The 72089-nt window shown below is 35.8% G+C and overlaps 4 protein-coding genes and 1 long non-coding RNA gene across 8 annotated transcripts; 3 read left to right on the top strand and 2 right to left on the bottom strand.

The window, feature by feature from the left end:
• The first annotated feature begins 2623 nt into the window (after positions 1-2623).
• Positions 2624-4234, top strand: LOC143551267 (uncharacterized). The gene is made up of 2 exons (XM_077041737.1): positions 2624-3217; positions 4007-4234. Exons 1-2 carry the CDS (start codon positions 2624-2626, stop codon positions 4232-4234), a joined length of 822 nt encoding a protein of 273 aa, XP_076897852.1.
• A 21707-nt stretch (positions 4235-25941) lies between these two features.
• LOC143551270 (increased DNA methylation 1-like) lies at positions 25942-32573 on the top strand. Its single transcript, XM_077041739.1, has 8 exons — positions 25942-26072; positions 26760-28087; positions 29806-29917; positions 30012-30094; positions 31105-31349; positions 31430-31516; positions 32200-32299; positions 32388-32573. Exons 2-8 carry the CDS (start codon positions 26792-26794, stop codon positions 32571-32573), a joined length of 2109 nt encoding a protein of 702 aa, XP_076897854.1. The 5' UTR covers positions 25942-26072; positions 26760-26791.
• A 1933-nt stretch (positions 32574-34506) lies between these two features.
• LOC143551266 (L10-interacting MYB domain-containing protein-like) lies at positions 34507-36314 on the top strand. 4 transcript variants are annotated; one of them, XM_077041735.1, is made up of 4 exons: positions 34507-34572; positions 34662-34683; positions 35251-35607; positions 35689-36314. In XM_077041735.1, exons 3-4 carry the CDS (start codon positions 35254-35256, stop codon positions 36235-36237), a joined length of 903 nt encoding a protein of 300 aa, XP_076897850.1. In that variant the 5' UTR covers positions 34507-34572; positions 34662-34683; positions 35251-35253; the 3' UTR covers positions 36238-36314. The 4 variants fall into 4 exon arrangements, with proteins under 4 accessions (XP_076897850.1, XP_076897849.1, XP_076897851.1 ...); XM_077041734.1 differs by lacking the exon at positions 34507-34572 and having other exon boundaries at positions 34613-34683; XM_077041736.1 differs by lacking the exons at positions 34507-34572; positions 34662-34683 and adding an exon at positions 34777-34803.
• Positions 36315-36784: 470 nt separating this feature from the next.
• Positions 36785-37095, bottom strand: LOC143551265 (uncharacterized). The gene is made up of 2 exons (XR_013138470.1): positions 37063-37095; positions 36785-36927 (listed from the first exon to the last, which is right to left on the bottom strand). It is a non-coding gene; the product is annotated as an uncharacterized LOC143551265 (long non-coding RNA).
• Positions 37096-46589: 9494 nt separating this feature from the next.
• Positions 46590-51832, bottom strand: LOC143551268 (phosphoenolpyruvate carboxylase 2). Its single transcript, XM_077041738.1, has 10 exons — positions 51659-51832; positions 51193-51584; positions 51030-51114; positions 50692-50914; positions 50518-50621; positions 50361-50451; positions 49856-50010; positions 48534-49532; positions 47620-48006; positions 46590-46998 (listed from the first exon to the last, which is right to left on the bottom strand). The coding sequence occupies exons 1-10, from the start codon at positions 51830-51832 to the stop codon at positions 46699-46701; spliced, it is 2910 nt and encodes a 969-aa protein (XP_076897853.1). The 3' UTR covers positions 46590-46698.
• Positions 51833-72089: the final 20257 nt, after the last annotated feature.

Here is a 72089-nt window from a genome sequence, read left to right as displayed (position 1 = left end):
ACCTTTAGTTCGTAAATCTCTTTTACTTTAAAACCTTTAGTTTTAATAGTAATTTATAAACCTTTAGTTTACTTATAAAACCCAACGTTTCTTCTTCTTTAAGAAACGTATTCCTTTTTATTATTTAAGTATATTCATTTTACTTAAATAATATCTATAACAAAGAATATTATTCATCACACATATATATAGATATATATTTCTTTTCTTTCTTTCTTTCTTTTTGTTATATTTATTTCTTTTATTCTCGAGGTATCGAGTATAATCTCGACTTAGGGTATTAAGCCCTTATAATATTTTATTATTATTTTATTCGGGCATTATGCCTACCTTTGTTGGCTCAATAAACCCTACACACTCGGGCAGCACTTCGACTCTACTTCCTTTATCCACACTTTCCTTTGATCAACCCTTTGCTTGGACATACGAATCTAACACCAACACTTCACGGCACGTACTTCGAGAGGGTCGTCGAGTCGTCACACCAATATTGTTTCCTTGCTTATAACATCATCGAGAAGTGGCATGAATATCGAGGTATTGAGCACAGAAAATGAGGAATCGAGCACGTAAAACGAGGTGGATCGAGGGCTGAAATTGGATCTGAATTCGTGTGTTTTGGGATGAGATGGATCTGAATTCGTGTCTGCCTATTTATAGGCTGAAATTGGATCTCATCGCGGCACCGCGATGTAGGCTTGCTGAGTCAGTGTATAGGCCTGCCACGTGGCGACACGTGGCAGGCGCCGCGCCACGTGGCAACACGAGGAGGATGTGTTGCCACGTGGTGACACGTGGCGGCAGACGTTGCCACCGTGTGCCACGTGGCACACATGTCACTGCGTGTCAGATACCCCATCGCGGTACGCGATGGGGCTCTCTTCTGATCCATCGCGTAGCGCGATGGGTCAGGATTTCAGAATTTTCATTTTAGCCCTTGCAGTTTGGAAATTGATAGTTTTGGTCCCTTGACTTTGATTCTTGACATTTTTGGCCCGAAATTTACGTGATGTTACATATGGATATGTATCTTCGGATATGTAAGTATGTATGATATGTGTATGTATTGTATATTGCCTGATTAACTAGAACTCACTTAGCGTAGCTGACTTTTAGTATGCACGCATGTGAGTAGAATGAGGCAGCTCGCTTGAGCGGGGACACATGGCAGAAGAATAAGAGTCTGGCATCTAAAGACTTATGATGTTTTATAAATAAATGTTTGGGTTTTGAAAGACAGAATGAATGATTTAAAATATGTTTTGAACTAATATCTAATGTTTAAGGAAAGTTTTAATATTTTGCGAATGTTTTTAATTAACTGTGATATTTAGAACTGTATTTATGAGTAAATCCAACGTCCAAAGTAGGGCACCGGTAACAGGGCCGTACATTATTATATATTAATTTAAGTAGCTTCTTATTTTATTTTCAGGGTTGATTCTTAATGAAGAACAACTAAAAAACTTAGCACTCCTGGAAATAGAAAATTTATTAATTTGCAACAACTCCAGTCTTAGAAGATATCAACAAATGCCTTTTCTAGATCAGGAAACTATTTCAAGAGCAACTAATCCATTGATGGTGGAAGAGCTTTCCTATGATACCGAGACAATGAATAACGAATTTATTAATCTGTTTGATTCGTTAACAGACGAACAACGAGGGGTTTATAATGACATACTCAATGTTTTGGTTGATAAAAAAGGTAGCGTGTTTTATGTTTATGGTTACGGTGGTATGGAAAAAACATACTTATGGAAAAACTTATCTACATCAATAAGGTCAAAGGGAGAAGTTGTGTTGAATGTTGCTTCAAGCGGTATAGTTTCTTTGGCTTTGGAGGGTGGAAGAACAGCACATTCAAGATTTTTAATACCCATTAATTTGACCGAGGATTTCATTTGTCCGGTAATATTACAACCTAATTCTTTTACTTTTAATAGGGATCGTTTTTTAGTATATATTGTTTTATTTGTTATTCGAATATCAATATACTTTTAAATATCTTACGTTATACATTTTTTATATTTTTTCATATAATTAGGTTAAGGGAAATACAGACGTCTACGAGTTATTGAAAAAAGACAAGCTTAATTATTTAGGATGAAGCACCTATGATTCATAAGCATGCTTTCGAAGCGTTGGATAGGACTTTAAACGATGTTATGAATGGTGATTCTGCGAATACTTCGGACACACTTTTTGGAGGTAAGGTTGTTGTTTTTGGTGGTGATTTTCGGCAAATTTTGCCGGTTGTAACAAACTGTACAAGAAATGAATGTGTCAATGCTTGCATCAATTCTTTGTATATCTGGTCAAAGTGTAAAGTTCTTAAACTAACGAAGAACATGAGGCTTACAGTTGGATGTTGATCTTTAGACGTTGAAAATATCAAAGAGTTTGTTGATTGGCTATTAAACATAGGTCAAGGAAGCGTGGGTGGTCCAAATGACGGAGAGTCGGTTATTGATATTCCAGACGATCTTTTAATGTTGAACTCATTAGATCCGATTGGGGATTTAATAAAGTTTGCCTATCCTAATATATTGAACTTACTTACTTTCGGGATGGCACACTGCTGGCACCTTTGAATGAGGTGGTTCAAGAAATTAATGAACGTATGTTAGCCCTCTTCCCTAGTGAAGAAGTCGAGTATCGAAGTTCCGACAGTTTAGCTGAATGTGAAAATGTTTCGGATGATTTTGATCCACATTTGTACTCCCCAGATTTGTTAAATGGTTTAAAGATGTCAGGAATGCCTAATCATAGATTGGTCCTTAAAGTTGGTGTCCCAATCATGCTATTAAGGAATATTAATCATAAAAAGGGTTTGTGCAATGGTACTCGCCTCCAAGTCTTTAGTATCGGTAGACGTGTAATTGAAGCTAAAGTTGTGTCTTTTACGAATATTGGATATCACACATTAATTAGTCGAGTAAGTCTTACACCATCTGAGAAGAAACTTCCTTTCAAACTAAAAAGAAGACAGTTTCCTATTTCCGTTTGTTTTGCCATGACAATCAACAAAATTCATGGTCAATCATTGTCAAGAGTTGGATTGTATCTTAAAGATCCAGCATTTTCTCACGGTCAGCTTTATGTGGCTTTATCAAGAGTGAAGAGTCGAGATGGTATTAAGTTAGTGATACTCGACAAAGATTCAAAGCTTACAAATAAAACAACAAATGTTGTTTACAAGAAGATTTTTGGAAACGTAAAATGCTTAATATTAAATTTTTTATGTATTTGAAATTATTTTATTCTACACTTATGGTTATGATGTAATTATTTTGTTCTATACTTTTTATTTATGTAGTACAAAAATTTATTGCATATTTGCTTGTTACCCTAACTTCAAATTTGTTATTTTATTATAAATACATATTTAATGTTCATATAAACCAAAAATTTCCGGATATACATCTATATGTTTTAAATATATTTTATAAGTTACAATTTTTAAATTTAATTTTTAAGTTAAAATATTTAAAGTATTTATAATAATATCTAATAAAATATCTCAAATATAGGTTAAATATTCATTATACTATATTAGATAGATATAATCATTTAGTTCCTTGGAAATCTACAACCGTCACTTCATTAATATATGTTCTTAATTTTGATTTCAATTTATCCTCTTCTTCATCTTTTGAAATCCAAAGGTTTAGTTTCTATGTTTTGAAAATAACTAAATTATCAGAATGTCTACCATTGTCGATTGGAAATTTTGCACCATGTCGGATAAGTATGAATTCGTCTTTAGCGATTTAGACATGATACAAAAGGCTAATATTGAATCCGTCATGATGTTCAACAACCTCTATAAACATCAAATTCATGTGATCGGTCTTAGGAAACAGTCTCCATGTCAACAAGAAACCAATCTCATAAATCTTTTACATGATTACCTTGATGATCTTTAGCAACAGGTTTTACCGTATGTACATGTAAAGGAGTGGGTTTTTTATCCTAATAAAAAAAAGTTGTTATCAATTTCTAGAATGGACAGTATAAAAATTTGAAGCCTAAAATACTATTGTCATGTGATGATTTGATCCTGCTGAAAGAGCTTGACATGTTGAAGTTATCTAATGCAAGAAAAGAAATTGCACATCTTGAGTTGGAAGGGGAAATGAGTTTGAAGGTTAAATGGTTAGCCGAATGTGCTAACTATGAAAGTGATTTTGATGATTTTCCTGAAAATTTGGAGTCTGATGATGAAGTATAAGGTAATATATGTTGTTAGATTTAATAGAAGTATTATATTGTCAACAACTTTTTAGACTTCCTAATAAGTATATTTCAGAACTTTAGATTTTTTGGTTCTATATAACAACTTTAGTAACGTTTAGATGTTAGTAATTATTAAACATGTTGTTATGTAAAGTTTATATTTTATTGAATATTCTGTGTTTTTTAATAAATTTTCAGGTGTTTAGGTAACGAGAGTTTCTGTTGGTATAATATGTGAAGATTTTGATGATGGATTAATATCAAAGAACATGGTTAGTTATTTTGTTAATGTGTTTTGGTGGTTCTGTTTAAATTAAGTTATTGTAATTTTGAAGTTTGAATATAAAGACAATGTAAATCTTTAACATTTTGGTACCAAACGTTGAAGAACCATTATGTTTCGTTAACCGGATGTATTAGTTGATTATGTTTAGTGACATGCTATTATACCTGCATGTTACGCGGGTCTATACCCTAGTGTCAAATAACCAAATACAAATTCATCAAAGTCAAAATGTAAATAAGTTCAAAATTTAAGTCTTGATATATTGTCTTGATAATATCCCTTCTAACAAGAAATCTTAAATCTTCACCGATCATGAAATCAACTCATTCTAAAACCTGCATATGCGTATAAAATAAAGATAGAATTTGTCAAAAGAAGGTTGAGTGAATAAAACACCAGTTAATACAATATAATATAATATAAGAAAATGAGCAAACTGTCCTTAATGCGTATACAATTTAGCCAATAAGCGAAACAATAATTGTCGGTAAAACCATCGCCTTGCGAAGTGGGCTTTGGCTACTACGATGGCCATATGATCATACTATAATGTGATTATGATGGACCTATCTGAATGCGTTCAAATATACAAATAAGCATGTTAACAAGTTAGGCAAGGTTAACGGTTGCTAGTGTGAATAAAAATAATAGGTAAATAATGTAAGTACGCATATGTCCCTAAAAGTTTGTAAAACATGTAAAAGAAGGGGAGTGATTACCACCTTATCAATAAGCGAAAATCGGAATATGATAAGAAAAAGGAATACTATGAGTCACGCTCGCCGAGAATCAGCAAGAACAAATCCTAAGCAAGAGTGATAGTCGGAGAAATACTACGAGTTAACAGATAGACTAAAATAGAATTGAGATATGAACGGGTATCGTGTGTTTTAAATAACTAAATAAAGTTTATTTTATAAATGTTAGTAAAATAATTAGTAATACAATATATATACATTTACTCATAAATATTAAAGTTGTAATAAATAATATATAAATATTTGTTTATAAAATATTTGTCCAATAGTTTTTTTTAACATGTAAAATATTAAGGTATACTTATATATTTTAAATTATGTATTATAAACTAAAAACCTTTTAAATCTTTATTATTTAAAACTTTTATCAATTTATAATATATTTATATACATATATACATATATATATACACACATACATATACATACATATACATATATATACACACGTATACTTTCAACAAGGACTCGGGAAAACACATGGTTAATATGCCGGTTTTAATAAAATATCAATTAATTATTAATTTTCATGATATTTATAATATTATTTAATTGATTAAAGAAATAAACAAAATACTTAATATGATTTCCGAAAATAAAAAGGGCAAAACAGGCTGGGGGTGGCTTGAACCCGCGCCCCCAGCCACCAAGAGCCTTAACGCAACCACCCTAACCATCTGGGCTAGGGTGTTATTGATTATAACTTGAAACTGATTAACTTTAAACATACAGACGCAGACCCAGAATATTATATGAACCCTAGATTGTAAGGCCCCGTTCCCGGTAGCCCTACTTTAGCGTCGGATTTACTCAAAAACACAGTTCTTACAAATCAGAGTTAATTAAAACTTTTCGCGGAATATAAAACATCAACCATTTGTTACAAAACATTAAATCTTTTCTTTGATACCATAACACAAAACATTATATTTAAAAACATCTTTACTTCTATCTTCAGATGCCAGCCGTTCAATCTATGTCATGTTTCGTCCTCATGCTAACTCTATAATCAGCTCACCTGCGTTCATACTAAAAGTCAGCTACGCTGAGTGAGTTCTAGTTAATCAAGAAACTTATCATACAACCACTACATTCAATATATACGTATCCGAAGACACGTAGTCCACTATCTGACCTGCTCACCTTACCACTTAACCTCTTATTTATCCCTACCACTTAACCACTTTAATAACGAATTAACGTTATGCCACTTTGCCACTTTAATAACGTATAACGTTATGCCACTTTGCCACTTTAATAACAAAGTCACGTATAGGCTTACCCTACCACGTACTACCGTCATGCCACTAACACTCTTACTAGACTCTTGCCACTTCTAACACACTCTACCTCTACTTGTCTACAACACACTTCATATCATTACATCATTTACATAATAAACAAGTCACATCATAGCATTTATACACACTAACAACCTCTTGGAAATCACTATCCTTGGCGATACGTGCAATATCCGAAAATCGTTCACGCACCGACAAGAATTATATAATAACTACCTCGTATGACTTCTATAGCATACACTTACCACTTAAGGTAAGTGTATTCACACTTCACATCGAGTATGCACACAGCCCCGAAAACATAACAAGGACATGGGGCTAGAAACTCACCTGAACTCGGTTACTTCTTCTGCTAATGGTTGTCCTTCTCTTCAGCTGTGCGCGACTAACTGTATACAATTATACGTATCAATTAACTATCACTACTCATATCGTCCTTCTGCTTTAATTATTACCCATAACGAACCGGGGTCCGGGGGCAGCTCCCCTGGCAGCGGGGTTCTAGGGGCGGCAACCCCTAGCAGGGTCCAAGGGGCAGAGCCCCTGACTGGGGTCGAGCTGCAACAAATTAAGCCTAATTCGTTATTATAACACTGTCTAATTCGTTATCAAAACACCGCCTAGTTCGTTATCTTGACTTAGCGAACTTAGTGGGCTAATTCATTATCTTGCCATGAAGAATGGACGAGTAACGAATCAGATAACATGGTCTGATTCGCTATCCTCATTAGTCATTTCTCCTTAACGAATCACTTAGCGAGCTACTTCTAGTTCGTCCTCCCATTTTAACGAATTGCCATAACGAACTGGCTACCCTTCCGTTAACGAATCACCGCTAATTCGTTAGAATTTCGTAACGAATTAGGGTTAGGGTTTTGTCAGACGTCAGACGTCACATCTGATGTGACACAACCTCCGGCGCCGCCGTTGCCGGAAAAACGTGAATCTCGCCGGAAAAGCGAGATCTCACTCGTTTGGCCACCGTTTTCATCGTTTTTCGTCCCGTTCGATCCAGATCTGAGCTAGGGTGATCCCTAAGCTCATCTTAGGTTCAGTTTATACCCGATTCCACATGGATCTCGTGACTTCAATGGTTTAACGGTGTCGGCTTGTTGTTTCATGACTAAATCTAACGGGTTTGTATCTCTACAATATCATACTATCATTACCTCGGGTTGATGCTCGGTTTCTTCTTCTATTTCGGCTAGAGAGAAAGTAGGATGAGAGAGAGCTAAGTGTGTGTTTTGTGTGATGTATGGAATATGTGAAATGAAAAGGATTAAAGGGTGATTTAAGGCTTAAATATTATGGATCATGGGCTTGAGCCCATGGTCCATCTTCCTTCCTTAATAACCCAAGTCCATAACCCATGTCCATTACCCAACACTAGTCCGACCCATGCTAACTCCTACTCTATTTATTATTTCTCCGTTAACCCAAGTAAACTTTCTTACCAAAATAAATAGTATAATTAATATTAATTTAGAAATTTCGGGATGTTACATAGATCAATCAATCGGCCAATATGTTATACGTTTGGCCGATTAACCTTAGGGTTAATGAAATTAAGTCCATGACAATCTGAAACATACAATCAATTACATGAAACGAAGCTTAAATGAAGCTGAAACGAGGGTTAATTTGTTCAGTTAGGTATCAGCAAGAACAAGATCACGAACGCAATATAGAGGTTTCGAGAATGCAATTAACAAGATGGGTTTTGTCGGCGATGAACTAAGGGTGGTGCAGGCAAGTTTAATTGAATTATAAAGATCGTACATGGTATAATACTAAAAGATTTAGGTCTGTATAATAATATAATAAAAAACGTATCAATATGATCTTAGTTCCTGATTACGAGTGTCGGCAAGCTCGTTATGACATGTATAACAATATTCTTGATTCAATTTCCATGTTTACGACGAAAATTGTGGTCCAAGCTAGCCAATGGGGTCCGGCTTTGCGAAACTGGTTCATGGATACGGGTTTGGTAGGTGGATTAACGGGTTAGATAATATATTTATGACCAGATTTGCTGTTTGGTCCCTCAACTATGGATAAGGGTACAAAATTGGTTTAGAGTATAGTTTAGGGCTAAAAGTGTAAGTATATAAAAGTAGTTTTAATAATTAAATAAATAATTTCAACAATAATATTAAAATAACAAAATAAATCGATAATTGCGGTATTTGATAGGGTCGGGTAACGATTACAAAGTAATAAATGAGAAAAACCCGAATTGTTACAACAAACACCATCTGTGCATTCCAGCAAATATGCAAATTGTCTTGTGTTAAACATGTCATAGGTTGAATCGATATCAAGAGCATGAACAAACACAATTTTGTTTGTTCCTCTGAATTAACACTTAACAATAAACAGATCACAGAACTGATGTATACGATTAATGCTAAACTCGGATCTAGCTCATTATCACGATTGATTATATGTTGTATGTGTATATATTATCAGTATTATATACATAAAGTTAATATTATAGGTATGAAGACTGAGAGAGCGATAGGACAGGGTTTCGTTAATTAACTCTCAAAAACTTAACATTAAACAGTGACCAGGTCACTATATATAGAAGATAGACCTAGTTCGTTAACATTCCCTAATGAACTAGGGTCTACTTCGTTACATACATTAAAGACGAAATAAACTTAACGAGTCACCCCCTGATTCGTTAAACATCCTTAACGAATCAGGAGGGATAATATCTTAAGTCTTAGTTCGCTAAACATCCTTAGCAATCTAGACATTACATTAACAAACTACAAGTTAACTTAAATGTTTATTACATTAATCTAAACGACAAATACGTTAACTATAAATACAAAGACTCGAGACGCAAAACCGTGCACTAACAGACACCCCCTCGTCTTGAGCTCTTTGTCATTGATCTTCACTTGAAATGCTTAGACTGCCAGTCTGTGCAACTATGAATCACGTTTTCATAACAAACACGCACAACGCGTTGGAATTGCGTAGCCAGATCATAGTCTTCATCGCGCTCAATCAAAATCTTGTTCTTGTGCAGCACGTCATTGTCGGTCTCAGTTAGATTAACCAACCACATCGGATTGATAATCTTGATAAGCTCAGTCTTCAGTCCTTTACCCAGCACAATGACGGCCTCGCCAGTACGATTGTCGTAGTAACATCGGTCGAACGAAAGATGCATGTGTTGGTGCATCGTCTTCGACGGCTTTACCTTAAGAACAAGCTTCCTCCCGCCAGTCCTTGGATCAATTTCATCAATACATTTACGTGTAGGGACCTGGGGCTTAAAGAAATTGAAACCATGATTGACCTCGAACAGTAAGTGTTGATGAAACCACTCAGCTGTCCGGTCGCCACCACGATTGATAAACGGGCGACACGCGAGGGTACGAACATCCCAACGCGGTAGGGTAAGAACGTCCATTATCGTCTCGTAGTACTGGATTCCCTTCTCCCATTTAACTATACATACCTTAAGATCAGAATCATATAACCAAGAGACAATATCACTATGAACCTTTGATACAGTCTTGAAAGAGGTCACTTGATTAGCTTTGGCTCTAGCAGCAGCTTCTTCCTTTCGTTCTTGATCAACATACCGATACGCCTTGATAATCTTACTCACCTTCTTATAGCTGAACCACTTAGAAATATCGGCATCAGTTGGGTTCCCAATCGAGTTGAAACGAGTGTCCACAACCCTCTTACCCTTGGACGTCTTTTCCAAATCATCCTCAGCTGCTCTAACCGTTTGCTCATTGAACACTGGAGCACCTTGATCAACATTTTTGTGTTGAAACAAGTCAGGATACTCCTCAGAAGTGACGTCTTCCATCTCAACTTCCTCGTCTTCATAAATAAAATCCGTATTCATTTGAATAGACGGATCATTTGTTATGCCTTCCTCATTCACTACCTCAACGCCAGGCTCTGTCTCTAACACGGTTAACTGTTCATCATTCAACCAAGCATTATGGATATCTGCTCTCGTGTTAGAAACCTATCAACGAACTCCCCAACCTCAATCTCATCCATGTTTACCATACTCCTAACCATTCCCGGTCTATCCACAAATATGGCGGTATTGGCTTATATCATTTCAATCGATTTAACAGCAGTTGAATCATGATACACAACTACCTGCTTACCTGAGTCATCACCACCACTCGTACCTGCACCTGTAGATGAGTCGTGAGCTTGTTTCGTCTCACTACCAGCACCAGACTCATCAGGGTCTTCACCGTAATTCTTGAGTCTTTTCAGTGCATCATCTTTACAAGTCAACTGTAGAATAAGTTCCTCCGGCTCTTTTAATTTCACCCCCTGAGACGTAACAATCTCACGTAAGGCTTTCGTTTCTTTATGGCAGAAAGAAACATATCCCATTAGTCTCTGTTGATTCTCCATAAGACGTTCCTGATTCAGTCGGTCAGCAGACATCTGATTCTCATACAAGTGTAGCAAGTTTAATAGCATGTCTGTCTGAAGATTCTATGGCATGTTGTACAAGGAGGGTGGACAGGTTGGATAGGTCCCTGAGGCCTTGTAATTCTCATGAATGAGACATCACTAGGTGGAGGAGGCCTCATTGACGGTTTTGGAGGAGCAGTGGAAGGTGTAGCAGAATGCATTGGTATTTCAGCTAGTGCCATCTGTAGAATCATACAAAGCCGCTCATGAGGGACCATTGTAGTTGTCAATGTAAGCGCCGAAGTGCTAGTAGTAGGCAGCACTACCGGGCGTTGAGATATGGTTTGACGAGGCGGTGGAACACCAATAATTACACCAGCTCCAGCAGATACACGTCTTTTGGCTGGCACTTCAGAAGCTGGTGCTTTCCCTTTTCTTTTCCGTTCACGTTGAGCAGCAATAGTGGCAGCTAAAGCGGCATCAACTGCAGCTTGTTGCTCTTGAAGAGCTGCATCACCAGCACCACCATGTCCACCATCACCACCTTCATCACCATCATCATTATCATCGTTCTCACCTTCTCCTCCATCACGCTCAGAATCCGAGTCATCGTGGATCCAGCGTTCATTAGGAGGACATACATAATTAGGGTTAATGATATGACCAATCATACGCTTGTCCCGTGGCCTCTCCTTACGGTAAATCTTCATTCGACGTACAGTGTCAGCCTTCATGTGTTCCAACGGAAGCACATTATCCACCAAAGTTTAATCAATAACCAAGTTTGGTATCAAATCTTGAATTATCAACTGCAGAAATCGAGGATACATTAAAAACTTCTTTGTCTGAATCGTTTGCTGGACTTGCTCTTTCAAATGATCAAAGACCATTTCCGAGAAGTTGAATGGTTTGTTGAGAATAAGTGCCACAAATGCCGATTGTAGACTAATGTGGCATTCATCAAATCCACCTTTACGACCACCCATGCAATGAATCAGTACATGTAAAAGATACTTGTAAGGTGGACACATGCCATTCTTGTTAAGCATGGATTCTTCGACATCTCTACCATAACGTACACGTGTAAATAAACCCTTGATTAACCTCTTATCAAACTCACTTGGGTTATTATCATTGTCCCCAAATCCAAGCACCCTCCTAACCACATCCACATCCACTGTAATGGGAATTTGATTGATTGTGGCTCGAATGTGGTTCTCGGTGTCAACGAACTCAGCAGTATTCAGAACTGCCTAATAATACTCAGATAAACTGTAGGTCTGGCAGTTATGGCATAATGTATTACTGAACGTCGTAAAAATGCCAAAATATCTCCAAACATAGCTACGTCAGCAACATCTGAATCAACATAAGCACATATATTGTGCTTCTTTTCATATGATAGCAATTGAACCTCTTCTTGTTCCTGAGGTTGTTCTTGATTTTGAGGTTGTGCTTGTTCTTGAGGAGCAACGGGTGGATCTTGATCCATTTGATCGGCCATTAAACTGAATAAAATTTAAACGAGTATAAGTAATGTGGAGATGTAATATACAGTTAACATTTATATATATATTTATCAATAGATGGTGTATGTAAGTTTATATGTCATGTGTAACCGATATATCGACGCGTTTAGAGCTTTGGAATAATTTATTAATTATAATGTTTGATGAAATTAATTAAATAAATAATTTTGAAATGTCATTCGTTATCAAAACAATCAGATTCGTTACGAAAGTATAACGAATCGACTAATTCGCTATCAAGTAAATAATTTAACAAAGAAGACACAGCGAATTAACTATTAATAATAACGAACTAAATTCTAGTTCGTTCCAAAATGACAAATCCACAATTGATTCGTTGAGAGAGTGAGTCGCTGATCTAATTCGTATGCTTCCTTAACGAATTGGACACGAAGTAGTTCCAATTCGCTAAGGTAAACGAATGGTCAAATTTAGACTTAGTCTTTGACTCTCATAGTCAAAGTCAAAATTAGATTAAGAACACTGAAAGTCATCAATATGAATCCAGTAACAATTGATCCATAATCATCGTTGAATAACCGAATCAATAGGCGTATCGATCTCGGAAACACAATACGAAGCACACGGTGTTGAAATTGAGGTTCAACACCATGAAACAAGTTAGGTTTAATCGGAGTTTAACAGAGCATAAACCCCCGAAAACATAAACAATCAATTGACCCGGTAAACAATAATCAAACCCTAATTAAAGTCCACCAAGGGTCTCGGAATCTCATTCCGATCACAATGAAACCAAAATAAACGTCTATAACACAGTATGACATCGATTAAGCAGAGTTTTAAAACTCGTAAAAACCCTTAATAACAAAATTGCATAAATTAGCTTATCAACACAGTGTCATTTTTTACGAAAATCACAAAAAGTGATAATCTATACCTTAGCAACACACTGGTATACTCAAAAGTTCTAATTTCGAAGGTCGAGAAAATTAGAAAAAATTTGAATAGGGTGTCTTTAGGTATAAGGAAGATGAGTGAATAGTGAAGGACAGTTCGTTTCACACCTGTCCTTTATACGCTTACACGCTTCCCAATGTACCCCATGTACGAATTAAGAGATTCGTTTGAAATTTAAACTAGCGAATCAGGCAATTCGTTATTGCAATTCGTTATTGCAGAGTAACGAAGGAGACTTGAATAGTGTCTTGATTCGTTAAATATGTATAACGAACAAGAGGTGTTTCGTTACAGAGTGCAGAAGTGAATTAGGAGAACGAACTAGAGTATAGTTCGTTAAAAACACTTAATTCGTTATCCATGATTAACGACTCATAGTTTATTTAATTTTAACATAAATAATTGAATAAATAAATAAATAGATAAATGAATTAAGTAAAAATAAATAACTTTATCCAATTAATTTACACGAGTTACCGAGGACGTTTATCTTGATAATCAAATATCTTAATAACGTTTTAATTTTATTTTTTAAAAAAAATAGGTTAAATAACAACTTAAATAATATGTAAAATGAAATATAAAATATTTTTTGTATTTTATAAAAAATTAAAGAATGTATTTACATAAATATCCGAACTAGGTAAAAATAGACAATCTTTTTGTGTTTTTCTATAATTTTTCAAAAGCAGTACATATTTTTGTATTTTTGTTGAGTTTGAGCAGAGAATCATATTGACTAAAATGCCCTTCCATCACAGTTTTATGTTTCAGCAATATTGTGACTGGCGTTAAGTCGGTCATTGATATTGTTGTCCACTTAAATCTTATAACAAGCCTTCAAGCATTTTTGTGATATGATTATAAGGTTCAATTAGCACAAAGAATATCAGAAACTATCAGCCCCTAATCTCGGTTCAAACTTAATTTGAATTTTGCCAAATCACCCCAACTTGACTTAAACCGTTATAATGTTGATCAAAATTTTGAATACCAATTGATAATTTTATAAATTTTGAGCAATGCATCAAGTTTCCTTTACTGTGAGTGAGTATGCACGAGTCCATCTGTCAGCTTACATACATTGTATCCCCTGGGGTCCGTTTCTTATTGGTATTGAGACGCGCGCAAGGGAGGAACAATCGTATGACTAACAGCGGATTTTGATCAAGTCATTAATTTGGATTGTACGAAGTACAGCAGTGATCAAGTTTAATGACTTTGGGTTTTCTCTAAAAGCGAGTGAAATATTCATACATATGAATACCCAGATGATTAAGCCGCATAAAGACTCACAGTGTCCAGAATCCTAACGCTTGTTATTTGCTTTATTATATTTTTGGGAGATCAACAAATATAAGGCTTGAGTATGACCGGTTATTACATTTCTGCCATCCTCACCGAGACTTTTGCTAGAGACTAACACCTCTTTCAATTTGGCTTTTCTTTAGGTTTATATCACTTACTTTACTCTAAAAGCTTGTTCAAGACCTATCAATGCACCAATGATTAAACACTCAGTATTTTAAGCTTATTTCTTACTGGATTTTGGGATCAAATAGACAATGTACTATCATTTTCTCTTTTTGCTTTAAAAACTCAAATTTTAAGGAGCATAAACAAAAAATTAATTGCCCCAGTTAATTTAAGTTCATAAATTGATGGCTATCATGTCCATCTACAAGTAGATAACAGGACCAATACATGCAAGCATGTTTCACAAACTTAAATAACTAACATAATTTTCAGCTAAAAAGAAATAGAAAGCTTAACGAACACTCCAAGTACTTTCCATTATCAGGTAAATGGCTATCCGAAGATTTACCAGAAATTATCAGGACCAAACATATACAAGTATATGTCTTTTAAATAGAAGTAAATGACATAATTTTCAGTGAACGTAAGCAAAAATCTTTTTGGTTTTTCTCTTTACAAATTAAAAACACAATCTTTTTGTCTTTTCGAATTTTTCTTCATAAACAGGAAATTCACATTCTTTTTGACTTTTTCAAAAATTTTCTGTACAAACTGAAAAACACAACCTTTTTGATTTTTCAAATATTAAGATGTTTTTGGTTTTTTAAATTAAGTTCAAGAAAGTAAGAAAGATCACAGTATTTTTGATTTTTCAAGAATTTTCTAATATTTTTGGTTTTTATCTATACAAACGAAACGCACAATATTTTTGTATTTTCTAAGATTTCCCCCCTAAAATCTAAAAACAAAATAAAATGAGAAACCAAAATTAACAGAAAAGACACATAATTATCCTTGTTTCAGGATATCAGCAAGGGTCTTCAATCCATTTAAACCAAGCAAAAATTGAAAACGCGTTTTATCAAAGGCTTTGGTAAATAGACCGGCTTTCTGAAAATCAGTATGTACTTTCTCAAGGTCAATTAATTTCTTTTCATAACAATCCCGTATGAAATGATATCGAATTTCGATATGTTTCGTTTTAGAATGTAGTACGGGATTTTTGGTGAAACTAATAGCAACAAATTTATCAATCAAAATGGGAGTAGTAAGAAACTTCAAAATGTAGTCGCGAAGATGTTGTTGTATCCACAAAACCTGGGAACAGCAACTCGAGGCTGCAACATACTCAGCTTCAGCGGTTGAAGTGGAGACCGTTGTCTACTTCTTACACTGCCAAGAAATAAGCCGGCTTCCTAAGAATTGACATCCCGTTGTGGTAGACTTGAAATTGATCTTGCTTCCCCCATAGTCTGAGTCTGAATAAGCGGTAAGATCAAAATTATCATCCTTGGGGTACCATAACCCGATGTCAGGATTTCCCCTTAGATATTGCAGAATACGCTTGACCGCTGCCAGGTGAGTCACTCGGGGACTAGCTTGGTACCTAGCACATAAACAAACAGCAAACATTATGTCGGTTCGAGAAGCAGTTAGATATATTAAAGAACCAATCATAGCACGATAGAGGGTCGGATCAACGGTATCCTCCAATTCATCCGGTGATAAATTGTGGCCCACGGGAAGAGGAGTAGAATGGATTTTTCCGGCAGTAATCTTGAATCGGCTCAAGACGTCATTCACATATTTTGTCTGATGAATGAAGATTCCTTTCGCAGACTGATGAACCTGCAACCCTAAAAAGAAATTCATCTCTCCCATCGAACTCATCTCGAACTTGGTTTGTATACCCATTTAGTCGGAATCGCCTTCTTGACTCTAGCAAGTTTGTCGATAAGATCCCAAACACCTAAACATGCAAATTGCTGTAATTCTTCTTGCATGGCCTCTACCCAAGATGGATCTTGAAGTGCCACACGAGGAGTCGTTGGCTCAACTTGAGATAGAAAACAAGTGAATTTAGCAAGATTTACAATTCCAGACGAGTGTAGATCAGCATAAGCACATAGGACATTGTTTTCACTTGATGAAGCAACTTGATGCCGTGTTTGAACTCCCACATCAAGTTCTCCAATAATGTTTTCTTGTGGATGGTAATTATGAATCCTGAAAGTAGGATTCTCAGAAACAGCAACATGTTCAAATAAATTAGTGTAATGTTCGCCCAATTCATGAGATGAAACATCACTATCAAGTTCAATAACTTGATCCTCAACTGCATTATCATCAGATGAAGTAGAAGCATTATCACAATGAACAGTAGACTTATTATCAGGTTCTTCAGTTGGAACATCAATCGGAACTTCAACATCATTAGAACATGTAAACCTTGGAATTTCCAATTGTTCTTCAAAATAAGCACGAACTAGATCTTCATCTGGATGCTCGGTCGTCGGAGTAAATGAATTAAATAAGCCATCATAGTCAAACATCCAGTCGGGACCTTTTCCTTGAGGAGGAGTAGTGTACTTTTGACAGTCCACATGGTACCATTCTTCAACACAACCGGACGTAAAGTTAAAAACTCGTTTCTTAAGGTGACGCATACCCTAAGAAATAACCTTCAATGGCTTTTTCATCAAACTTTCCACATCCCTTTTAAACATCGTACATGGATACCCAAATGGTTCCAGATACTTTAAATTAGGTTTTCGATTATTCAACAACTCATAACTGGTCTTCTTGAATCTCTTAACAGTCAGAACACGATTGAGTGTATAATAAGCAGTATTCACCGCCTCATTCCAAAACTGGACAGGAAGTTTTGAATCAGCAAGCATCGTTCTAGAAGCTTCAATCAATGTTCTTTTCTTTCTTTCAGCTACACCGTTCTGTTGTGGTACATATGGGGCACTGTATTCTCGATGAATTCCCTTTTGTAAACAAAAGAAATCCAATACAGTATTTTTAAATTCAGTACCATTGTCACTTCGAATTCTACTCACTTTGTGTTTGTATAGTGATTCGATCTTAGTAATTAAATTTTGAACGAGACCCGGTGTTTGATCTTTTGAGCTCATAAACAAGACCCATGAATATCGTGAATAATCATCAATAACTACCAGGCAATACCAATCTCCAGAAATACTCGCATGATTCACTAGACCAAATAAATTCATATGAAGTCGTTCGAGAGGAGTATCAATGGAATTTAATAACTTAGATGGGTGCGGCTTCTTCTTCTGTTTGCCCTTCTTGCAAGCAACACAGTGATCAGATAACTTAAAATTCTTCAACGAGACGCCCTCAACTAAGTCATTAGCCATAAGATAGTTCATCTTTCGAACATGTATGTGACCCATTCTACGATGCCATATAATAGAATCTTTCTCGGTTGCTTTCGAGACAAAACACGTTTCGATCGATGTTGATACTTTAGAATTCATATTCAAGACATAAATATCATTTGATCGAGGTGATCGCATGACAACCATGTCCTCGGGAATCACATAACCCGGTTTTAAAATCAGACACTCTTTATCTGTAAATATTGTAGTGTATTGCTTATCACAAATTTGCGACACACTCAATAAATTATGATCCACTTTATCACAATAATTAACTTTCTCAAAAGTAATCTTCTCATTCGAAACATCACCTTCTTGTGTAATCATACCCCAGAATTCCCAGCAAACGCCACATAACCCCCCTTGAATATTTCTTACATTTGTTAAGAGGTCAAGATTTCCAGTAATATGACGAGAACATCCACTATCCATAATCCAGTTTTCACCAGAAATGGTCTTGGATGTACCCTACACACAAATGAAAATGATTAGTTCAAAAAGGCAGCCCAGGCCTCGGTCTTGGGCACCTTTTGATTTTCTTGAGAAAAGTTAAACTTAGTTGCATTCAATTGTTGTTCAGCAACTTGAGAATAAGTTACAGGTTTCTTAGAGTTCCGTCTTAGATATGCAGCTTGAACTACATTTGAATTAACATTTTTGCATAACGGTTCAGTTGGAATAAACTTAGGTTTAACGTAACCATGAGTTTCATTCACATGAACAACTTTTCGAAGATGTACATTAGAGAACATAATATGAGTATCATCAGCATACGAAACAGGTCGTTTCAGAATCTCCTTTACCAAAGGAATCGGTTTGGAATGATCCTTGATAAAAGGATGAAGATTCTGATAGTTCTTCTGGCCACAGTTTCTTACTACATGACCTTGTTGACCGCAAAGGAAACAACATCGCATGTCAACATCATGATGTTGAGGATTATTCGGAACATGTGACACAGATGATGAATGATGACTCACATTTTTGGTCATGCTCTTAGCAAAATCATCAGATAATTCAGATTTCTTTTTCAAGTAGAAATCTAAATTAGAACAGTTTGATAAACTTTTCAACGTATCTGTCCCAGTTGACTTCACAAATTGAACTTTCTTAGCTTGTTTTAAAACTTGCTTTGCTTTAGTCAATGGATCAGATGGAGCTGATGTTTTCGCTTGAGCATACAAACGTTCAAGTTCACGAATCTTGGAGGTTTCATTGTGAAACACACTCTCAATCAGTTTAGGTTTAATGATACTTATTGGAATGTCTTTCTCATTGAACATTGTGTCCATCCCTTTTAACTTAAACACACGAGCAGATGATGGCTTAGATACATTAGGATTTATGAAGCGCAACAAATCCTCATCGGAAATTTTGGGTTTTTCTGATTTCTTAGCCTTCATTGGTTTGACATTAACATGAGCATCTTGTTTCACCTTGGTTGTATGTGAACCATACACAGCCTCCTCAAATTCATGAGGTTCACAAGGTATGTGATTAGAACTTGGAATGTTCTTGTTTTTGTGTATGACTTCAGGTTCGAACACATCCTCAATGATAACTTTGTCGACATTTTCAACATAAACTTTGTTACTTTGAACATGAGATTTTTGAGAAGCCAATTGGGTTTTAACAGTTTCAGATTTACTGAATTTAGGATTTTCTGAAATCACATGTTCTTTCACAATTACCTCTTCTTCTGTTTTAGCAAAAGGATTAATTTTATAATCATTGTGAAACGGTGGAGGAATTTCAACAAAACCTATACCTTTCTTTGAATCTTTTTGTTTTCCGGAAACTTCAATAATTTCATTCAACGGAAAAGAAGAATTTCGAAATTTACTCAGTTTGTTCTTCAACTCAAGAACCTCATTCTCAAGTTCTGTTATTTTTGAACGATGTTTCAAGATTTCTTGAAACTTTTGGTCATTATGTTTCAAGATTTCTTGAAACTTTTGGTCATTAATAGTCATCTTCACAGATAACTCAGCTTTGAGATCATGGTTACTTGTCGACAATGCTTCAATCTTTTCACGAGATCTCATTTGAGATTCGAGAGATTGTCGATAAGTATCTTTTAGTGAGGCAATTTCTCTGACTAAATTATCATTGTGATTCTTTAAAGATTCTAACTTAGGTTTGTTAGATTCACAATCAACACAATTTACTTTAATCGATGATGTAGCAGAAATAGAATGACTAACCTCATTGATCTTAGCCATGCACGCAAAGACGGTTGTAGGCTTGTCACAAGAGTCATCAGAATCAGATCCAGAATCATTATCAGAAGACACCTCCCTTCCACTAGCATCATGAAAATCTTGAGTCAGCCCAAACAAAGCCAAATTAGCTTGACTATCATTACACAGTAGTCGTTGTGACCAATCATTTCCATCAGCTAACATTGCTTGTGACCCAGAACTTGATGGTTTCTTCTCAGCATCATTACCTCGTGGTGTTGAAGAATTTTGATTTTGACCACGAGTACCAGTATACTCTTTTTTCGGTTTGTCACATTCTTTTGAAAAATGCCCGAATTCTTGACAATTGTAACATTTTACCTTTAACTTGTCAAATCCCAATTTCTTGTTTAAGGCAGGAAGATCTTTTCCGGTTCTTTGCATAAATCTCTTCACCTTACGAACAATCATTGCCATGTTCCATTTTAAATCCATGATTTCTAAGTCATTTGGATCAATCTGATCATAATCTTCATCAGTCAGAACACTAGTAGCAATCTTGCTACTCACCAGATTTTTGTAAGACGTCATGAAAGATGATAGAAAAGCAAAATTTAGTTAAGCTTCTTTCATGTTGACATTCGGAGGTGATACATACTGACTTGCAGTGGATGAACTTCCTGAACCAGCAGAAACATTTGGTGATCCATAGTTACCAGCAGTATAAAAACATGCTCTAGGATCACTATATATGGTTGTTTCATTTTCTCTTGCATTCTGGGTAAGAAATGCAGTAATCGGTGAAATGGTTGAACTTAGAGGCATACTACCACCATAGAAAGCAGGATCTTGAATTTCCTTGGATGATTTTTGACACTTGAGGTCATATTCACGAGCTTCAATATTCTGTAAAAACTCACTTGCAGTCAAGTCTTCATTGAAATAACTGTTTTCTTTTAATACCATTAGAAAAGTAGAGTACGAACTTGGTAGTGCACTCTAATAGTATCAATCTTATCAACCTCAGAAACCTCCAATTTCATTTATCCATCTCTGCAATCAAGTGATTAAATCTTGTCGTCATTTCTTCAACCATCTCACCTTTGAGTAAATTAAAGTTTCTGAATTGAAACTTAAGCATAACCTTTTTGCTTTCAGCAGTGTTTCCCATACTTCTCATTTGGATATGTTGAAACAAAGAGGCATAGATTTTTATACTACCCACTTGGTGAAAGATATTCTCAGGTAAAGCCATAGTTAGAGTAGAATAAGCTTTTGTTTCTATCTCTAATGCTTTCTTCTCTTCCTGTGAGTATTAAGATATAGCTTTAGGTTTGAAGCCTTTGGTTTCATCCCCAATCATAGGAACGGTATAAACTTCATCTAAACAATATGAGTAGTCAGGATGAACTGATCCTAGATGAGCACGAAACCGAGGTTCCCACTTGGTAAAGTCACTAAACTTCATCAACCTTGGACATTTCGAATGTGACCCTATCTTGGTATCAAGTTGCAACATTTGTTGCATTAACATACTCTGTGAGGCTAGTGCATACATACCAGCCATTTTTGGCAAGTTTCAAAAATTTAAGGGTTAAATGTAACGAACTGTGAACAGTAAATTAACGAATCAAATCTTAACGAAGTTAAAATTGATCAGGAAGCGAATCAGAATTGAAATTAACGAATTTATTAGCGAATCAGATGGTCGACGAACTTGTCCAACTAACGAATTGACTAAACGAATCACTAAGGACAAGCTTAGCGAATTAGATAGTTTTCTGTAACGAATCACTAAGATAAACTTAGCGAATAAGATGACGAACCAGCTACATTTGATAGCGAATCAACCTACAGCGAATCAGGTTGTTACAACCGTTTGTAACAAACTCTGACACCGAATGCCACGTGGCAAAGGTTGTTATAACACATATTCCAAGATAGATATGTGTCACACGAACCAGTTGACACGAATCAAAAGATGAAACGAACTAGTTGACGAATCACTAGGAATTTATAACGAATTGACTAGATCAGTTAACGAATCAACGTGAATCAGATGACGAATCAACATAAATATGATAACGAATCATAATCATGTTCAAATCTTCAAAGAGAATTTCCAGATTTTCTGGAAATGATGAACACTATCCCAGAAACTCAGATTTGTAATACTTTCTCAATTTGTAATCAAATTGCACAAATAAACTACCAAACTACTCGTAAACCAATCACGACTCCAAATCAACAATACTCGTAACCCAATTCACAAACAACCAAGACCAATTGACCAAAAAACCATTCTCTGTTTTTAGTCCAACTCACACTAGCCTTTCAATACCTTAAACGACCTCAAATCCAATCCATTCACTCCATAATTCAACCAATTATCCTCAAATTGATCCAAATTTAATCAAACAGAACATTAATAATACATAATACCAATTAACAGTCTAATAACCCAAACTATCAATCAAATCAAGCGTAATTGAGCCCCGAAAGCTCTGATACCACTTGTTTGTTCCTCTGAATTAACACTTAACAATAAACGGATCACATATCTGATGTATATGGTTAATGCTAAACTCGGATCTAGCTCATTATCACGATTGATTATATGTTGTATGTGTATATATTATCAGTATTATATATATAAAGTTAATATTATAGATATGAAGATTGAGAGAGAGATCGCACAGGGTTTCGTTAATTAACTCTCAAAAACTTAACATTAAACAGTGACCAGGTCACTATATATAGAAGATAGACCTAGTTCGTTAACATTCCCTAACGAACTAGGGTCTACTTCGTTACATACATTAAAGACGAAATAAACTTAACGAGTCACCCCCTGATTCGTTAAACATCCTTAACGAATCAGGAGGGATAATATCTTAAGTCTTAGTTCACTAAACATCCTTAGCGAACTAGACATTACATTAATGAACTACAAGTTAACTTAAATGTTTATTACATTAATCAAAACGACAAATACGTTAACTATAAATACAAAGATTCGAGACGCAAAACCGTGCACTAACAAATTTAAAGATAAAATTCCCTTATTATACAATAACTGCTTGGTTGTATAATAATAATAATCTACATATACAAAAACCCAAACTCGGTAAGCAAGAAAACTATAAAACCCAAATTAGGGGTAAGCAAACGGGTCAGACCCGCGAGACTCGTCTCGGGCCTGTTTATTGGTATCCTCATGACCAGGAACCGACCTTACTTTTGGGTCTCGCGGAACTTGCCCAATTTATGTAAAGAGCAAATGGGTCAGGCCCGCGAGACCCGATCAGATGTGTTTAACGATAATCTTAGGACCCAGGAAGCAACCCTACCGTAAATAGCCGGGTTTGATCCGGTCCAGGATTTGCTGGTTTGATGATTTTATGTGGTTTATGCTTATCCCTAATCCTAAATATCTTTGTCCGCTTAAATAGAAATTATTGGGTAATTAAACTCAAATAGGGGGGGGGATTTGATTTAACCATAATAATTTTGGTAAAAGAACCCTAAATATAGTGAATCTGAAAACCAATCATAACCAGAAAAGAATAATTCAAATAACATATGGAATAAGAACTTACTTGCAGCAGGTGAACACCTCGTTTGTACATTTATAGTTACGTGTTTTTTCTCTTCTTCACTCACAACCACCTTAAAAAAACATTAAAAAATTATAAAGTGTGAATAATATTTCTTCAAATTTAGCAATAAACAATAATATTTTATCTTTCATCTACTCAAAACCACTTTAAACAGACCCTACAAAATAAAGAATACACTCACATAATATGGAGAACTCATTCTGAAGGGGTGTTTAGGATTGCTTCTTAAAAGTGCTTATGGCTTTTTGGAGAGGCAAAATATCCAAAATGCCCCTCCAAAAGCACCTAAAAGCTAAATGCCCCTCTAAAAGCTAAATGCCCCTCCAAAAGCACCTAAAAGCTGGAGCTTTTAGGTGCTTTTGGAGTGGTTTTTTGAATATTTTGTCTCTCCAAAAAGCCATAAGCACTTTTAAGAAGCAATCCCAAACACCCCCTGAATGCTCTTATAAAAGTTTGTCTAATACCCGACCCAATCAAGTATGGAGTTCGAATATGTTATCAAGCAATAGGACAAAGATATGTTTACCAAGCATTTTACAACCAACCAACTATGCAAAAGAATCCATACCTATGAACAATTTTAAAAAAAATCTCAAACACGATGATCTGAACTTATACCCGTCCAAGATGTCTTGGGTTTCACGTATTTTTATCCGGCTTGGAATTTTGAAGTGACCGGTTTGAGTTTGAACGGCAACTTAAAATCAGTTTGGTTATATAAATGGAATTTGGTTTGGGGATATTTGAAACCGATATGGTATGGTTTTTATAAAAAGAACAAAAAAATAAAATAAAACAACAACCCATCTATAGATCAATTTGGTTTTGAGTTTGTTTGACTCGATCTGAACCAGTTCCATTTAGCCTAACAACTGGGTTTTGGGCACCACTAACGACACAGGCCTGGACTGGCCCTAGGTTTGAAGAGAAGAGAGGAACAACTTTCTTGATATGTCACACTTCAATCAAAAATTAAATAATAGAATCAATATGATTGGATGCTATGCATTTAAATAATATAAATATGCATTTGTGAAAGTATGATGACTAACTGTGTCACAAATACAATCAAAACAAGATAAATTAAAGATTGTATAACTCACATTTAAGGTTTTCACTTTTCTACAAACCCTTTAAAGATTAATGGTTATATCCTTTCTATATCATTCTAAAAGAAGCACACCTCATGGCCAAACTGTCGTGATTGATAACATGTTGTCATTACCTCACACTCGACACCCGCTCAAGGCGACATGGTGATACGCATCATTTGATTATTAAACTTGATCCACCCACTTCTCTTTATCTCGAATTTTAACTTTTCAAGTTTATCAAATAACATCTTTACTAAACTTTAACAAACACTTTTTTTTCGAACATCAAAACTTCATAAAGATTATCCAACCCCCCCCCCCCCACCCAAGCAGTTAGCAAAGGCTAGCAACAACACAACAGGAAACCATATTACATAATCACCATTTTTAGCTACTACAGTCCACAACTAAACTTCTAGTATGCTCATCTTGTCTAACACCTAGTTTATTTTGAAATAATAATAATAATAATAATAATAGACGGATGTGGGCTAGCACCATTGTTTATGACAGATTGCCGGTTCGAATCTAAGCCACATGGAGGGTTTATTCTGTTTGCGTCACTCTAGAGGGTTTTGGCTCTTATGATGACGCAACTAATATTAAGTAGCATAAGGAGAGAAGTTCCTCCGAGGACGGGAAGAACCCGGGGTTATGCCCAACTCTAGCCGGCCCACGATTACCGAGTCATACGGTAGATTTTAGCGGTTAAATAAAAAAAAAAGGATGTTAGAAGAAAAGAAAATGAGAATGAGAAAGTGAAAAGTGTAATCGAGTGAAGGAAAGAGTTGCACGCGATGCATCATGAGGTGCCATCTGTTGAGCCATGGAGCATTATTCGGATCCCCCAAATACCCACTCAACTCTTAACAGTCTTGAGAAGTGTGTGCCGATAAATTAATATTAATAATTCAATGCCCTCAACAATTTCATTTCATTTCATTTCATTTCATTTCTCCACCAAATTATTCATTCAATGAGCATCAACCAACAACCCTAGGGGGCTTTTGTCAATATTAATTCCGCTTCATTCATTAATGCACTGGAGTTTGCGTTGTTAAATGAAGGTATATTTGTTTTTATGATCCAATTCCGCTAAAACCTAATGCAGATTTTAGTTTTTAATTTATCTGTCTTCTTCATTTGGTAAATGTTGGCTTTAAATCAGTCCCATTTGTGTTCATGACTCAACCTCCAGCTCGCCTCGTTTATTATTTAATTTTAATTTAATTTATTTATATATATCTTTATAATTATTAAACTATATTTACACTTATTATTATGTTTATGTGTAAGTTGTTGTAACATAATATGCATTATTTATCTATTTTATCAAATGTTTACATATAATAATACATATTATTATATAAAAATATTAAATCCTTTAATATATATATAGATAAAAATTATGTGAATAAAAAGCTAGTTTAGGTTCGCGAGTCGGCTCTAGCTTGATATGTGAAGCTTGGGCCGGAGCTTGTTCATTATATGAGCCTTAATAAGAGCTCGGGCTCGATTCGAGTTTTCAGCGAGCGCCTTGGCTCGTTTACACCGATATTTATTGTGTAATTACTTGGATAGTAAGTTAACAAATAATTACTTCATAAGCAATCTATGTCTGGATTTAGTTATAGTTAAATATATTTTCACATTACTTTTATACGATTATTTTACAATAATAATGTAACTCAGTTAGAAAACTTATTAACAATAATGTCTTAATCTACTTAATAATAAATCATTTGACACTGCAGATGTTTGTGACTTTCATTGTTAGAGCTCACATATGATTAAGACTCTTAAAATGAAAGGCGAATACAACGAATCTTTAAAACTATTATTAACGCGTGAAATCAAAGAGTTAAACGATAACTCGTTTGAAGGTTCGCTAGACGACAGCAACATTTTTAAAGAAGTGTTTTTCGGGCATGAAATTGGCAGAACTAGTAAAAGGTGTGTTGTAACCGGCGCGATCAATTTTGAAAATGACGATGATACCCCAAAAGACACACCGCATTTATCCAACAGTGAGCATTCGGTTATGACAAACGAGGATCATTTTGTGGAGTCGACGGAAACGAAGCGAAGGAAGTTGTCGGTACTAGAACAATCTAGTGACAAATCTTGTTTTTTCCAGCCGGATTCCATTGTCACTTGCCATTTGGTTGAGTCATCGGCCCGAGGTATCAAATCCAGTTGCTATTTGGTTAAAGGGCATATTCATCATCATCACGCCAGTACAAATAAATTATGTCATTCCAATGCTAATTATTCAAAAGTAGATGATGTGATTACGGTTAATGTTTCGCCTGCCTCACAAGAAAGTCGAGCTACTGCTCCATATTCGAAGAAAGTAGGAAAAGATTCTTCGTATATCGAACGCAATGAAGATGACATCAGCGAGAGTAGTACTCGACTAACACCAAATATATTCATCAATGATCATGTAAGTTGCAGTAGCAAGTCAAAGTCAAAGTCGAAGTCAAAATTCAAGAAATCGGTCAAAAATGAAAAGGGTAGAGCTGGGAATAACAGTCCCGGGAATTCTGCTACCAAAGGTGTAAAACAGAAAACCCGATTCCGGAATGTTCTAAAAAAGTACAAAAACCGAAAAGGTAGTTGCAGGTTGCTTCCACGTAGGCTGGAAGAGGATTGTTCAAGCATTAATACAACAACCGTATTATCATGGTTAATAGATTTTGGTATAATTCATGTCAATGAAGTTCTGCAGTACAGGAACCCTCGGGATAATTCGGTGGTCAAAGATGGTTTTATAACCCGAGAGGGTATAATATGTAATTGTTGTGAGAAGGTGTTTTCTGTTTCGAAGTTTAAGAAGCATGCGGGTTTTAGCTTAAATTGTCCGTGTTTAAATCTTTATATGGAGTCGGGAAAATCATTCTTTTCGTGCCAATTAGAAGCTTGGTCAACTGAGTATAAAGTCAAAAGCGCCACAAGTGCGATATGTGTTGAGGATGTTGATCGAAATGATGATAGTTGTGGTGTGTGTGGTGATGGTGGTGAATTAATTTGTTGTGATAACTGCCCGTCGACTTTTCATCCAGCATGTTTGTGTGTGCAGGTTTGACATCTTTTCCTTGCAGTTATATTTTCAGTTGACTTCGTAATCTTGTCAAACACATTGTTCACAATTTTTAGAAAACTTGTTCGCTCAAACGGGTCATTTGTTTGATAATTGAGCCTGAGCACGAGCTCCCTTTATTGAGCTCAAGCAGGCTCGTGAATCTAAACGAGCCTAATACTTAGTATAATTCTTATTTAATGTTTACATAATTAAAATAATTATATATAAATTTATTTTAAAAGTTACTAAATAATGTATATTGTGTTATATATGCGTATGAGCTTTAGAGCCCGTGTAACACACGAGATGACCTGAATAATTAAGTTACAAATAAAGCAATACATAATGTATATAGAAAAATGTATTACATCTATGCTTTCATCATTATACATAAATTGGATATTATTTATATCACAAAATGATTTTTCTTTCAAACATAACTTAATAAAAAAAAATAATGCATGTTCAAAAACATACCCAAGAACACTCCATCTATTGAAAATTTATTCTCAGTATCATATACGTATAATTGAAAGAAATTTGGTTATGAACCGTTATTGGAGAATACTTCTCATATAATAATAGTTTTGAGGTACACCATGAATTTTTTTTTTGATAAGTTTGAGGGGCTTCTCGACTTTGCTAATTGACAAAAAAAAATAACAAGTTAACCCGTTCAATTTTGTGAATGTTTTGCTTCATTTGAGAATAATTTTGTACGACATGCTTCACATACAACATTCTGATATCTATTCAAGGAAAAGTCAATGTTGACCTGGAGGTGGCATGTCGGAAGTGTTTTGTCATTTTTTTTAAATTTTAATAGTTATGAGAAAAATACTCAATGTGCAAAATCCAGAATCTTTTGACTATTTCCAAAAATGTTCTTCAAAATAAATTCGAAACTCAAATCACATTTAAAATTTTAACTTTCATTTGTTTTACATCTTCAAGTCAAAACTTTGAACCCGTAACAAGTTTGACGATAAATTTATTTGCGTTCTCAGATTTTTTAAAATATTCAAATTACCCATCTTTAAGTTCCACAAGAAACTAAATATGATAAACTTTATTATATTTGAAAGTGATTGGTATATACTATCCTTACAATTTAACACATATATGTATTGTTTACTAAATTAACTGAAAAAATAAATAGATAGATTTAAATCATATATTTATAATTTATGAATTCATATGACATTGTAAAAAAACCAATAGATAAATGGATTTATTTTAAAAAATGGATCAACTTTTAAGCTTTTATATATAATTTATGATTAAAAAAGTTACCTCGTAAACTGAAAGCTTATTAGAGTTTTTTTTTTCCATTTACAATCTTCAACAATATACATAGTATAATATATTAATAATATATTGGGCTCTACATTATTTATTAGTTGTTTATAAATTACTTTAACATTAAAAAATACAAAGTATAATCTATACATTATTTATTAGTTGTTTATAAACAAAAGTCGGTTTTCTCGGATTTACGGGTTCGGTTTGATTATATAAGTAAGTATGGTTTGGTTCAGTTTTCGATACATGTAAATATGAAACCGAACCGGAAGTTCAGTTTTTGAAAAAACATAAACCAAATCGTCGGTTTCATGCGGCTACTTGCAGCTATATTTTTAGTTGACTTTTGTAACCGTATTTGCTGCACAGATTACTTCCCCATTGTCATTTTTTCTATTATTTTGGTTCTCCAGGAGATACCTGAGGGCGACTGGTATTGTTCGAATTGCTCTTGCTGGAGTTGTGGGAACGTGATCGATAAAAACGAGGCAGCGGTTCTTAAATGTGTGCAGTGTAAACATACATGTAATTTACTGAACTTTTAACAACCTAATCTTGTTTATTTTTTTTCATTTTGATGGTTTGACTTTTGAATTATAATTTTGGTGGCTGTAAACAGACCACAAGAAATGTGTCAGGGTGACTGAACTTGCAAGTGAATCGGTACCTTCTACCTGGTTCTGTGGCAACAGCTGTCAGGAGGTAGTATACAAAGTTTGTGTGTGTCAGAAATTGGGTTATAGTTGAAACGGGCCATTTTTAGTGTGTTGTCGAGAAACGGGTCATTTTTAGTGTGTTGTCGAGAAACGGGTTCAGTTGAAACAGGCCATTTTTGGTACGGGCCAAGACACAAGACTAGAGGTGAAAATGAGCAGAGCCCGAGCTAGACTAGGCTCGAGCTCAACTCGTTTTGACTTACGAGAGCTTGAGCTCGGCTTGTTTCAAGCTCTTTTTCTAATCTCGAACTCGACTTGTGAGTCGTTTTTTTAAGCTAGGCTCGGTCTCGGCTTGTTTATTATTTATTAATAATAATTTATATATGTATTTAATTATTTGGATACATTTTGAGAAAAACCTTAAATGTGCCTTAGCTTGGCTCGAGCTCGTGTGCAGTACCTTAAACGAGTCAAAGCTTGGCTCGAGCTTGGTGGTGTAGTGTGAAATTTATACATAGATGTCCAAAAGAGCTCAAGCTTAAAAGCACACAAGGCTTGAGCTTTGGCTCAATAACTTAAAACAAACTTTATTTGAGGCTCGGGCTCGGCTCGTTTGTACCCGTACACGAGACCTGCAAACACTACCACTACATCAGCTTTGGCAGCTTAAAAAGGAAAGAAGAGTTTACTTTTAACATGTTCTCCTTATAGCTAGTTTCATTTTTCGTCCTTCAGCTTGTAAGGACAATATGGTCATTTTTTGATATTACACGTTTTTTTTAGTTGTAAGGGCAAAAGGGTCATTTAAAAAAACTAACAAAAAAGGTCAACACCAGTTAGTGGAAAGGACGTGGTGTGTTACAAATATGAACTTCGGGGACTTTTCTTTTTGTACTTAAGAAGTTAAACGCATGATCTTCAGACTGCAAGTTACCCCATACATAAAGGACGGAAACTGTAATTAACCGTAAATTCTTTATTTGAACTGTTTAAAATAAAACTCAACCCATTCTTAAGTAAGTATTCACTTGGTCTTTGATATAATATCTTTTACAGACTCACTTGGGCCTTGAAACACGGGTCAGAGTTATGAATACAATATCTGACGGGTTCTCGTGGACCCTCTTAAAGTGCACTCATGGAGACCAAAAGCTTCTTTCTGATCAACATTTTGTTGCTTTGAAAGTCGAATGCAATATGAAACAAGCGGTTGCATTAACAATTATGGACGAATGCTTTCTACCAATGGTGGACCCCAGAACGGGCGTTAATATGATATCCCATGTATTATACAATCTCGGGTGTGTATTGTTTATGATTTTATTCTTCTTTACATTACTAAAAAGGTTAAATAATTATTTTCTTTTAATTGTATGTGCAGATCAGAATTTGTGCGTCTAAACTATGAAGGATTTTATACTATGGTGTTGGAGAAAGATGACATGTTACTAAGTGTAGCTTCCATAAGGTACCTTATGATACAAGTTGCTGTTGCATACAAAGACTCTATTTGGGTGTAAACAAGCTGTGCTGAGCCCTAGCTCAGCTCATTTTGAACTCTATTTCTAAAGCGTGAGCTCAGCTAAGTAGTCTTTTAAGCTCGACCTCGGCTTAAAGTGTAAGTTGTTAAAACTTAAGTAAAGATAAGGGGCCAAAATTGTAAGTTTGTGTATAAAAGACTATTTTGCCCCTTAATTTATTAACCGGATGCATTAACCAATTTGTACATAAATCATTAAATCTTGCACCTCTTTAAGTTTTAAGATGCCCATGTGTCCTGCATTATAATATAGTATAGATTCATCTTTCAATATGAATTTTAATATTTATGTATAACATAATATATTATTTAGTTATTTTGATCAAAACTCTGTTTATAAGAGTAGCTACTATAAAGTTATGTAGTTATATTGAACAAAATTTATATAAATAGGCTTGCTCAGGCTCGTGAGCCAGCTTCGAGAACTGAAGCTCACGGTCATGTTCATTTATTTAACAAGCTTACTTTTAGGGTCGAGCTCGCTTAAGCCAGCTCGATTCAAGCTTTTAATGAACTGATCTCAAGTGGCTCACGAGCGGCTTGGCTCGTTCACAGATGGATCATATGACCCAATTAGATTTGATTTTAGTATATGATAAATTCTCGTTCAGGATTCATGGCATGGAATTTGCAGAAATGCCCCTCATTGCAACATCCAGCAAATATCAGCGCCAAGGAATGTGTAGGCGTCTCATGAATGCCATTGAAGAGGTAATAATATAATTCTTATAACACGCTAATTGTTTTTCTTTTTGTAAGTAAGTTTGACTAGTCAACTTGTGTTTTGTGCTATGCTTAGCTGCTGAAGTCGTTGAAGATCGAGAAGCTGGTGCTATCTGCCATCCCGAGTTTAGTTGAAACATGGACCAACAGCTTCGGTTTCATCCGATTGGGACCCGAAGACAAGAAGAAGCTGAACAAAATTAACATGATGATGTTCCCAGGAACAGTATTGCTCGAGAAGCCCATGTACATCAAAAGTTAGTTCTTTTCAACCTTTGTTTATGTATTTGGAAAATGGGCTAGCCAAATATAATTGGGCTAGCCAAATATAATTGGGCCTGAATTCTTGTTTGATAACCTTTCTTTTATGCATTTGGCAAAATGGGCCGGGCCGGCCTAATTGAGTCTGAAATCTTGTTTTACAACCTGTCCTTATGTATTTGACAAAATGGGTCGGGCCTAACTAGTTGGCCCTGAAATCTTGTTTTACATTTATCTTTCTTTAGGAAAAATGGACCGGGCCGACCTAACTAAGGCTGAAGTCTTGTTTTATGAATAGGTACTTCAACAACACTTTCACAAGTGAATTTGGATCTCAAGGAAGATAGGATGGTGTTGAAGAAGGATGGAAATAGGGAATTGAAGCTTTTAAATGAAGAACATATGTCAAGATTTGAAGGGGGTTGTTTTGAGATGGTTTGTGGTGTGAAATGATGATATTAGTAATCTTAGAAAAGGAATGAGGTTTTGCTACAAACATGAAAGCAATGAGGTGGTTGTATATATTTATGAAAATGTTCATGGCATTGGTGGATGCCAAGTTTTGCAATTAGAGCAAGAATATGAAAAGAAAGGAATTGTTATTTTAGGCATGTGTTGTGTTTTAGTAACTAAGAAAATATGCAGCCAAGAAAGAGAGTTCAAACTTTCTCATATTAGTACACTAGGTTAGGTAACCGTGTGATACATGGGTTGGATAAATTATATTATAAAAAAGTCAATGAATTTAAAGATGCATTTAAAACATTTTCAAAATGGTAAAGCTCCTATGTCTTCAGTTATTTTCAAAATCTATTGACAGACATGCTAGAAAACTTTATTTTATAAATTTGTTGAATGTAATTACTAACTGTTAGATTTTTTTTATGTTTTTGTACAGTAATTTTTAGGCATATATAAGCAAGAAAATTTGTTCATTGTAAGACACATCAGAAAATAATAATAATTTGGCCCTCATGTTTTTAAAAAAAATTCTCTATCTGCTCTCTTTAGTTAATCTTTCATGAATTTTATTACTTTTCCTTTATGTTATATATCTCTTACTAATAATAATAATAATACAAAAAATCCTTCTGTCATTCAAATGTCTATTGATCCCTTAGTTGTATCTGTTCATAATGATTGTTTCAAGAAATCTACTTAACTCTGTAAAGTTTTCTTGCTAGTTTTCTTAGTAATTTTTGTTACTTTTGCATATATACTATGCAAGTTTACTTGCTAGTTTCCTATCATTTTTTTTAGTCTTTGCATATATATATACCATACAATTTGTTAAAAATAGAGGAAATCCGGAGAGAGTTTCCCACGGGTTAAAAGTAGAGGGAAACGCAGTGCTCATTTACTCTTTGAATGTAATAACGATAGGTGCGGAAATGTAATGATGTGTAATAGGTGGTGCGTATGATGTTCTAGTCTAGCTCCTTGCTAGACTAGACGATGGTTTTCTAATAAAATTGTCATTTAAAAGGGAAAAAATGAAAATTGTATTTTATGAATCTCATCTTTTTTAAGTTTGACCGATAATAATCTCACCTCATAAAATTGTTGTTGTTGGTTCCACCCTGTTAATTAACAAAAATCAAGGAAAACTTAACAGAGTCTCTTTTAACGAGTGTCCAATGACAACAATTTTATAAGATGAAATCTAAAAAAGTTTCGGTTAATAAAATACAATTATCAAAAAAAATATATGTATATACATAAATCGTGATTAATTTGGCATTTATACCACATAATAATAATAATAGGGTTTGGATCAAATACAAGTAGAGTAATTATGTAATCACTCTTTGATAATTAGTCTATGATTTAGTTACATAATTACTCTACTTGGTTCTCACGTTTAGCCCGTTAATTTCATTTTTATTTTAACAATCCCTAATAATAATAATAATAATAATATACCGATGGGGTTCTTTCTACTGATGAAATAGAAGCCCTAGAAACAGTGACGTCGTCACTTAAAACCCACCCTTCCTTTGGTACACTACTATCCCTAATAATCATCACCACCTGAATGTATGTATGTATGTATAATATTAACCGATTGATTTGGTTTGTTTTGTAACAGGTGGAAAGCTGACCACAAAAGGGTAATTAATTCTTCATTCTGCATTGTCTAAATTTAGGGTTTACATTGTTTTTAATGGTTAGTGTGGATTGGTAGCCTCGTGTTTTTAATGGTTAAGAGGTAACCTACCTGAACGGTGTAGGTAACTTCTTAATCAATGAATTTAATTTGCAATGATTTTATCTAATGTATTCATTATTGGCAAGAATGATGCTAAGTGACATTCATTGATTAAAGAATATATTTGAATACAAGGATATATGTCTTTCTGCAAGTCAATTACTTAGCTTCTTTCTTGATGGAATGGAAGAGCTTACCAGTTGAGCAGTTTAAGAGACTGTTCAATTTTACAACCCTTTGTTATGTTGATGTGTAGTTGTCTACTAGTTTCAGTTGCTATGTTTTTAGTTTATTTGCGGTCAGGAAAACCAGATCATTAGCATGTTCAAACAGTAAAAATAATGTGTTCTGGTAGAGAAATGAGGCAGGCAGGCATATGGTTTGATGAATTTGTTGTATCTTTCTTATATTTTGGAATCTTGATTATCTTTGCTTGATGGAATCATGATGATTTGTTGCCATGTATCAGATAATGGATGGAAACCGCCCAAATGTTGTTGCTTGTGAAACATCAACCAAAAAGAATAAACAAAAATTATTGTGGAATGATGCCATGTTTAAGGAGTTTATCGATGCGTGCCTGCTTGAACTTAGAAAAGGGAATAGACCCGGTACTCACTTTAATAAGGTTGGGTGGGAGAATATAGAAAAAACCATGTATGAAAAAACAGGCAAAACCCTCAGCAAAAAGCAAATTAAAAACAAATGGAGCTGCATGAAAAATGAATGGAAGCTTTATGACCGCTTAATGAGTTTTGAAACTGGGTTCGGTGGAATGAGAAACTTAATCGATGCATCGCCTGAATGGTGGGAGGAGAAAATAAAGGTAAGTTCTACTATTATGTTTTAATCATTTGTAGTTATGATTGCAACATGATATCCATTAACTAATCTGCTTATCTTGTAGGTAGATAAAGACTTTGTCAGATTTAGGGATGTGAACTTGGACATATTTGAGACACATTATGCTCCTTTGTTTCGGGATTCAGTTATCTTAGGATATGAAACTGTAACCCCGTTACAATTTCACAAAGATAGCAATTCAAGCGGTGTTCGACGTGAAGAAAATATAGAGGGCAAAGGAGACTCTAATGAAATAAGTTTAGGTGATGAGCCTTTGATTCCTAGTCATGTTGAAAGTAGTTTGAGTAAAAGGAAGAAGTCTAAGGATGTTGCCAACAAACGTTCAACCAAGAGCAAAATTTCATCTTTTAAGCTAGATCTTGTATTAGATGCCTTATCAACAAAAAGCACACAGACTTTTTCACCAAATATTCCCTCCCCAACAATTGCACATTGCATGAATATTGTCATCACTTTTCCCGGTTTCGAAGAAGGTTCCAAAGAGTATTTACATGCATTGCGTGCTTTCATCAAAATGGAAAATCGTGAAGCTTTTATGTATCCAACAACTCATGAAGCAAAGATGGAGCTCCTGAAGTTACTTATGGAATAATGATTTGCCATTTTACATTGTATCTTATCGTCTAACACTATGTGTTATTATTCTACATTTTATATTTGTGTTATTGTCTTGCATCTTATGTCTAACACTATGTGTTATTATTCTACATTTTATATTTGTGTTATTGTCTTGCATCTTATGTCTGTTATCGTTTGACATTATGAGTTATTGTTTTACATCTTATGTGTGTTATCATTTGACATTAGGTGTTATTGATTTACATCTTATATTTATGTAGGATGAATTTGTTTTACCTCTTATAATAGATTCATATTCATATGACTGTGATGAAGAATATTGAGTGGATGAGTATATAGAGTTCAATAGGTTATGATGTTGAATAGCTGTCAAAGAGATTATAATAGCTTGTGACTTGCATAACACACGATCACCATGTCACACGTCTGATCGCACATGGCACATGTTTATTAATAATATTAATTGACCATCCTAGAAGGTGACTTGCATAACATGGCACATGTTTATTAATAATATTAATTGACCATCCTAGAAGGTGACTTGCATAACGCATGAATGCTAATCGAAAAATATCTGAATGAATTAAGTGACCTAAAACCGTCTTAACCAAATACAACCTAAATCATTCCCAATCACTGCATAAATCAAGCTTACAAATAACATACAGCATCCTTTCTTATCGATCGTCATCATACAATCTTACTGCAGAAAATACAAAATAATTAGATCCAAAAGCAAATCTTTATATTGAAAACAGAATTAACTATTTATTATTAAAGTACCCAATTTGCCAAATGGTTCTTACCCAATGAAGTGTTATGATCATTAATGGCTTACCTCTTCTGCACCTGGTTTGGAGATCTCCATTTTGTCATCTTGTGCAAATGAAAGAAGACTCATTGGTCAAAATGGCCATCTTGATGATTTTCCATAAAAAGCTAACCAAATAAAACAACATTAATGATTTATTGATAAATACCTCCATCCTCAGGAATATCCCTCAAAAGCTGCATAATTAAAGTGCTATCTTTGTATGACTCCTCACTCAGGGAGTCAAGCTCTGAGATAGCTTCATCCTTAATCCTATCAGCATTGCCTCTAGATAGATTCCTCCTTGTGGTGAATTGAAGAGAGTATTCTCCATGATGCCCTGCGTGAACCAACCACGTTCTTGTACCCGCCCAACAGAAAGCAAGCTACCTTGTTCATAGCATCCATCATTTATTTAACGCTAGATGTTAGTTACAGATCAAATGTAGAATAATCATCAAAATTCAAAGCTACTGACCAGCAACAATCAAGAAAACAAGGGATCCTCAAGAAGAAAGAGATATTTATTAACGCTCGGCTTGCTCAGCAATCTTTGCGGCGTAGATGAAGTTGCCACGTTGTTCACTTGAAGAACCCATACCAGCTACTGCCGATCTCTCTACTCTAGTCTGTCAATGTAAGATTAAATATATAATTACATGGCCGTTATAATCATTTATATTGTAATAGATCAAAATATTAACTATACCTTATTATATATTAGTTTGGTAATTGTTGATGGGTCATATTACCTATAATTAACTAATAAAGGGTTTCCCCTTGGGTGTATATAAAGAGAGATTAATATTAACATCATAACCTAATCACACACACATAACAATTTTGTGTGCCTCCTCTCTTCTAAAACCAGGTTCCTCTCAAGAACCCTAACACCATCCTTAACTATACATCCTAAAGGGGAACTCGACCAAGCTGACAACCATGTCGTCTATATCCTTCTCTATTGCGGTTACTACTCTCACTGCTGTAACAGGTTCATAGGTTTAATATTTATCATGTTTTATATTGCTTACATGAAGAACTGATCAACATGTGGTATCAGATCAATGTTGTTTAATCAGTTCTTCATGTTTCCCTAAATCCGGAATTGAATCAGAAGACGTGGACTAAAACTTGATAAACCCTAATTTTTTCGGTTTCCTTTTCATGTTCTATTAGGAAAAAATATATGAAACTATTTAAAATCGCTAAAATTCATATTTAATAAACCCTAATATTTTCGAAATCTGTTAAAATCATGTTTAAAGATTTCGATTCCAGTTTTTGTATATGTTTAATAATTAAAATTTTCAACGATGTTCTTCGTGTTCATCATAATTTTTTGAAAATTTTAACATATTTTGGTTCAAATCTGGATTAAAATCTATTAAAGTTAATTTAGGGATATAATTTTTCAAATCTTGAATTAATTAAAAGTTTTGATATTTTCTTAAAAGATTTGAATCTCATTAAAATAGGAAATAGATATAATTGTTAATCCTTAAAAGATTTGAACCAAATCTTATTATTATTCTTTTAGTTTTCGAAATCTGATTAAGGATCAACTAGTTTACGGAATTATTTGTATGAGTTTTATTATATTTTTGTGTTTTCAGTTTAATTAGGATAATATTATTTTTTTGGACTGTAGAATTCTCGGATTTTAAATTATATCGTCTTGTACGGGTTTTTTTGGAATGGTTTTCCAATCTTCTTCCCGCAAACAAACTAATTTTCCGAAAACTCATTACTTTACCCAAAAAACCCATAATACTCGAAAACATATTAACCAAGAACCCATGTCATCCGAAAACTATAATTTACCTGAAAACGTTATTTCTCGAAATCCTTAATTTTACCTAGAAAGTTTTTACTATTAACTCATTAAAATGTTTTGTAGATACATAAATATTATAAAATTTTACAAAACATAAAGGCTTAACTTGAATGAACTTTTTATGTATCACTTTTGCCCAAAGGTGATGAGTTACATTTACCATATCATTCAAGTCTAACTGAAAGCTTTTGTTAGTTTTTGCCTAACATAATATAAATGTCTCACTTCCGCCCAAAGGTTCCCGCAAACAAACTAATTTTCCGAAAACTCATTACTTTACCCAAAAAACCCATAATACTCGAAAACATATTAACCAAGAACCCATGTCATCCGAAAACTATAATTTACCTGAAAACGTTATTTCTCGAAATCCTTAATTTTACCTAGAAAGTTTTTACTATTAACTCATTAAAATGTTTTGTAGATACATAAATATTATAAAATTTTACAAAACATAAAGGCTTAACTTGAATGAACTTTTTATGTATCACTTTTGCCCAAAGGTGATGAGTTACATTTACCATATCATTCAAGTCTAACTGAAAGCTTTTGTTAGTTTTTGCCTAACATAATATAAATGTCTCACTTCTGCCCAAAGGTGATGTGTTACAATTATTTTGCACACATACGTAAATAAAATTTAATTCTGCCCAAAGGTGATTTATTTTTTGTTTAAGTAGAACTTTTAATTATAGTCTATTAGTTTGATGTTAATAATAGACATATCACATATTCAATAAAATATAATGATTCTCACATTAATGATCCTTCATTAATCTAATGATCATAAACTTTAATATGTATTATCTTAATATCCCATAACATTACTCACTATAATTTTCTTCTATAAATAGCTATATCATCCAAATCATTCGCTCTAATCTCAAAACACAATTAAATTTTGTCTCATAAAGAGTTTTAATAAATTTTGCTTTTCTCAATTTTAATTATCCATTAAGACATGATATGACTATAATACTGTTCTTTCTAATAACAATCATTCCATTGAAAACTAGAGCATAACAAATGGAATGAGTCAATCATAATATCTCTTACGATAATGATAATCAAGAACTTATATAAATAAATGTTAGCACTAGAGTTATTCTAGATTTAGTTTTTCCTAAGACTAATCAAAATAACTTCTAAGATTCATGCACTTCTTAAAAATTCTAACTATAATGTTAAATGGTATTACTGAATACATCATAATGTACAATCATGACCCATAAAATTAAGGGCTCACACGTGAAATTAAGTACAATATTTTAGTACATTACATACTAAAATTTTCAATAGTGCAATTTGGTGCCTTAAGAATCAACTATAACGCTCAGAAGTCCCAAAGGAAAATGAGTGTGTTGATCAGCAACATATGTACAAGAAAAGAAGCATCTAGTACTAGAAAATAAGATGTTATTCAACTCACTACCACTAAAACCTAAAAGAGGATCATTCTAAGGTTCATAGACAAAATACAAATATTACTTCCAGCTTTAAGTTCTCTAAGGAGAAGTCTCATTGCAAAAATATGTCATTAGATTAGGCATAGGCATTACAAGATTATCCATAATTCAAAAGAACAACTGGCTAAAATTAATAGTTATATATTAATGATATTTAAGTCTGCTAACCTAATATTCTCATTAACACATGATTGGTTGAGTCTAGTTCTATATGTTTACCCAAAGACCAACAAATAACTAACATGAGGGTTAGTGACAAATTTAAATGTTAAGTTTATTAGAACCATGATAAACTGTCTTCAAATTACGCTTTATGATATCTTAATTATTCTGGAGATTAATCAGAATTTAGTATCAATACTTAAGCTATATTATGACAGTTATAAGGTTTGTATAGCCAACATAAATTCACTATTAGCTTAAACTCTCATATGATTTGTTATCAATATTTGGATTGAAATATTTATAAAATACAACTAGATGTTACTATATATTTTCACAACTTTTGTTATCATGCAAATAAATATGTAACAAAGACAAATGAGACATATAAAATTCATCCATTAAAACCAAAGTTCATGAGAAATCATGACATGGTTAATGGGGGTGATTTTTCATATAATCTCATTATTAGTATTTTAAATCATGTGTTAGATGCCCTAAATATTGTGTGGCTTAAGAAATAAGTATGGGTCCACCTGAAGTTATATTTCATTTACATTAGTGGAACTTATTCACACGGAATATTCAGACATAATTATTTTATTATTTAAAAGGTTATTTACTTGTATCTAATCTATCTTCTATCATTCATGGTCCACGGTCTTAAAGAAATCCATTCATATATATACTTAATTTGATTTATTCTAAATATGTCCCTAAGTTTACTATGACATCTGGACGTAAATGAAATCAAATTAAGTCTAACATATATATAACAGATTCCATGTCACGTACATCATTGAAACTTCTTTTGTATTTTTTCTAGAGATATTAAAGATCAGTAGGAGCCTTAAGTGTCTCAATCATAACTTACAAGATTTGCAAGAGGTGGGGGAGTGAAAACTTTATATTATCTCAATTACACCTCTTGTACAAGACACTGCTCCATCACAACACTATTCTATTAAAACTTATCTCTTTAGAATTTACAATCTCTTACAAAAGTTTCATTGTTGCTTAAAGTGGACAAATTCGGATTTCTTACTAAACTAATCCTCAACAAGAGAAACCCAACAACTTATATTATTAACTTGTTTCTCTGTTAGAATCTACTGGTCTATAAATATTGACCATAAGTATGTTAATTTCCTAACGGTTTCTAAGGTCAGTGGGAGCAGTAAAAGTCTTTACAATGACTTGTTAGAAGTACAAGAGGCGGGGGGAAGAGAGTTATTAAATTTTACTCCAAATTTTTAACTCCAATTACACCTCTTGTACACCATACTGCACCATCTCTTACACACTTAGAATCCTGAAAATGATAGCAACCTAACCAAGAGCTAATCCATAAAACCGAGACTTTTAAAATTACCCAATAATCAACTCAGGAGGCCATGTAGGTTTTAAAACCTACTAACATTGATGATTATGTAACCTCCCTAACTAAAGTTGAAATGGATGTTGGAAAGTTTAATGATCCTACCCCTTATAATTAAACCATTAGCATCAATCATAATTGACTCCATAAGTCAGGATAATGTTTTGAGATTTGGTTGAATCACCTTAGAGTGTTCATAACTAAACTAAATCCCAATGCGAAACGTTAAGACAATAAGAACCCCGATTGATTTTTAAAGGTTATATTCAAGGATAAACCAATTATCAAAGAATCTTCTTACCTATAATACAAAAGGTTTCTTTAAGGATCGTTATTGTTCTAGTAGCTTACAATGGTTAAGAGCTACATTATATGTACATTAAAACAACTTTCCCTAACAACCGGCTTACATATTTATATGTTCATAAAACAACCTAAAAGTTATAAACTGAAGGTCAAAGAACATTTAGTTTATAAGTCAATAAAATCCATATATGGGTTAATGCAAACATCAAAATATAATGAAATATTTATACAATTATTTTCATCAAAAACAAGTGGATTAATGTACCTACCTCAAGATGAGTAGGAGCAACTAAATATAAACTTGTCCTTATATAGATGACATTCTTCTGACAAGTATATGTTACATGAGTCAAAGCATTTTCACACATACTTTGATATTATAGATCTCAGAGATATTCCTTACACATGTAACAAACAGTATTGCTCTACTTTAGAGGATAATAGGAACACATAGATTATTTCCTTATGCTTCATTAAGTATAAGCCTTATATAAGTTCAAGTTTATACTCGTTTAGATATTACTCAAAATTGCAACACACTAGATATGTCTAGATTAATGTGAAGCATCTAAAAGAGTACTAAGAATCTTTAAAAGAAACGAAAGACTTAATTTAAAAGAAGAAGTGAGAATTCAAACCGGTAGATTACTCTAAACTTTGTTATATTCAAAGATAAGAAAATGTAATTTTCGGGATATATTCTTATGTCAGTAGACAAATCTATCTCATGGAGGAGTCATAATGAACTGATAACAACCTAAGTCATAACGACATAATATGTTGATTAATTACAATGTTATTGAATATTTATTAGTGAACTCATAAGTTTTTATTTAACTCCAGATAAATTATATATTGAAGACTAATTGTGATAAAGTCAGCTACCATGTTTTCTCAAACAGTAACAGTTTGAGAGGTGCTGCATTATATTTCGATATGAAACTAATTATTCGTTTATGAACGAATTGAGGAATCTAAATTTTTGTATCGAATACATTCATGATATGCTTAAGGATCCTATAACTAAAGGTCTACCCATAAATATTATGAAAGCGCTTATAATAATGACGGGTTATTGATGACTATGCGCAACTGCATATCATACTATGAATGATTAACTATTAAATTTCCTCGTCATTTTTGATTTGTATGTCTCTTAATATGTTCTACATGCATAATGACATATAGACAAATTATTATACAAATCAAACGTTTGAAGGGCTTACTTGAAAATTTTGATTATAACTATTTAGGTTTTAAATAAGGACTGCAGTATGATTAATGGAGGTCTTGAGCTGATGTTCAATTAAATGACTGCATTTCTCTGCTCCAGTTCAAGTTTAAAGCTAAAATGAGTGTTAACTCCTGATCAGGCTTATCTAATACTCATAATAAATAATTACTCGGCAAAGTGGGAAAATGTAAGATTAAATATATAATTAATATATTTATATATGGCCATTATAATCATTTATGTTATAATAGATCAAAATATTAACTATACCTTATTATATATTAGTTTGGTTATTGTTGATGGGTCATATTACCTATAATTAACTAATAAAGGGTTTCCCCTTGGGTGTATATAAAGAGAGATTAATATTAACATCATAACCTAATCACACACACATAACAATTTTGTGTGCCTCCTCTCTTCTAAAACCGGGTTCCTCTCAAGAACCCTAACACCATCCTTAACTATACATCCTAAAGGGGAACTCGACCAAGCTGACAACCATGTCGTCTATATCATTCTCTGTTGCGGTTACTACTCTTACTGCTGTAACAGGTTCATAGGTTTAATATTTATCATGTTTTATATTGCTTACATGAAGAACTAATCAACATAACAATGAAGATTCTTATTTCTAGTTTTCACTAATACAACTTCTTTTTATTTTATTATAGTATATAAATTAAAACTTTTTTTATTTAAAAGATTATATTGCTGAAAAGTATAATTAAAAATTCATATTTATACCAAAACTATATTATAAATAATTTAGTTAAAACAAACTTAACCGCAAAACAAAAAAGAATAAATACTTCACAAATATTAGAAAAATCTCAAAATAATATTACTTGAAAGTGAATAAGGTTTGCATAGGACAATACTACACATCTACTTGGTTTATACGTAGCTACATTTAAATTGTTTTTAGTTATAAAAGCATAATTAAATGAATGAAATATGAGGTTGCGACTAGGGATCTCGGTTCCAACTTCAATTATGTCACCTTAACCCCCGCTTATCCACCTCAAGTCCACACCCACTAGAGTAGGGATTTAATTGTTGTTTAAGCATACCCTCAAGTAGAGAGATGATGCGACTAATTTAATAAGAAAATGAGTATATTCATTAGAATTTGGTAATGAGACTCGGGGTACATGTAGCAAGACAAAAGTCATGTTTTTTTATTATAAGAAAAACCCTATTGGGAATATTGTTGTCATGAACAAAGGGAGAGAAAAGTGAGTGATAATTATTGATTACAATACTCGTTTTAAGAGGTCCTGAACGGTGAACCATCTTAGCCCCTTTTTCTCAATTTCTTATGCTTCTTGAACAACTTCACACTGAGATCAATAGAAACATTTTAGAGGCTGTTGTTCTATTTTAATATGGCAGAAATAAGAAGGCACGTAGCACTCGTGAAAGCAACAACACACAAATATACCTAGCTAGCTTGGTGTTCTTGGAACATTTTGGGTGATCTACTTGCAAATCATATTAAGTTTTAATATTATTTTGAGAAGGGTTCTTGGGTTACTTTACTTCACTAACATCTTGACAAAAAATAGGTTTAAACTTTAAAGGCTAGTACCAAGTTAAGGATCAATTGCTTAGTGTGAATATTGTTAGGATAAACTTTGTTCTTTATACACTTCACAAATCTTTTGATTGTTAAGTGGATGGTTGTCTCAACCACTTCCGTTACCGAAACCAACATACAAAATGTTTTACATTCGTTGTGCTAATTATAACTAAAGTTTTCAATCCCATTCCGGCCAAAAGAGCAAGCACAAAAGACCACTTCAATTGTGAACTGATGAGCTGTCTCCCAAGACTTCGGGATCCTCAATGCGAGCTTCTTTTGCTTCGCTCATGTATGGGAGTCGCCAAGCTTTTGTTCGGTTTGAGAACATGCCAACCTATGTATGTGGGGGAAGCTGTTTCTATATTTGACAATGGTCTTCGGAGGGCGATTGAGGACATCGTGGTTTGTGGAGGTCCGTTCTTTGGGGATCTCCAATGGAGGTTGGCATCACTTCCGATCCGTTATGGGGGGTTGGGTCTCTGTTCGGCCGAGGATGTATCTACATATGCTTTTGTGGCTTCGAGAGCACAGTCGTGGTGTTTGCAAGACCATATTCTTCGGGGTTGTGATATTTATGGGTTGGACTCTGATTATGGGTGTGCGATGGATCGTTTACGTACTTCACTTCCAGATTTTGATCTTAGCGGGTTCTCTAATAAGGACACCGCCCCCCTAAAGCCCAACATGTTGTGGCGAGTGCCTTATTTAGTGGAATCGTCAAGAGTTTAGAAGTGAAGTTTGATCTATCCCCTCGCCAAAAGGTGGTGTTTGAATGCCTTCGGGCTCCTCGGGCTCAGGATTTTCTAACGGCCATCCCCATTGAAGGATTAGGCCAACGTATGTCGGGTTTGGAGTATCGGGCTATCCTTAAGTACCGGTTAATGATCCCTATATTCCCGACGGATGAACCTTGCCCAATTTGTCGTAAGGTCTGTTTGGATTCTTTTGGTGACCATGCGGTGCATTGCAAAGAATTGCCTGGCTTTAAATACAGACATGATCTGGTTAGGGATGTTCTGTGTGATGTTCTTAAACGGGCAAGGATTTCTGCTAAAAAGGAGGCCCCTGTTAACTTTCTCACGGATCCTATTGAAGGGAGGTCTACTTTACGACCAGCTGATATTCTTGTGTTCGGGTGGGCAGGGGGGAAACACGCCTGTGTGGATCTTACAGGAGTGTCTCCTCTTGTTGGGCTCAGGGACCGTGGGTTTGTTGTGGGTCAGGCTGCGTTGAAGGCTGAATCGGGCAAAGTTGTTAAACACGAGAAAGCTTGTTTAGATAATCAACATGTCTTTCTACCATTTGCCTTTGATACATTTGGTTTTCTGGCTCCAGAGGCTGTGAAATTTTTGAGTAGGGTTCAGCGCGTCGTACACGGAACCTCTTCAGCTTCTAGGTCCCAAAGCTTCGTTTTTAGCAGGATTGGCTTTGCTGTTCAAAAGGGGGTTGCGGCGCAGCTTGTTGCCCGTTTGCCTGCCACTTTATTGTAATCGTTTTATAGTAAATCCATTTGATTATTGTGAACCATTTATTCGAAAAGTACAGTAATTCACTTGGCTTAAACATCAAAACATCCTTGTCCTCGACTCAAACTCCCTCGACAAAACAACCACAACGACTCAACAATACACATTAGATAACACATAACAACCCTAAACAAAACAAACCCAAAAGTTTAACCATAACATTATTTTATCAACCAGTGTTTTGCATTCCTGCAGCAATACCCTTCATGGTCAAGATAAGGGTATCTTCCAAACCGGGTGCGTACTCGCTCTTTGGGTTTAGCTTGATGTACTCATCAGCCGGCTTGCTGCTCTGCTCGGTATACTCTCTGGAAATATGAGGTCTTGGTGTCACATGATAGTTTGGATCACGGATCCGTTTGAGCGTGTACGCTTGGCACACGTTTAAGGTTGTGATATACGAGTCACGAAGGCGAAGTCGTTGTCTTAAATAAGGGTCGCCTTCTAGAAGATCCTTGTGGCCCGCAATCTAACACAGCAGAGGCATGATGTTATAAATTTATAGCATTGAGATGGCCTGCTTATGTTATTGGTTGGTTTATGTTATGTTTTATTTCTAACGAGTTGGGATTTGGGAAATGATCTTATGGGTTGAAGTTCTTGAACCAAAAAGTGCTCACTTAACAAAGCCCGCACCAAGAATACCCATTTTGACCTAAGCCCGGACCAAGACTACCGATTTTGACCTGAGCCCGGACCAAGATTGCTCATTTTGACCTGATCCAGGACCAAGAATGCTCATTTTGACCTGAGCCAGGACCAAGAATGATTATTTTGACCCAAGACCAGACAAAAAACACTCGTTTTAACCTAAACCGGGAAAAAAAAAAACTCATTATGACCTAAACCCGAACCAAAAATATTCAATTTGACCTGAACCCAGTTTAAAGAATACTCCAAAAATGCTCATTTTGACCTGAATCAGACAAAAGGATACTCATTTTGACTTGAACCCAGACCAAATAATACTCAATTTAACCTGAACCCAGACCACATAGTACTTATTTTGACCAACCAGCCACCAGCCTCAGTTGAAATATGTCTTGTAATTAGTGCAGCAAAAGTTGTACATTGAATTGTGTGTTCATACCTTAAGGAGAAGATTCTTGGTTTCCTCATAGTTTGCTCTCAAAGATTCGCCAAACGACCACAAGTCTTGAGAAACAAGGAGCTTGTCATTCAAGGCAGCAATACCAGGGTCACCCTTAGCAAACACCATTTCAACTAAATCGATTGTGACTCTAAAAAAAGGCCATGTTTTGTACATTTCTTGTAGCATGTGAAGATTCTTGATGTCTTTCTCAATCGCGTGTTTGAATGCAGCTCCGAACCCGAGCCAAACTGGGAGATGGAACCGGGTTTGAGTCCATGCAAAGATCCATGGAATGGCTCGTAGTGATTCTATGCCGCCACTCGGCTTTCGTTTTGATGGGCGGCTCCCGATGTTCATCCGTCCATACTCAAGCTCCGGTGTGGCCTGTAAATGGATCAGAGGTCAAAACCAGAATACAGATGATATGTTGGGTGTTTAGCTAGGGCTATAGATAAGCCAAGCTGAGCCTAGCACGAGCTCAGCTCGTTAACTTTAGTTATCAGAGTTCAAGCTCGTCGTGTAAGTAGTTTTTCAAGCTCGAGCTCAGCTCAGCTCGTGTAATATTCAGTAATTAATTTATTGACATTTACAACTGTTTTTTATATATAATTTACTTATAACTTATATATATAAAATAACACATTATTTAGTTATTTTTATTATAACCATTACTATATAAATATATTTTGATATATTAAATAAAAGATAAACATAACAGGGCTCATTTAGGCTTGCAAGCCAGCTTGAGCTCGATAAGTGCAGATCGGGCCCGGGCTTGCTTATTAAACAAGCTTATATTTAGGCTCAGGCATGTTTAAGCTCAGCTCACTAATTGAACCAGCTTAGTATTGGATCATTTACACCCTTAGATTGTGTGTGAAACAAATATGATAATTGGTAATAATACTTACAAGGCGGAAATATTCAACAAACCGCGGTTCCTTAAAGACAATTTCACGATACTGCTCGGTTGCATAAATTGCCATCTCATCCATAAGTGCACGCCACTCAGGTCGCGGTGAGATCGGGGGGTTCATCCCGTGCTCGAGTGTAGCCGCACAAAACCTCTGAAGTGTTCTAAAACACAAATGTTCTTCACCAAAAGATTGCTCTATAACCTCACCCTGAACTGTGACTCTAAGAGACCCGTGAATGGTCTCAGGCGGTTGAGACAGTATAGCCAAATGGGTGGGCCCGCCACCTCGCCCGACGGTCCCACCACGCCCATGAAACATGGTGAGCTTAACTCCAAACTTCTTAGCAACATTAATTAGCTCTTCTTGAGCCTTGTAGAGCTGCCAAGCAGCCGAAAGCCGACCCGCATCTTTCCCTGAATCTGAGTACCCGATCATAACCTCTTGTTTACCATCAATCCGGTTTCGGTACCACTCAATAGAAAAAAGACGTGCCACGGCCGCAGGAGCCGTGTCAAGATCCGCAAGTTTTTCAAAAAGTGGGACCACCCGCAATGGGTGTTTCACATGGCATTCCCGTTGGAGTAACTCAACCGCCAGCACATCAGATGGTGACGTGGCCATCGAGATGATGTAAGCACCGAAGCAATCGGGTGGAAGTTCTGCCAATACATGGAATGTATCCAAAACATCTGCAATTTCTTCGGTTTTTGGGAGGTCCGGCCCAAAAAGAGGGCGTTTTCCACCTAACTCGGATAGAAGCCATTCTTGGCGTTTCTCTTCGGACCATTCACGGTATGATCCAATTTCCAAATGTTGAGTGATGGCATCAAGGACGTCCGTGTGCCGGTCAGATTCTTGACGGATATCGAGTCTCACGAGTGAGAGCCCAAAAGTAGATACTTGCCTTAGAAAATCCAGAAGACTACCATCAGCAATCACACGATCGCCACAAGCACATAACGATCTGTAGCATAACTCTAGAGGTTCCAAGAACTGTAACATTTAGAAAAATGGTAAGAAATTTGATTGACATTTTTAAACGGGGAATCCTAACTAGTGGAATGAAACATTACTAGACAATGGTAAAAAGGAACAAAATATATAAGATTAAAATTTTCGGTATGATTCGGGTATATGGTTTCAGGTAAGCGGGCCAGGTCACCCAATCCCATATCTGTCCCATACTCACAAAAATATTTAAAATTAATTCATAACAAAATACCCATCCCCAATGTTTCGAGTTTCGGGTATTCCAACAGGTTCGGGTTTTGTTGCCATCTGTAATCCTAAGCCTAAGATGAAAGGGCGGGGGGTACCTGTTCAACATTGGTATAAACTGACTCCTCTGGTATGTCAGATACGTCATGGGCTAGTAGATGGCGGGCTCTTTCACGTGTGTTATACAATTTGTCCCTCACATCACCAAGTATAACACGGTATGGTTCAGTAGGAGGTATTTGTTTCCAGAACTCTGAAGAAAGAATGACCATTGAAAAACTTCAAAAGGACCATAATCATCTTATACGTGCCTATGACCTACGTGCAGAGTTGACCCGAAACACATTTGGTCAAAAAACTATTAACTTTTTTAAGCAATTAGCGTGTGAAAATCGGAATACGATTACACAAACTATATTATGTCAATTGGAATAAAAGTTTTTGAATAAAATGATGAAAGAGGTTTAATTACGATGCGAGTGACTTTCGACTCATTTGATCCAACACAACCTGAATCGACCCGTTCATAAGTACATGGGTCAAAGTTGTCTCCTCTAGTGCATTATAAGAATTATAATCACTTTAATTGTTTGAATTAATTACCTATGTAGTGTTTGACATCTCTCCTTGAAGATGATCTATAGAGTTCTTCGGCACGGACACGGAGTTCATCACTACAACGCCACATGGACATCTGGCAGAAGCATTCCAATTGTAAACAAAAACTATGAAGATTAATTTACATGAAGCATTTGCATACCTCAAACATGAGATCCTCTATCTGGGAAAAGTACATGTTTGCAGCCATCATTCTTGCAAGCAAGCAGACATCCCGTGTAACTTCAGGAGTTACCCTTGGATTACCTGCACATTATGTGACAAGTAATTAGCCTTAATAAAATATCAGACAGAAATATATGTTGGGAAGACATACCATCACGATCACCACCCATCCATGAAGAAAACTGTATTAGCGGAGTGTTATAAGGGATACGCTCATTGATCCCGATGTTCTTCAGAGCAGTGTCAACACGGCGTAAGAATTTAGGAACGCCCTTCCAGATTGTTTCATGAAAGTAACTCATTCCCGCTCTCATTTCATCCTGTGGCGTCGGCGGTGTCCGTCTGATCTCATCAGTGCGAAAAGCAGCTTGAATCTACACAGATGTATAAATATAAAGAACTAGCAATGGTAATCTAATATGAATAAAATGACAAAAGAGACATGCAAGAATTTAAAGTTGAAAGAATATATTAAATGCTGATACATACTTCTCTATGCAAAGCCTCATCCAGCTCCTGCTTATCATCAGGAGTGATGTCCTTGGCATATAACTGTGCAAGACAGTCCCGAATCCTGATTCAAACAGATAACTTGTAAAATTAAGAAACCGTTGTAAAATTAAGAAAGCATTCAAATCAGAAGAAATAATACCTTCCATGCTTCTGAAGCAAAGATCTGCGGACGGACTGTGTGGGATGAGCAGTAAAGACAAGATCAACAGTCTGATTCTTGAGTGCATCAAAGACTTGCTGAGGGGAGTTGTTTAAGTTATGAACAAGCTTCTTAAGCGTCTCTTCGATATCAGACTCGGTTGTTGCAATAGCCTCGTCACCGAAATGACCTTTCTTAAGCTTGATCCTCCTGCGAAAAGCAATCTGAACCTCCTCAGCGAGATTGGCCAAGTTAAGCATGTGAGAGAAGGCTTTTGCGATGACAATGGAGTCCCCGGGGTCTAGACTGGTGAGGACGTTGCCGAGCTCTTCAAGTTTGTTAGGGTCGTGCCTTCCTTCATACTCAGCAGAGAGTTCATAGCATTCTTGAACCTACTACATTATAATTAGACTACACATCAAAATCAATAAATCAGAAAAGAAAGAAAGAAAGAGATAGTACGTACCGTTTCCTTAAGACCTTCTCCATGCAAATCCTGAAGAATATCAAGAAACTTATCCAAGAGCAAGGCGTCATACTCGACCAGCTTGTCATCGTCGGACACTTTGCCCGGTACCAAAAGCCTCAATTGGGCATCGATGGAAGCCAATTTCTCCAAGTTCCGATTACCCATGTGCATCTACCTACCTGGTTCTTGTTGGTGGTGACTCACTCAAGTACAATTGGGGGTTGTTACGTATAGAGTGATGGGCGCATCAATCTTAACGACATTCGGATCATATTTCTTTTCTTTTCTTTTCTTTTCTTTCCTTTCATCGCCTCCAATTACGTCTTACTTTTCCTTCAAACGTATATTATAGTACACTTACAAATATAATATTTAATAAATAATCAGTATACAAGAAACAATAAACCCGTTAAACACTATTAATACATTCGTTGTAACAGTCTTTAAAACAATTTTAAAGTAAAAGATAATTATAAATATAAAATGTTTGAAAAAAAATATGAAGTAAATATTAAATTAACAAATTTTGAAACATAAATTTTAAGAATGGTAACTATTATTTACTATTATAAATTTATTAAAAAATAAGGTTTAATGTATGAGTGACAAGTGTCAAAAGTTGTAGTCTTTTATTAGAGAGGTAGATATAGATTATTTATTATTAATTATTAATGCTATGTGATATACTACTAGTTTTGAATGAATATTGGTGAAAGGTTGCCACGTTAACAAATTAAATATACCTCTCATTTGTGATCTAATGGGCCTAAATATAAGAAACTCGTCGTTTTGAAAAAATTAATATGACTAGTAAGGAGAAGTTTAAATCAACCAAAAACCATTAAAACGAATTCAGACACCGGTCCATGATAATACCAATAAAGGTATCAAGGATACGACTCGTATTTTACATCGAAACCATAAAACGATAACGATGTTTGGTTTGTTACCGGTATCAACACTCTATATAATTTACGATTATATAAAAATGCTTTACTTAATATAACTGTTTCTATATCGGAACGCTGAGAAAATAATATTATATTATTTAATTAGGGGTGTGTAGTAATAGTATGTCTTTTTTTTATCAGTTTTACAAGAATTTGGTGGACGGTTGCTTCTTGAAGTTGATTTTTACCTTTTATTAATGGAAAATACAATTAAAAATAATTTTTTTTATGAAACGACAAATTTCATTAAAACACTAGCAAGAAGCTAGAAACCGAATAAAAGAAAACAAGATTACAACATAAAATTCCATCAATCTTTCCACAACAAATTTGAAAGACGAACGATTTTTTATCCAAATAAATCCCAACAATTTAATATCTTCCACAATTTTGGCAAATCAAGCCGTCTCTTTAAGAAGATGACTTCGTTTCCATAACAAAAATACTATTATGAGACATATACGATTCTAAGTTTAACTTAAAAGAGAAAGAAAATGATTTGAGAGGAAATAACGGGAAAGTCATGTTCACAAGTTTTCATTTTGTAATGAATGAAGTGGAGAGAAAAGGAAGGAAGATGTCACTTATTTTTTTTCTTTAATTTGGGAGAGATTTGGAGACTAAGCATCATTGGCTGAATGGTTAAAGCATCAAACTCATAATTGGCAAATTTATAGGTTCAATTCTGTTTAACACCTTAGAGCTTCAATCGATTGATCAATTCATATCGATTAGTAACCGGATCTAGTTATATGATATATGTATATGTTTAATAAACTTAATTGCGTTAACGAAATGTTGAGTAATCAGTTGGACAGAGTAACGACAAGGAGAAAATACTTTTAAAACACTTAAATTAATATGCAGGCTAAACAACCTATATATAGAAGATGAATGCCATTCGTTACACTTTCTGTAACAAGTGGCCTTCATTTGTCTTCATTACATAAGTAACAAAATGGTATAGCGAATGACTCATTCGCTATACCCCATTCGTCAACATTCCATGACGAATGGATACATAATACATAACGATTAATGTCCATTCATTAAACATCCTTAACGAATGAACAATGATAAATACGACTGGTCTCATTCGTTAAACATCCTTAACGAATGAGCCATAACAATAACGAATGGGACTTATAAATTACTAAAATTCCCTTACATTAAAATAATATTAAATTACAAACGATTACAAAGACTCGAGATGACCAAAACCGTGCACTAACAAACACCCCCTCGTCTCGTGCTCTTTGTCTCTACTTTATTAAATCTCTTAGTCTTCCAGTCATGACAAATATGAATTCCAAACGCGTGACATACACGAACAACGCATTGAAATTGCTCGATCATAATTTTCACGTCTTGAAAACAAAATCTTGTTCTCGAACAAAACGTCGTTGTCATTTTTGATAAATTAATGAGCCACATTGGGTCTATGACTCGTATAAAGTTAGTCTTCAGCCCTTTGCCCAATACGATGACCGCCTAGCCTGTTTTGTTGTCGTAGTACCATCGATTAAGCGACAGATAAAGATCTTGCGGAAAGGTCTTCACCAGTACTCGCTTCATAGTCCTAGGCGACTTTACTTTAAGTACAAGCCTCCTCCAACCAGTTTGAGGATCAATCTCATCGATATATATCCTGGTTGGAACCTGCGATTTAAAAAATTTAAACCCGTGGTTGACCTCAAAGGGCAGATGCTGGTGAAACCATCCTGCTGATTGATTTCCACCACGGTTGACGAAAGGCCGATTGGCGAGTTTCACACGTCCCACCTCGGCAGTGAGAGAACGTCAGTAATATATTGAAAGTACTGGATGTCGTTCTCCCACTTAATAATACAAACCCTTAACTCGGAATCGTATAACCAAGAAACGATGTCACCTTTAACGGTGTGAAAGTAGTCTTCTGATTTGCTTTGGCACGTGCAGTGAAATCCAGCTTGTGTTCTTGATCAACATATCGATAGGCTTCAATGAACTTCGAAGTCAACGATTTGTTGTGATTCCCAAACCAACCCTCAGCATTAGTATCCAACGAGCTTGACCCCTCTACCGATACTTTCTCTTTCTTTTTGGTTGTCTTCTCAAGATGATCTTTGGCAACTTTAACATGTTCTTCCGTGAATGATGGAACACCCTGATCAACATTTGACCGTGTATACGGATCAGGGTACTCCTCTGCTATCACGTTGTTAATATCGATCTCCTCGCCCTCATAAATATACGACGTATTCCCATGTGGGATACTCGTGTCATGCAAGACCTCCTCATAATTAATTACCTCAATGTCTTCCTCAGCTTTCAACGCATCCAACTCTTTATCACTCAACTCCAATAATAAAGATATCTGATCACGAGACAGGGCATAATCAACAAATTCACCCTCCTCGATCTCATTCGCATTAGCCGTACTCATCACCACACCCTTATCAAAATCCATAAATAATATGGTGTTAGATTTGATCGACTTGATAGGCTTGACATTTGTCGTATCTTGATAAACAACTATCTTTAGACAATTACCTTCACCACCACCACTACTCGTTCCAACAGAGGATGAGCCGTGAGCTTGTTTCGGCTCACTTCCACCTGCTCCAGCAACACCGGGATCCTTATCTTCATTGTCGTTCTTCAATTTCTTTAATGCATCATCTTTGCAGGTCAACTGAAGAATAAGATCATCCTATTCTTTAATCCTCTCCCCCCTGAGACGTAACAATCTCACGCAGCTCTTTCGTCTCTTTTTTGTAGAATGAGATAAAACTCATTAACCGTCGTTGATTCATCAACATTTGATCCTGATGTTGACGGTCAGCTGCCATTTGGTTCTCGTATAAATGAATTAAGCTGAGAAGCATATCCATTTGCTGAGCATGTGGTAAAACATGGAAGTTTGGCGGAACATGTTGCACCGGTCCTTGTGGAAGAGTAACTCTCATGAATGATAGAGCCGAAGGTTGTGTCGGCATCATTGTAGCAGCATGAGAAGTTTCCGTTGATGTGATGGGAGGTGTTGGCATAGGAGATAAAATCGATTGAGGAATCGAGCAAAACCATGGATCAGATGATGCAGTCGTTGTAAGAGTGATTGTTGGGGTTCTAACAGTAAGCGACACCACCGGCCTTTGTTGCACAGACGACCTAGGAACTTGTGACCTATTTCAACACCCTAACCATGCCTAATCCGACGCTTGGGCGGTTGATCTTGAAGTTTTTCCTTGCCCTTACGTTTACGTTGAGAAACATATGAATTGGCTGCCTCAACGTCAGCTCGTCGGCCATCACCCCCATTTCCACCGTCTCCACCTTCATCATCACCCCCATCGTTCCCACCTGGTCCCTCTACACGTTCAAAATCTGAGTCGTCATGGATCCAACGATCATCAGAAGGACATACATAGTCCGGATTCTCCAAGTGACCAATTAAATGTTTGGTCCTTGGACGATCATCTGGTTCTTTACCACGATATGTCATCATTCTCTTCATAGTATCGGCCTCCATGTGTTCTAATTCCAACACATCATCTTGTAATGATTAATCAATCACCAAATCAGGAATCAAGTCCTGAATAAATAACTGCATGAATCGTGGATACATGAGAAACTTGCTCCGACGATTCTTAACCAAACAATTCTCCTTTAGATGGTAAAAGATGAGCTCAGAGAAACTGAATGGTTTATTCAATATGAGAGCAACCAACGCGGAGTGGAGCATTATCCGAAATTCGTCAAAACCTCCCTTGCGTCCCCCAAGGAAATGGATCAACACATGTAAAAAGTACTTGTATGGAGCACACAAGTACGCCTTGTTGTATTGGGAACGTTCAAGGTCTCCTGCATAGAACAATCGCTGAAATAATATACGTATCAACGCCTTGTCGAATTCACATGGAAGGTCCATGTTATCAGCAAATCTAAGCACTCGACGTATCACACCAGTAGTGATCGTGATCTTCGTCTTGTTAATCTCGGCGATGATGTGGTTTTCGGACTCCACATATTTAGTTGAATCCCAGAATGGACGGATTACGATAAAATGTATAGGAACATCAGCAGTGATAGCATAGTGGATTCAGGATCAACGTAGAAATGTGATAATATCTCCAAAAACATATTGATCCGTAGAGTTGTCCTGTACAAATGCACAAATATTGTGCTTCTTGTCATATTGTAACACAGGACTAGCTCGAACTTGCTGTTGCTGTACAGGAGGCTGTGCTGGTTGATCAACAGGTTGAGGATCAACAACAGGAGCATCTGGGATCACTGCGTCAGCCATTCCTGTAGTCACAAAAACCCGAGCATTAGTAACATAGACCATAATATTAATTTAAATAAAAAAATTCAATATATATTTAAACATATTGAATTATGTTTGAAATTAGAAGTATCATTCGTTAACACATTCGTTATGACGAATCATGCCATTCGTTATAACGAATGACGCCATTCGTTTAAACGAGCTTACTTTTAGGCTTGAGCTCGGGCTCGTGCTCGATTAAACTCGGCTCCTTTGAGCTTTTTAACGAGCCGATCTCGAGTAGCTCGGGATCAACTCGGCTCGTTTGCACCCCTACTTCTTGCTGATGAAACCCCTGCACAACCAAACGTGCTTTATTTCTGACGATGACCCCATGATTATCCTTCTTACATTTAAATACCCATTTTGTCTGAATTGGTTTCTTAACTCTATCAGGCTTGTCAATGAGATCCCAAACAACTAGTCTATTAAACTGTTGCAATTCCTCTTGCATTGCTTCTACCCATGAAGAGTCTTCAAGCGCCATACGAACACTTGTTGGTTCCATTTGAGACAGAAAGCAGGTGTATTTAGCACGATTAAGAATACCCGAAGAATGCATATCGGCATACGCACACAATACATTAACATCACTAGTATCAGCAATCTGATGGCGTGTTTGCACACCAACATTCAGATCACTAATAATGTTGTCCTGAGGATGATACGTGTGAATCCGAAGTGTCGGATTCTCAGGCACAACAACATTATCATTTCAATTAGTAAGATTCTCTTCAGCATCATGAGACGATTCACCAATCTCATGAGTTTCAGGTAATGGAGCTGAAGAGGAGTCAACAAAATGACTGCCATCCAATGAAATAGAAATAACATCAGACGTATCACGAAAATCATCTTGTGTAACATTCTCTTAATTAGAAATTGAAGACCTTGGTGTGGAAAATAATTGATCTTCTAAATAAATACGCACCAAGTCTTCATCAGGTTAATCAACTATGGGAATGAAAGAATTAAATAAACTCTCATAATCAAACATCCAATCAGGACCCTTACCAGTAGGCGGTGTTATGTATCGTTGACAATCAACATGGTACCACTCTTCAACACAACCCGAAGTAAAGTTGAAGACCCGTTTCTTAGGCGATGCATAGTCTAAGAAATATCCTTCAATAGCCTTTTCTTCGAATTTTCCCGCATCTCTTTTCAACATAGTGCAAGGACACCCGAACAGTTCCAAAAACTTTAAATTAGGTTTTTGATTTTCCAGAAGCTCACAAATTGTCTTTTGCCGCTTCTTCACATTCAAATCATGCTTAAGCGCGTAGCAAGCAGTATTCACCGCCTCATTCCAGAACTGGACATGAAGCTTTGAATCTGCCAACACTGTTCTTGCAGTTTCAATCAGTGTTCGGTTCTTCCGTTCAGCAACACCATTCCGTTGAGGTACATATGGAGCAATATATTCTTGATGAATTCCTTTTTGGATACAAAAGAAATCCAATATGGTGCTTTTGAAATTCGCACCATTATCACTTTGAATACGTCTCACCTTGTGTTTGTACAGTGATTCGATCTTTGTGATTAGATTTTGCACAAGAACAGGTGTCTGATCTTTAGAACTCATAAATAACACCCATGAGTATCTTGAATAGTCATCAGTGACAACTAGACAATATCAATCTCCAGCAATACTCGCACGATTCATAGGACCAAACAAATCCATACGAAGTCGTTCCAAAGGAGTATCAATGGAATTAATTAACTTAGACGAGTGTGACTTCTTTTTCTGTTTGCCTTTTTTGCATGCAACACAGTGATCGGTCAGCTTAAAGTGTTTTAGGGAAACTCCATCCACCAAATCATTTGCCATCAGATAATTCATCTTTCTGACATGAATGTGACCCATACGCCTATGCCACAGAATCGAGTCTTTCTCAGTTGATTTTGAGACAAAACACGTTTCAACAGAAGTGGATACCTTAATGCTCATATTCAATACATAAATATTATTTGACTGAGGAGACCTCATAACAACCATGTCTTCTGGAATGACATATCCTGGTTTGAGTATTATGCACTGATTGTCAGTTAATACCGTAGTATACTTCTTATCACAAATCTGAGACACACTCAACAGATTGTGATACACTTTATCACAATAAGTAACTTTCTCAAATGTAATGTGACCATTTGACACATCTCCTTCTTTTGTAATCATTCCCCCAAAATTGCCCGCGAAAGCAACATAACCCCCTTGAATATTCTTGACATTGGTTAGTAGATTGATGTTGCCGGTAATATGACGAGAGCATCCACTATCCATAATCTAGTTTTCACCAGATATAGTCTTGGACGAACGCTGCACATATAGGTAAAATGATTAGTTCAAAAATGCAGCCCATGCCTCAGTCTTGGGCACCTCTTTAATTTCACTTGAAGAGTTAATTTTGATTTAATCAAAATGTGGTTTAGCTGCTTGTGAATAAGTCACAGGCCTTTTCGACTTTCGTCTCAAGTATGTGTTGGTACATGATGTCAGTAGTTCAGTATATAGTGTCTGTAATCGAGTTAGTATGTTTTGTATTTGGATTTAAGCGAAGTTGTCTCACAAGTTCGCCTGATATGGGCGAACTTGTTGAACAAGCGAAGTTAGTGACAACTTCGCCTAAACATGTTAGGCGAAGTTGTCGTATGATAACTACGGATAGGTTACGGCTTGTTTGAGAAAGTTGTTTTAGAATTCGTGTAATCAGTGATCGGTGTATCACGTGTTTCTAGTTGCAATACAACGTGTTCTTTGTTTATTGTAACGTGAGTTTGATTGTGTTTAACGTGTATCGTCTTCTACACTCGTATCGTCTTACGTAGGGATTCCGCACCTACGTAGAACGAAATATTCCGTGTAGATCCGGCTGGGAACCTACAATTGGTATCAGAGCGTTTGCTCGTGATTGTGTGGTTCGGGATTATCACACGGGTGTAGAAATCGTTCCGTTCAACTATTCGCGGGACGAGTTTACATTAATATACCGAGTTTTTGTGTCTTACTCACCTCCCACCATCAAAAAACAACCCATTACACCTTCGTTTACCTCGCAAAACGTCAAAATCAAACCTACAAAAACAATTGTTCATCAGTCGAAGTTGCCGCTACTGTTTGTAGGGTTTAGGCGAAGATATAAGGTTAAGCGAAGTTATTAACAACTTCGCCTACCTCACAAGTTCGTTTATCTTAAGCGAAGTTATCTACAGGCGAATTTAAAAAGGAGCGAAGTTAAGAATTCAAGCGAAGTTAAGACTTAAGCGAAGTTAAGTTTTACTTCGCCTACAGTACTGTTCAGAATAAAATTTTTATTTTTGGTTTCTTTGAGTGCTCGTTTGTATTTCTTCCAAAGATGACTTCTATAAATATCACGGAACTGGTGAAAATGGAGGTGGAAGCAGGTTCAGCTACTAAGGCACCGAAAATGCTTAAGGGAACCGATTTCGTGGCTTGGAAAGATTGGTTTGAGCAGTATGTTAAATATCAAGATGCTAAGATGTGGGTGTGCATTCAAGATGGATACATTCCACCAACGGCTTTGTATGAGGGTCGTGAACAAATTAAGAAATACAACAAGATGGAAGAGGAAGAAAAGAAGATGTATGAGGCTGAAAGCAAAGCTCATGCTGCGATAACAATGGCTCTTCCACAAGAGATTCTTCACACCTTCAGGAAATATAAAACCGCTAGAGAACTATGGGAAGCGCTTGAAAACCGATTTGAAGGTAATGTGGGGATACGTGCATCCAAGATTAAGCTACTCAAAACCCAATTCTCGGTGTTCAAGTACTTGAAGAATGAATCACTTGATGATATCATCACAAGATATTATCACCTGATGACCGAACTCAGCAATTATTCCATTGTTTACAAAGAAGAGGAGATCGTGGAAAAACTCCTTGATGCTCTCCCACCGAAATGGGAGATGTACACTGTCTTGATGAGAGAAGATAAAGAGTTTGCCAACATTGACTTGGAAACAGCAGTCAACAAACTACGAACTTTTGAACTTAACATGGTTCGAAAAGAGACACCAACTGATCAGGTTCAGGATCCGGGAATGTATGGTGCAAAAGTTAATTCAAGTTCAAGTTCGAAGTCAGAATCATCTGCTTACTACTCAAAGGGAGACTCGAGCTCTAACTCAACTCATTATGGTCATGTAACTCTCAACATAGACGGTGATGTGTGTTTCGTAGCTGGTGGAACAAACACTTCTAAACCTCAAACAACAAAGGGTAGTTTTTCTTCAAGTGTTCCGAACAACAACTACTCTCAGATGCCCATGAGTGTTAAATCTGCTGAACAGCAGTTTGCTCTCTATGCATCTTTCATTGCTTCGTACGAAAATTACATTAAAGGTAAAATTGTTGACCCTGCAACTTTAGACGAAGACTATGATCAGATCGATGCTGATGATCTGGAGGAAATGGATCTGCAGTGGCAGATGGCGATGATAGTAAGAAGAGTTAAAAGGTTTATGAAGAAGACTGGTAGAAAATTCGTTGGTGAAAGACCAGGGTTTGATAAGTCAAAGGTTCGGTGTTATAACTGTCAACATAATGGACACTTTGCTAATGAATGCACAAATGAACGAATGGAACGTAGTCAGAACAGGCCAACACAACCGAATGGGGGAAGTAACGAGAATAGGGCTATGATATCCAGACAGAACGGGGGATACAACTGGAATCTGCAAGTTGAGGAAGTGTTCGAACAGGCCAATTTGGTGAACATCGAAACTGCAGGAAGTGAGAAAGTAACTGGAGAAAATCAAGCTTACATGGCAGAAGTGACAGATCAGCTCTCTGAGGTAAGTTCTAAACTCCCATGTACGAAATGTGAAAATCTATCTGAACAGTTGAAAACAATAACTGATCAGTTTGTTAGTTTGGATGCTCAATTTAGAACATTAAAAGAAGATCATTATTACACTAAAACTAGAGAAAAAAATTACACGGTAAAAATAAAAGCTAGTGAGAAAGATATCAGAAGTCTTAAAGCCAGTCTAGCTGAAAAAATACAAGTAATTGATCTTAGCTATGAAGTGTTAGAAGAGAAAACCAAACTAATTGCTGAAAGGGATAAACAGATAGCTGATTACCAGGTGAAAGTGGTGGAACTAAACAGAAAGCTTGAGCAATTTAGAAATTCCTCCGCAATACTTGATCACCTCGTCAGTGATCAACGTTCCCCAGTTAAAAGGGGAGGAATTGGATATTCTGAAGTTCCACCACCTTATAATCATAACTATACTTATGATCCTAGTAATCAGAAATCTGTTGATGTTGAAATTGGTCAGACAGTTCCTGTTAAAGTTACGATTAAAGATCCAGAAGTTAGTAAAAGCGAAACCGGTAAGCCTGTTTTGAATGTTAAGATTTCTGTTCCTAGTTTCGTCTCATCAAATTCGGACAAGACATCCGAGTCTAGTGAGACAAAAGAAGATGCAGTGTTACTAAAAAGTGGAGAGGAACATAAACCAACTGAAAAGAATTCTCCACTAAACCCGTATGTCCTACCATATGTTAGACAAATGGGCAGTAATGCAACCTCAACATCTAAAACAACTGTTGAGACGAAAGTTGAACACATGAGCTGTTTCAGATGCAATCAAATAGGACAGCTGATTGCTGATTGCTCTCTGAATCAGAGATTCAGAGGTATGAGGCCTTCGAAAACTGAGAATAGAACTAACAGTAATTACTATAATGGTAAAAATGAAAACTCATCAAAGTTCAGATATTGGACTAATCCGGGTTTTCAAAGAAGTCGATCTCAGTTTTTCACTGTTAACAACCAAATGCATTAGTAATAATTCATTTAATTCACGAAGGTTTGGATGACCTCATAGTCAATCTACTAGAAGGTATCCTTTTAGGACTTACAGATATCATTCTAATACTAACTTTGGACAGCCAAAGTACGGGATGCCTTTTAACAGATTTAATCGACCCAAGACCAATAGGTATTGGGTCCCCAGATTTTAATCCTTTGCTTTAATCGTGCAGGACAGTTGAACAGGGCTGCAAACAATCTATGGGTTGTGGATAGCGGCTGTTCCCGGCACATGACGGGTAACAAGAATTTGTTACACGAATGGAAACCTGTTCAGGGAGGTAGAGTAAGTTTTGCTGGAGAGAGTGGTAGTAAAATTACTGGAATTGGGACGGTGACTAATGGTAAAATGAAGTTAGAAAAAGTGAATTTCGTTGAAGAGCTGAAGCATAATCTGCTGAGTGTATCTCAGATCTGTGACAAAGATTACACTGTGCACTTTACCAAAAATGAAGCAATCGTGCTGTATCCTGGTTTCAAGATACCAGAGGAATGGATAGTAATGAAGGCTCCAAGGGAAAAGAATACATATGTTATGGACATGAGGTCGACTGAGATGGCAACAGAAGAATCATGTCTTCTGTCAAAAGCAACTGAATCGGAGTCCGAGTTATGGCATCGAAGAATGGGGCATATACATCTTCGAAAAATGAACTACATTGTCAAGAATGGGCTGGTGCTTGGTGTTCCCTTGAAAAATTTCAACTTTGAAGACCAATGCTTATTGTGCAAAAAGGGAAAGCAACACAAGAAATCTCATCACACCAAGATGGTTAATTCAATAGTCAGTACCCTAGAGTTAGTCGCCTACACGGATTCTGATTATGGAGGATGCAATCAGAATCGGAAGTCAACAACAGGTGGATGTCAGTTTCTTGGAGGCAGATTAGTGTCATGGCAGTGCAAGAAGCAGACCTCAGTCGCCATTTCTACATGTGAAGCAGAATACATGGCAGCATCGAACTGCTGCTCCCAGGTTCTTTGGATACAACAGCAATTGCGCGATTACGGTCTGAATTTCACTCATACTTCTATTTGCATAGATAACACTGCTGCTATCTCAGTAACTAACAATCCCGTAAAGCATAGCAAAACTAAACACATTGACATCCGTCATCATTTTATACGGGATTGTGCTGAGAAGAAATTGATAGTGCTCGAAAAGGTTGATTCGTTAGATAATTTCGCTGATTTGTTTACTAAAGCGTTTGACAAAACTCGTTTTCAAAACCTTGTTGAGCTAAATGGGATGATCAATCCCGAGTAACCGTGTTTTTCGTTTTTTACTTGTAAAAAAAAAAAAAAAACGTCACTATCGCTTAGAATTATGTCGGTTGCTTCAGTTTGAAGGACATATCTTCGGATATGTTTGGTCCTTATTTCTACCTGTAGAGTATGAGGATAGCCATTAACCAGATGACTGAAAGTGACCGGGGCGGATTATGATGTGTTTTTATTCTTTCGCTGAAAATTAGTCATTCATACTTAGTTAGAAGGACACATACTCGTATGTGGTCGGTCCAGCTGATCCATTGGATCTTCAGGATAGCCGTTTACCTGAAGACTTCGACTTGATCGGGGCGATAGAAGTTAAATTTTTTTTTGGGAGATGAAATAATTTTTCAAGTCTACTACTTCGTAAGAAGTTTCTTTACTATGTTTAAAAGAAAATTGATCCAACCTTGGAAAGTGATAGACAAACTGATTCTGTGCGCTTAACTAGTGAAGTTATTAGGCCTAAAAGACTTTAGAACAGTCATTGTATGTCATGGTAGCTTTTTATGGTGCGTAAAAGTAGAAGTGATACTAACTAAATCTCCTCGATTTTACGTGGAAACTCCTTAAGAGTTGTGCATGTCTCCATATATATCTTTCCGAATGATAGGCAGAAAAGCGATTACCCAGTCATACACGAGCCCGTGAGTGTTCTGATTCCCGAGAAGATGGTGTGTCAAGAAACTGCAGTGATCCAAATTCGGGACTTGCAGTAGTTTACTTGAAGCTGTGTAAATCTTATTATTAAAAAAAAAAATTTAAAAAATAAAAAATTAAAAAATTTTTTATTATGTGTTACTAAGACATTCTAGAGCTTATAATGTTAATACTTCTCAATCAAGATGCAAGAAAGAGAGCGGGAAGAAGACTCTACAGATCGACGTGTACTTACAATTTAATCAGACACTACGGGTCGAGGTCAACTCGGGGTGACTTGGGGAAAGCCAAATACGCTTTGAGAATAGATAGGAGACATCATAATCTCTGATGTGTTGCCTATTTATATTTTGAGCTAAATTGAACCTAACCCGTATCACAGAAGCGATGAAAACCATTTTAAGTTATTTACCTGCTTACAACCTGTTTCTTTATTTCTTAATACAGCTGAACATGGATCTGTGTGACAGTCACTTAATTAGTATGATTCCTGTTCGGATCTTTTCTAAAACGTGGTACTCTCTGTCGAGACTGAAATTTGATCCCGTGTACTTTATTTTTAAAATTTATTCTACTTATGTAGTTGTATGATTTTATACCTGGTTACTTGGTTCTTGATCGGATCAGTTAACTCTTTAAAGGAAGTTTTAAAAGTTAATGGCATAATGTTCAATTTATAAGGGTCTGTTTGGTAAGATGGAAAGAAGGCTACGCTCAGTGGTTCGTAAAGACTAAGAAACCGGCGGTCCCTACTATGTTCAAGAAAAGTTACAACATCAGGGGTTATGCTGAATCGAAAAAGGGGATTATATGCTGGTTATATGATGAGCAGTTGAGGCTTTTTGTGATTAAACGGTATGATGGGGTTCAGTATTTCAAGAGGCTGTTGAGATCGTTGAATACGTTGCCTGAATGTGAAGTGAAGGACTTAGCCAGGTTGGGGTTGATAAACAGGAGTGATGATAACATGGCTAGGATCATTGGGAAGATAGTCTGGAAGGAAAGCATAAAGGAGAAAAAGTTCGAGCTGTTGAAACCACAGAAAGGAAAGCTCGTTGAAGACAAAGACAGGGGAATGAGAGCAGATGGCAAGCCTTGGATGATAATGAAGTATAAGCCGATCCGGTGTCTAAAAGAAGTGCCGATGAAACAAATGCCCAAGGATGTTCTCAAAGATCTAAAATGGTCGTACGTTGATTGTGAAACAGCTGAAGCAGTAATGGAGGATGAAGATGAACAAGAGCTGATGAGAGTATATGATCCTATGCATTTAGTGAATTTGTCTCAAGCTGATCTGCAGGTGCTGAACGAGAAAAAGATATTTTACATTCCTGCTTGGAAAGAAGAAGCAAAGAAATATCAAAGAGTAGTTTCAGTTTGTGTACGAGAAGGCGTTCATGCTTGAAGATGGAAGATACAAGAGTTTTGGGATTACGAGACACGTGTTTGAAGACAGAGATATGAAGCTACTGCCAAGGGGGAGTCTGTTGGTACATGATGTCAGTAGTTCAGTATATAGTGTCTGTAATCGAGTTAGTATGTTTTGTATTTGGATTTAAGCGAAGTTGTCTCACAAGTTCGCCTGATATGGGCGAACTTGTTGAACAAGCGAAGTTAGTGACAACTTCGCCTAAACATGTTAGGCGAAGTTGTCGTATGATAAATACGGATAGGTTACGGCTTGTTTGAGAAAGTTGTTTTAGAATTCGTGTAATCAGTGATCGGTGTATCACGTGTTTCTAGTTGCAATACAACGTGTTCTTTGTTTATTGTAACGTGAGTTTGATTGTGTTTAACGTGTATCGTCTTCTACGCTCGTATCGTCTTACGTAGGGATTCCGCACCTACGTAGAACGAGATATTCCGTGTAGATCCGGCTGGGAACCTACAGTATGCAGCTTGAACTACATTTGTGTTAACATTTTTACAAATTGGTTCCGTATGAACAAATTTGGGTTTTAAATTATCTTTGCTTTCATCAATATGAATCATGTTGCGTGAATTCACATTTGAAAACATGATGTGAGTCTCATCATCACAAGACATAGGTCTTTTTATAATTTCTTAAACCAAAGGAACTGGTTTGGCTTGTTCCTTGATAAACGGATGAAGATTCTGTGATTTCTTCATTCCACAGTTTCTTATAATGTGACCACGTCCACCGCATAAAAAGCATGTTCTCATGTCAACAAACGTACGATGTGGTTTGACAGAAAACTTGTGTAACCGAATGTTGATGAGAAACTCCCGGAACATGTACTTTGTTCAAGTCATAAAACGTAACAGATTTCCTTTTCATATAAAAATCAAGGTTCGAACAATTAGAAAAACTCTGTAAGGTATCAGTTCCATTTGAATTAACAAAATAAACTTTCTTAACAGATTTTAGCAAATGTTTTGCTTTAACCAATGGATATGTTGTGTTTGATACTTAAGATTTAGCAAATGCATGTTCAAAATCTTGTCTCTTTGAAGTTTCATTGTTAAAGACACTCTCGATCAATTCTGGTTTGATCTAATTAAGTGAATTGTCTTTCTCAGTTAACACTTTGCTAAGACCTTTTAACTTAAACACACGAACAGTTTTGAAAGAACTGGATTGATGAAACGCATCAAATCAGCATAAGAAATTGTTGGGTTTTCTAATTTCTTAGCCTTAACCTTAGATGTCTTAGTCTCTTTTATTTTAGATGTATTTGAACCGTACATAGCTTTTTCAAATTCATGAGGTTCACACAAAATACGATTCGAACGTGGAATGTTTGACTCCTTGTGTACACATTCTGGTTCAACTAAATCCTCAATAATGACTTTCTCAACAAAGACTTTGTTACTGTGAATATGTGGTTCGTGAGTTGAAGATTTGTCTTTGTCATTTTGTTTCGGTTTCTCCACATGAATGACTGGTTCAGTTACAACTTCTTCCTTTCCCGCAAAAGGATTTTGGGAATAATCATCATGAAATGGTGGAGGAATCTCAACAAACCGTAAACCGCTTTTAGAACACTTTTGTTTACCAGATACTTCAATAATTTCATTTAACAAAAGGATGAATTTTTAAATTTGTCTAATTTTCTTTTCAACTCTAGAACCTCATTTTCAAGCTTCATTATTTTAGAACTTTGTTTGAGAATTTCTTGAAATTGTTTTTCATTAATGGTCATTTTCACTGAATTTTCCGCTTTCAGATCATGATTACTTACAGACAATCCCTCAATCTTATCCTTAGATTTCTTTTGTGTTTCTAGTGATTGTCTATATGTATCCTTGATCGAAGCAAGTTCTTTAAGTAGTGAATCATTATGATCATTAATTAAATCAATTTTTGACTTCAATGTTTCACAATTAGAACACGACGCACTTTCTGATAATTTAACAGAAGTAGATGAAGAACTGACCTCGTCAATTTTTGCCATGCAAGCAAAGGTAGTTGGTTTCATGTTGCAAGAAAATCTGAATATGATTCAGTGTCAACTTCACTTTCAGAAGTGAATCCCACTCCACTTGCATATTGAAAATTTTCAGTGTGCTCAAACATTGCCAGATTAGCTTGTCCCCCATTGCCCAACAGTCGTTGATTCCAATCTATGCCTTCAATTGTGAGTAAAGCTTGTGATCCTGCAGCCTTTGAAGACTCTCCCCCAGAAGTTTTATCTTTCACCTCAGTAAAAGTCTTTCCTGAAATTCTGTCTTGAGAACGGAGACCATTGTATTCCTTCTTTGGCTTATCACATTCCTTAGCAAATTGACCAAACTCTTGGCAATTGTAACATTTGACCTTCAATTTGTCAAAACCAACCTGTTTGTTTAATGATGGTAAATCGTTTCCAGTTCATTGCATAAACTTCTTCACTTTTCATACTATCAAAGCCATGTTCCACTTAAGATCCGTTAACTCTAGATCATCAGGATCAATTTGATCATAATCTTCATCAGTCAAATCACTTGTAGCAATCTTACTTCCCACCAAGTTTTCATAAGATGTCATGAAAGCACTTAGGAAAGCAAAACTCGGTTAAGCTTCCTTCATGTTAACACTTGGTGATGTAGTGAAAACATTTGTAGTTGATCCACTAGGGATGTCATTAAACCCGGAAGCCATAAAACATACATTTGGATCAATATAGGAAGATGATCACTCTTGTGAAGTTTGAGTAATAAATGCATTAACTGGAGCAACAGAACTACTCAAAGGCAAATATCCTCCATATAACGTCGGGTCTTGAGTTTCTTTTGATGACTTTTGACATTTCAAGTCATACTCTCTATCTTCAATCTTTTGCATAAATTCCATTGAAGTAAGATCTTCATTCTTAAATAAACTATTTTCTTTAAGTACCATGAGAAACGTTGAGTAAGAACTTGGAAGAACATTTTTCACAGTATCGATCTTATTAACCTCACTCTGTTTCATCTTTAACTCATTCATCTTAGCTATAAGATGATTGAATCTTGTAAGCATTTCCTCGACAATCTCTCCTTTTAACAAGTTAAAATTTCGAAACTGAAACTTTAACACCACCTTTTTTACTTTCTTCAGTATTACCCATACTTCTCATTTTAATGTGCTGAAACAAAGATGCATAAATTTTAATACTTCCCACTTGATGAAAAATATTGTCTGGTAATGCCATTGTTAACGTGGAATATGTCTTTGTTTCAACTCTAGAGCTTTCTTTTCTTCTTGAGAATATTGAGAAAAAGCCTTTGGTGTAAATCCAGTAGTTTCACAACCAACCATAGGCACAGTGTACACATCATCAAGACACCTTGTACAATCAGTGCCAGGTCCCCGATTTCAGGCAGATCTTACTCAAATCAAGTCATAACTCACACAAATAAATGTGTTGACAAGGGAGTTAATGACGGGTTGCTATATTTAGAAAGATAACCGTTTGTTAAAGGCTGAATCAATAACAAACAGGGTAGTTGCTAAACAATAATAAAGGTAACTAACACACACAAGATTCACTCAAAAGATTTCCATTCATATAATGTTCATCATACAAATAATAATCGATTTAGGGTTTCTTGAAGGGAAAGTTTATCCGTACGATTCCTAGGACGGCTGTCACTCTCAGAAAATATTCTTTCTCAATTAATGAGGTTGTCCGTCTTAGGAGGCGTGCCCTAAATTATTCTTTTTATAGGCCTGACACCCCCTTTACAACTGTCATTCCTTCTAGAAACCCTAAATGCTAATACATATTCAAATTACATATTCAAATTTATTCTAAGTGTAAAACAAGTCTTCCGGGTAGGCTTTGCAGCAATATTGATTTTCCGAGTAGACTGTGTGCTCTGCCTTCCTTCAGTACTTGGTAACATAGAAGTGTGCCCGGGATCAGTTTCCGGGTAGACTTTACCTGAAGAGTATTTTACCAAGTAAAATACTCACCGGGTAGACTTCAATCTTCTTGACTTTGTCCGACAAATCCTTACGTGCAACCTTGTTCTTCAATGGTCCCTTCAACTCTTTTGCTAGAAAATAGCTTATTAGCAAAGTGAGCTCGGCAGCACTGTTCCTTACTTGAGTTGAACCTTGCCCGATGTTACTTAGAGATATTCCATTAAAACATCAAGCCTACTTGGACCACTGTATTATTAAGAATACCTTGCCCGGTCTTCCAATCACTTGGCTTCATGGGCTTGGTTAGCCAAAAGCTTACTCGGGAGTGAACCTTACTTGGCTATGACGAACAGACTTGCTTGATAAAGTGATCCTTGCCCGGATTTGCATAAATTAGTGAACCTTACCCGGTAATACACCAATTTGCAAACCCTGCCCGGATATCCACTAAAGAAGACTTCTAGAAGATAACCTTGCCCGATAGACAAAATATCATGCCCGGCTAAGTAAAAGCTAGCTCGGAGGTATAAGGTGTGCCCGGATCCATACTTAGCGAATTCTGAGGAGGTTGAGAAGATTCCAATCTTTCATATAGCTATCTTAGGTGAAATGTTGACTTAACAATCCCCTCTTAGGTCAAATCTTGACTCAACAATCTACCCTAGATTGGAACACCTCAGCTGACCCAAAACATTTCTATGGTTACTTACACTTAGTCAAAATACACATCAAATCAAAATCAAAATACATATTCATAACAGAATCAAATAGTTACATATTCAAATGCTGTCCGTAGACATTACAAAACAAAGCCTATACTAATTTTCATTTTCTTTTTCTTCTTGCATCATAGTAGGCTTGCCTTCTGTTTGCCATGACCGTTGCTGCTCTTTGTTTGAAGATTTCAAGGATTTGGTAGTGAGTGTGATTCTCTGGAATGACCAAATCCCTGATATCAGTTAAGTCTTCATAGTGTAGATAGGTCAAGTCTTCATCTTTTCTGATCACTGCCAAAGCTGCTCCATCTGAGTTTCTTAGAACATAATGGCCTGTATTCTCCTTGTATTCAACTTCTGTACTTATGCCATTCTTCTGCACAGTATAATTTGGTCTTTTTATTATTCTTTCCAATTTGATGCAGGTATTCATATTTGACAGAGGATTTTTATCTTTGATGTTCACATCATATCTCAGCTTGGCACTGGCTATTTTCTTTAGCTTAGCAGTCCTTCTTGTTTTCTCAAGATTCTTCATTTTCCAGCTTTTCTTTTCTTTCAAGAAGGAGAATTTCCTGTCAGCTTCATCTCTTAAGAACTTTGAGAGTTCATTTTGTTGTCTTCCGACCATTTTGCTTGTATCATGATAGTCATAAAGATCAAGCTTGGCCATCTTTTCCAACTGCTCTGGTGTGAACTCAGCAAAGTCTTCTTTCACAATAAGTCTTCTTTCAGTGTTTGAGAGACTGAATCATAGTAGAGTCTTCTGGGTAGATCCACATTAGATTGTGGTCTTGTTGTTCTTTGCAGTTCAGCTCCACTTGATTCTTGTCTGTGAGTTGTTGGTTGTTGTCTTGATGTAGATGGCCTTGTTTGTGTGGCCATCATTGGTTGACTAGGTGCCTCAACTTCAAACCTTTTCTGGTACCAACTCCTCAACATTTCAGCAGGAAGAGTTACCAATTCTTCCAAATTTTCATCTCCTTCACTGAATAATCTAGCAATCATCTCATCAGTTGCTTCATCTCTTAACAGACCAGCAGGTACAAACCTCCCTCCAATAAAGCTTCTGGGATTTGACCCTTTCAACAAAACTTTCTCCCACTCAGACTTTTGCATATAAAACATTTCTTTCAATTCAGCTTTGGATAATGCATTAAAGCCTCAACATCCATCCCTTTCTGAGTAGTCATTACCCCTCTTAAAATTTCAATCATCTCTTCATTTTCCCAAGGAACAGTGGGTTCTTCAACTGGTTCAGGTTTTACTTCCTCTAGGATTGGGGTTTCTTGAGTTTTGGCTCTATCAACCTCTTGCTTCTTTCTTAAT

Source organism: Bidens hawaiensis, unplaced genomic scaffold (assembly GCF_021521415.1).
Source record: "Bidens hawaiensis isolate Kalapana, Puna unplaced genomic scaffold, B.hawaiensis_p1.1 tig00016277_1, whole genome shotgun sequence".
Classification (NCBI taxonomy): Eukaryota; Viridiplantae; Streptophyta; class Magnoliopsida; order Asterales; family Asteraceae; genus Bidens; species Bidens hawaiensis.
The sequence above is the reverse complement of the archived record's forward strand: the minus strand, read 5'-3'. Positions and strand labels throughout refer to the sequence as shown.

Excerpts from the sequence above, each read along its gene's own strand:
- LOC143551267 (XM_077041737.1), top strand. The coding sequence starts at position 2,624 with ATGTTAGCCCTCTTCCCTAGTGAAGAAGTCGAGTATCGAAGTTCCGAC. Across the intron at positions 3,218-4,006 it reads ACAAGAAGATTTTTGGAAAC|AATGGACAGTATAAAAATTT; the intron begins GTAAAATGCTTA and ends ATCAATTTCTAG.
- LOC143551270 (XM_077041739.1), top strand. The coding sequence starts at position 26,792 with ATGATTAAGACTCTTAAAATGAAAGGCGAATACAACGAATCTTTAAAA. Across the intron at positions 29,918-30,011 it reads TGTGCAGTGTAAACATACAT|ACCACAAGAAATGTGTCAGG; the intron begins GTAATTTACTGA and ends GGCTGTAAACAG. Across the intron at positions 31,517-32,199 it reads CTAAGTGTAGCTTCCATAAG|GATTCATGGCATGGAATTTG; the intron begins GTACCTTATGAT and ends ATTCTCGTTCAG.
- LOC143551266 (XM_077041733.1), top strand. The coding sequence starts at position 35,242 with ATGTATCAGATAATGGATGGAAACCGCCCAAATGTTGTTGCTTGTGAA. Across the intron at positions 35,608-35,688 it reads GGTGGGAGGAGAAAATAAAG|GTAGATAAAGACTTTGTCAG; the intron begins GTAAGTTCTACT and ends CTTATCTTGTAG.
- LOC143551268 (XM_077041738.1), bottom strand. The coding sequence starts at position 51,832 with ATGCACATGGGTAATCGGAACTTGGAGAAATTGGCTTCCATCGATGCC. Across the intron at positions 50,622-50,691 it reads GATGGGTGGTGATCGTGATG|GTAATCCAAGGGTAACTCCT; the intron begins GTATGTCTTCCC and ends CATAATGTGCAG. Across the intron at positions 50,011-50,360 it reads AGATGTCAAACACTACATAG|AGTTCTGGAAACAAATACCT; the intron begins GTAATTAATTCA and ends TTCTTTCTTCAG.